General features: G+C 41.3%; 3 protein-coding genes across 6 annotated transcripts in view; 2 read left to right on the top strand and 1 right to left on the bottom strand.

The window, feature by feature from the left end:
• The window catches only part of tasora (transcription activation suppressor a), a 29,871-nt gene extending 15,974 nt beyond the window's left edge, over positions 1–13,897 (top strand). Inside the window, exons 14-28 of the mRNA XM_053315589.1 lie at positions 91–290; positions 892–1,179; positions 1,308–1,497; positions 2,521–2,646; positions 2,938–3,092; positions 3,638–3,827; positions 4,158–4,754; positions 5,466–6,934; positions 7,948–8,070; positions 9,258–9,417; positions 9,621–9,729; positions 10,115–10,293; positions 10,426–10,575; positions 11,121–11,946; positions 13,211–13,897. Coding sequence (XP_053171564.1) covers positions 91–290; positions 892–1,179; positions 1,308–1,497; positions 2,521–2,646; positions 2,938–3,092; positions 3,638–3,827; positions 4,158–4,754; positions 5,466–6,934; positions 7,948–8,070; positions 9,258–9,417; positions 9,621–9,729; positions 10,115–10,293; positions 10,426–10,575; positions 11,121–11,946; positions 13,211–13,760 — 5,312 coding nt within the window. The 3' untranslated portion in view covers positions 13,761–13,897. The remainder of the gene's footprint in view (positions 1–90; positions 291–891; positions 1,180–1,307; positions 1,498–2,520; positions 2,647–2,937; positions 3,093–3,637; positions 3,828–4,157; positions 4,755–5,465; positions 6,935–7,947; positions 8,071–9,257; positions 9,418–9,620; positions 9,730–10,114; positions 10,294–10,425; positions 10,576–11,120; positions 11,947–13,210) is intronic.
• A 3,052-nt stretch (positions 13,898–16,949) lies between these two features.
• ccdc66 (coiled-coil domain containing 66) lies at positions 16,950–27,728 on the bottom strand. Of its 4 annotated transcripts, none has more exons than XM_053316164.1 (21): positions 27,610–27,728; positions 26,338–26,396; positions 25,833–25,855; positions 25,117–25,371; positions 24,771–25,020; positions 24,505–24,655; positions 23,877–23,971; positions 22,994–23,049; positions 22,644–22,736; positions 22,253–22,387; positions 21,913–22,151; positions 21,615–21,699; positions 21,364–21,522; positions 20,898–20,976; positions 20,609–20,689; positions 20,257–20,488; positions 19,173–19,383; positions 18,897–18,949; positions 18,045–18,208; positions 17,470–17,600; positions 16,950–17,227 (listed from the first exon to the last, which is right to left on the bottom strand). In XM_053316164.1, the coding sequence occupies exons 1-21, from the start codon at positions 27,618–27,620 to the stop codon at positions 17,126–17,128; spliced, it is 2,664 nt and encodes an 887-aa protein (XP_053172139.1). In that variant the 5' UTR covers positions 27,621–27,728; the 3' UTR covers positions 16,950–17,125. The 4 variants fall into 4 exon arrangements, with proteins under 4 accessions (XP_053172139.1, XP_053172141.1, XP_053172140.1 ...); XM_053316166.1 differs by having other exon boundaries at positions 17,470–17,597; XM_053316165.1 differs by having other exon boundaries at positions 20,257–20,485.
• Positions 27,729–53,931: 26,203 nt separating this feature from the next.
• On the top strand, positions 53,932–70,888 carry ip6k1 (inositol hexakisphosphate kinase 1; the record flags this gene model as incomplete). Its single annotated transcript, XM_053315588.1, has 8 exons — positions 53,932–54,166; positions 55,940–56,085; positions 56,270–56,396; positions 64,685–64,925; positions 65,037–65,218; positions 68,042–68,229; positions 69,275–69,508; positions 70,316–70,888. Coding segments are annotated over 8 exons (1,866 nt in total), but the record flags the coding sequence as incomplete, so codon positions are not given.
• Between the last annotated feature and the right edge of the window lie 779 nt (positions 70,889–71,667).

The following is a 71,667-nucleotide window of genomic DNA, read 5'->3' as shown; positions in this document are numbered from 1 at the left end:
TAAACAACACATCAGTACAAACTGAAGCTAAGACTTGAAAATAATCACTTTAATGTAAATACGGATGTTTGTTATTTTCCTATTTCGTAGCATCAAGGTGTGCCTCCTCCTCCTCTCATGATGCAACAGAGTCGTCGATGTCTGGCAGCACGGTGATGCCGCGTCTGAACCAGTTCATCCCAGCACTGCATCATGCCCTGGTGAAGGCCCGGGCCAACCCCCCTCCTGAGCTGTCCGCCGGTGTTGAGCGCCAGGCACGGGAGTACCTCATCGGCCAGAGCGACGGCAAGGTGCGTGGGAACAGTTCAGGTGTCGGGGACAAAGTTCAGACTAAAGGCCAGTTAATTGGGGACAGGTCGTCCAATATGGGGACAAAAGTCTGGGTCAGTGGTTAATATTAGGGTTAGGTAAGTAGTCGTAGTGGAGATAACTGGCCCCCGCCCCTCGCACATACATCAGACTTAGATTGCAAATTAGGAACAGAGTTGGTGAGCTAAAAGTAGCAAGTAGTAGTAAGATATTAAATCTTTTTCTTAATTTCTCCAGTACCAAGAGCAGAACTGGCAACATCAGAACTTATCAATACCACAGTCTAGTCTTTTATAATTTAGCCCCGGGGCTCGATTTAAATACTGGGCTTTGGTACCTATCCCTAATTAGCAGTAGAGTCCCTAAAATGGGTTTTTAGATGCCCTGTAATACATTTGTGATAGAGGAACCTGTGATTTCTGAGGTCACAGCATGTAGAGAAAAAATTAATACAATCACATAAACGAGTAGAAAAGCATTTCTTTGTCAGGTTGTGTGTATTTAGTCAGTGTAGATTCTACATTTCCTCATTAAATCGTTCCTCATAACTTAAAAGCTCATCTTTTTGTATCTGCTCTCCAGGTCCGACAGTATCCCATGGGCGAGTACGACTCTAAACAGGATGAGGACGGGCAGCTGTTTCCTGCTCCCAAACATCACCGTGTGAACATGGACGGCTACCTGCACTCCTACCTGTACAGCCCCGCCCTCTACCTGCTGTCAGTGGCCCGGGCCAGGCAGATGGTGGAGGTGCAGTGCGGCCCCAAGGAGCCACAGGAGGTGAAGCCCAGGAGGAGCAGTGGAGGCCAGAAAGAGGCGATGGGGAACGAAGCAACCAGCAACACCAGAGACAGACCAACCAAGGAGAAAGTAAAAAACACAAAGACTATTTTTTTGACCAGTATTGTGCACTGAAGAGTGTGTGATTTTATTTTTGTCATGATGACCCCATGTTGGGTCCCCTCGTGAACTCAAATTGTTTGTTGTTTGTCCCTCAGATGCAGCAGCTGCTAGACCTCATTTTAACCTGTAAGAGGAATGCGGAGAATGAGGTTAAACGAGAGGAAGGAAGAGACGGAGGGTTGAAAGTACCTGGGAGGAAGAGGAAGCTGGAACAGGAGACAGCAGAGAGAGCGCTGAAGTTCCTGAAGGCGTCGCAGGAACCCAGAGGAAGTGAACAGATAGCAGGTGAGGTGACAAAGAATCAGCCCACAGCCTGAAGATGAAAAACAAAACTCTGACAGCGAACATAGCAAAGACAGAGATAAAATGTCATCAAACTAGTTGCCTATGCCAAAAATAACTTTATTATGAAAACACAAACACTGAAAAAGAAATCCTGTCACCGTCATCTCCTACTGATAGCAACGGACTCCACCAAAGGGAGGTTCATGGCTGTGTTTTTAATCCATTTTAGAGGCAACTGCCTTCCTTTTTGTTTTTTTTGCCAATCGAGTGGCAGGTGAAGGACTGGTGAGGTGTTGAGTGATCCTTGACTACAGAACTGAGCTTTTTTTTTGGATGTTAAATGTACTCTGAGATGTCAGGAACAAACACACCCTACCTTAACGACTGTCTGGCAAGCCTCTGTTGACTCCGATTCATGTATTTATTTAAGCCTGTTATCAGGAAACCGATCTTCACACAACAGGTGGAATAACGTTCACCTATCAGGAACACACAAGGCTTTATAATGGGGTCATAATAAGCTGCGTTCTCGTTTCTTCTCTAAATAACTAATTCTTGTCAAAATCAGTCCAACAAAACATATCTCAAGAAACTGAGACACCCTAAAGTCTTCTCACCATGACCACCGGACACTCCCATGATTTACATAACAGCTGATCTGACAATGACTCAGCGGTTTCACATGTACATTACAGTAATTCTTACCACAGACATGGATCTGTACAATCTGAAATTTGATCAGATCAGATGTTTTTAATTTTCTGGTAGATGTAGGAAAGAAGTCTTTTTGAGAATGTGTGTGACAGCCCAGGATTTTAGATTAGAAGGATTTCAATTAGAAGTATTTTCAACTTGAGCAAACGCAACAATGGACTCATGTTTTTTTAATTGACTTGCTTTGCCTCTGAAGTTTGTTTTTGCTTTGCTTTCAGTCTTAATACACATTATTAGGTGCTCATCTTACAATCAGTGGTCAGTGTGTTGTTTTGTGACATTTGTTTTCTGTGTTTTTTTTTCACCTAGTTGAGGGAAGCCAAGTCCCCGCCCCTCCTGGCTCTCTTGAGTCTGTGATTGGCTCAGTAGGGTTGAAGGACACTGACCTAAGAGACGGCTCTGAGCTTGCTACCCAACTTCTCAACCTGCTGACAGGTGACTAAAGACGGCCTGCTAGACAACATACACCAATTACTACAGAATAACACATGTGGAGTCTATTAAGCCAGTGTTATATAGTTTTCTTTGTTTGTCTCTGGCACCAATTCAGTGAAAGCCACCTCATCTTATTCAGATTGTCATGCATGAACTCATGTTGCATCAAAACACTAGAAGACGATCGTAGGACATCATGAAATCATGGATTGTAAAAACAACAACTGCTTATCACTGTTTTCACAACACTGTTAACATCAACATAACCAACGTTTCTCTACCTGCTGACAGGCCTCAACCAGGCTGCCACGGGAACCGCCAGTCAGAGCCCTTCTGAGGTGCAAGAGGAAAGCCAGAGGGAATCCTGTCCATTTGATAGGCTGGCCACCAAACTGGGCCTCCCCACCAACTGTGACATTGACCTGAGGAAGCAGGAGGAGCTGGAGGTAACTGAGGGTTGAAGTACATGTTGGGTATTTTAGCTTTATGGTGTCTTTTCCTCAAATCATTGTATAGACACATGCTAAGAACACCTACTTGTGGTGTGGTTGTCACCTTTCTATCTGTGTACTTCCGTTTCCCTTGACCTATATCACCTGTACTTTATATACAGCACAGTGTGAAAATGAAGCCAGCAGGAACTAAGATGCTGCACACATATGCAGTGAAAGTATGATCACACATTTGAGAACTGACGAGGTGACGCTTTGACGTGTCAGTGCTATTTTTTAACACTAATGTTCTCACTAGAACCTGCAATTTTTCACAGCCATTGTGTGTAATTGATGATGATTGTTCGGGGTTACTTGGCAACTGAAGCAGTGAATGAGACTATAAAGATTTCTAACTCTATTGAAGAAAAAAACAAACAGTGTCACCGTTTTGGAATGAAAATGTATAACTCTAGATTGTCTTTCTTTGAATTTTGATTTTATTTTTTTATTTGATCACTGGAGAGACAAAGGCATATTCTTTTTGTGTGTGTTTCTAGGAGCAGACGGCTGGCAGCGTCAGTAGTTTGGAGGGATTCAGTCCCGGCTCCCACAGCGGGGAGATGATGAATCACCACGGAGCAGCAGGTAGAGGGGGAGGAGGAGGAGGAGGGCTGGGGAGGAGAACAGGAGGATTTCAAGAGGAGGAAGAACAGTGGGTGATCCCGTGGGTCCTCATCCCCATTACAGGTTTGTCTGCCGACCTGATTTTTCAAAATTTTAATCGGCACAAAAACAATGCCACAGACTCACTTAACATATGTAATATATATTTCCTTATGTTGACTTAGAGCAACTGGAGTTATTTGCTATATTTGCATACAGACTATGGAAGCATGGTTCAGCGTTGATTACATAGGAAAATTTAAAGGGAAACACACCAACTGCCATAATCCTAGATACATTAACAGTTTACATTTACATTTACTACATGCATTATTTAGCACACTACTAGTGGCTTGCAGTGCTGGATATAAAGCAGCAGATCCTCACCAGGTTAACTCTGATCTCTGTCTGCAGGTCTGTGTTCGAAGAGGTACACCCAGAGAGACCGAAACATCCCTCAGGACCCCCGCTTCCACCACCTCGCCACGGCAACAGCCATTACCACAACAACCAAACCCCCCAGGAAGAGCCCCACCCCGTCTCCTGTGCCCAGCCCTCCTCCCTCCCCGTCTCTGTGCCCCTCACCTGACCCCAGCCCTCCCCCTTCACCCTCCCAGTGCCCGTCCCCGGAGCCCAGCCCTCCCCCATCCCCGTCTCAGTGTCCGTCCCCGGAGCCCAGTCCTCCCCCGTCTCCTTCCCAGTGCCCATCTCCACAGCCCAGCCCTCCCCTCTCTCCCTCCCAGTGCCCATCTCCACAGCCAAGCCCTCCCACCTCTCCCTCCCAGTGCCCATCTCCACAGCCCAGCCCTCACCCTTCTCCCTCCCAGTGCCCCTCTCCACAGCCCAGCCATCACCCTCCTCCTTCCCTGTGCCCCTCGGTTCAGCTCAGTCCTCCCCCTTCCCCATCCCGGTGTCAGTCCCCAGAGTCTAATGAGCTCATGCCATTTAACAAGGATCGCAGTCGTGCTAACGAGGAGCGATTAGCTCCCACAGCCTCCAGGGAGTTTGCAGGTAATCTCAGCCTCACTGAGTTGCTCTCAGGATCAGCCTGCTGCACCTATTTATGTTTTACACTGTAACACCACCTACAGTTTTTCAGTTGATTGCCACTAATGTGATATTTGTTATTTCAGTTTCTATCTCAAAATTTTAAATTGGGACCAAGTTTATTTCCTGTCACAGTGTTTACCAAGCCAATGGCAGTCAGACTTGGTTTGGTGTCACATCTGTCAGCTTTGTTTTGGCAAATCTTAGGATTATTTTGCATTTGAACACGAGTTTCAGAAGTCTTACAGTCTGTCATATATTTGCATTGTTGTTCACCTCGACCCTCCCTTCTCCAAACACATTCAGTACCTCAACCTCAGCTCCAAGTGTGTCGTCCCATCGTCAGATTTTGAGTTAGAAACTAAAATAGCAAATGCAACAAAGGCTGCAGTTATGTGGCATGTATCAAATACACGTATATTGTAGTTAGTACTCCTGTCAGTACCCTTGACCATGTCACTACAAAAAGTGCTTCATTCTTCTTATGTCTTCTTCTGTTGTCATCAGCGGCTATTTATTCTTTTAATTCATCATCTGTGTGTATGTACTTCAATTGGAAATCCTTTCACTCCACCTATTTTTTAAGATAGGCCTTGACCAAAGTAGTCAGGAGTCTTTAGTCAATATGCTTCACATGTAATATGTTACCAGTCTAACAACATCTGTCTCATACAGGAATATCAAAGGACAGAGAAGAGAAACCTCAAGGGAAAGAAAAGAAAAATGGGGAACCATCCATTTCTGCATCCAACCAGCCATTTATCCCTCTAGTTTCAGAGAGGAGGACAAGCTGCTTACCATCACTCACTGAGCGAGAGGTGGAGGATGCAGACAAAAGGGAAATGGGGAAAGTGAAGGACACACAGACAAAACTTTTGGGAGAGCGAAAAGAAATGCAGCTAGTTGAAAAAGTGTGTAAACGAGGGGAAGATGAGGTCAAAGAGGGAAAGCAGGATGAAATGGAGGTGGTGGACATGATATGTGATGAATCTAGTGATAAGGAGCAAAAGGGAGACTCAAAGGAACTGGTAGGTGGCTCTTCGTTTTCTCCCTCCACCTCCTCACCTTCCGCTCGTCCTCTCAGAAATATCGACAGCATTGTGGACAAACATCTGGGGGACTTTTCCTCTGAGTTACAGCTGCTGCTGCAGGCGGAGAGCGTATACTACAGCTGCCCACAATCCCCACACTCCACTTCAAACACAGAGACCTCCGCCCCTAAACACACATTCCCAAACACCTCAATATCGCAATTTTCACAGTATGTGTCATTCTACCACACCTGTCCGCCGGTGCAGGACTACGTGAGCTCACTACAGGACAGCATTGACTGCATGATGACAGAGTTTGATGACAGCTGGCAGAGCAGCAAGCGTGACACCAGCCGGACTGAGACTGACGCCACGTTGGCCAACAAAGTGAGCGCTTTTGTGGCCAGCATCCGAGCAGGCAATCCTAAAACAGGCAGCGATGATGAGGCTTCTGCTCCCTGCGGTGAACTGACGGCTGCCGGTGCCGGTGATTCAGTTAGTGTAACTCCTGCACTCTCGAAAGGAGGTGAAATGTGGCGGCCGGATTCAATCACCAAACAGGTTCCTGATGCTGCAAACAACAGGAATCCCCCAACTTCTAATGTCACTTTATCTGTTCCTACCTCGGCATCTGGTTGTAGCCAAGAACCTGCCAACACTGCCGTCCTCCATCCTCCCCCTAACAAGTCTCACTGGAAACCGCAGCAAAGCCATAGCACCTTAGAGAGCAACAGGACAGTCTCTCACAACGTTAGAGAAACACAAGATAACAGCACGGCCTTGGCTGTACATATTCCCGGTGGAATAGAAGCTGGAAGTAGCCTCGCAGGTGCAAAACGCGAGGTGACTATTCCAGGTTTGTGTAGTGTTTCTAAACCCTCCGCAGAATCTTCACCCCCCTCTGAGCGCGTCTCCAGCCCAGCCTCTGGGCCACTCACCAGGCCCGGCACGAGCCCCGCTCCCCCGGCCGCAGATCTCAGCTCCCTGATCAGCCAGCTGCAGCCAGAGGTGTTCAACAGCCTGGTGGAGATCATCAAAGACGTCAAGAGAAACTCGCTGCAGTTCTACCTCCACAGCACCGAGCCAGAAGACCAGGTGTATGAAGACGTCAGGGTAACCACACGGGCGATATGGCTCACATTTAATTTACTAACCCATTAAGTCATTAAGTCATTAAATGTAGATGAGCCTGTAGATTCCTAAATACATGCAGTGATTTCTACAGTTAATCCTTTATCAACAGTGTTAGGACAGTAATAGTAATAGTAATACAACAGTAATAGGTGCAGCAGTGTTAGGACAGTGATTTAAGAAGATATTGAAAAATATGACAAACCCTAGAAAAAGAAAAAGAAAACAAAAAGCTAGACTATGACTACAGCATAAAATAATTGCTTTAAAATGATTAAAAGAACATACAGTAAATGAATAAACATAGACATCAATTACAGAAGTTAAACAGAATGTAACAACATTAGTCAACACTTGATTGTGATGGCAGAGATTCACAAAGACTGGTAGATGTTTTTTAGCACTTCCCAAGTTACATCACCATCTTAATTAAGAAAGAAGGTGCAGTGCTGGTGTTGATGTGAAAATGAAAATGTGCTGTCTGTACTCTCACAGAGCTTTTGTTAGTGTGAGGATGATTTGTGATGATCCTGGATTATTTTAATGATGAGATGAGACAAGGATCTTCTTAAATGCACGTTTAATACGAGCTCAGGTCAAACCATTTCATGTCATGGACAAACAGGAAAAGGGGCAGTTTGTGTAGTATTCCTGGCATGACGGCTATTTTCCATCACGGGATGACTTCCACAAAATATGATCTGGGGCCTCTCCAAAAGTATTTTTATCTTAACTTGTTGGCGCCCTCTCCATCAAGTTTAGAGACCTTTGACCTCGGGCCTCTCTGAGTGATGAGCACACTGTAAGCCATCTCTCTCATCAAAGTCAGGGGTTAAAATCTCAATCTCTTTATCAACATTAATCATGCTGAAGCTAATCATTTACTTGTATTAACAGATCAATTAGGGCATCAGTCATGCTCTAATTGATGTATAATTGTATTTCTGTGTAGTTTACATACTGTGTGTGTGTGTGTGTGTACTGTTGTGTTGTAGGAATACCTCTTGAAGCAGGGCAACGTCGAGCAGAGTCCTGTGTCCTTTATGAACCAAGAGAACTCTGACAACAAGCTGCTGGTCGTCATTAAGAACAAGGACATAGCTGGACACATACACAAGGTTAATGATCACTTTAACAACTACTTCTGTTTCTTTCCATCCCGACTAAAGTGGCAGTAAACAAAGGGGAAGCGCCTTTCCACACTTTGTGCAGTTTTCACCTGAACAAAGTCTCCTTTCATGACTACAGTTTATTTGCCATCTCGGGTCCTCGGGTTGCCAGGTGTTCAAATCGTGTGTAGCAGTCAGGTCAAGGGAGCAGCCACTCCAAAAAACTCAACTAATGATTCTGTTTGGTTAATTTGGTTTAATACACTTCAGGAGTGGAGCTGACCCCCTCCAGCAGCAGAGTGGGAACGAAGCTCTGCCAGATGTGTGTTCTGACTAATTAACCTGAGCCGCTCTGAGACTGGCATAAATCAGTCATGTCTGTAAATGTGCTGGAGCCCCCGAGGCACTGAGATCAGCTCTGTGTCTGCACCAGTAGAGGAATGAGAGCAAATGGTATCACAGCACCTCCCAGTGTATATGGCTGTGTGTGCAGTTCTCAGAGGCATGAGTCAGAATACACAACCTGACAGTAGTGCTGAACCGATTAGTCAACTATTTTGATCTTGGAGCGTCCTGGTGGTCAAGTGGTTGGAGCGCATGCCACATAATCTCAGCATCCCTGGTTCGAATCTGGCCAGGCACATATGCTGCAGGTCATTCCTCCCTCTCTCTCTCTCTCTCTCTCTCTCTCTCACTCACTCTCACTCTCACTCTCACTGTCTGCCTGTCTGTGTAAATAAAGACCAAAATCAATCTAAAAATAAAATTAATTTGATAATTTAATCTTATGAAGTTGTTTTTCAAGCAAAACAACCCTTTCACTTGTCTTATTTAATAGTAGATTGATCATTTTGGGGTTTAACTGTATAAAAAGCAATTTAAAGATGCTGCTTTGGGTTATTGGATATTGCAACAAGCATTTTTCACTGTTTCATATTACAAACAAAATGATTTGTCAATTAATCAATAAAATAATGACCGCTGGGAGTCAGGACATGATAGCGAGACTTACATCTTATATGACTTTGTTCATATAGATCATAATCTGTGTGTGAGGAGACGCTTCCAGTTTGTTCGACTATTAGAAAGAATTCATTGAACTATAATTACAGTCTGACTGACTTTATTTTTCATGCTGGACAAATGATGAAAGCAGACTAACTGTAGGTGGGTTTGTGTTTTTGTGTACACATCAGATCCCTGGTCTGATGTCTCTGAAGCGACACTCGTCCGTGGTGTTTGTGGGGATCGACACTCTGGACGACATCAGGAACAACAGTTACAACGAGCTGTTTGTTTCTGGAGGCTGCATCGTTTCTGACGAGTTGCTCCTCAATCCGGACTTCATCAGTCCCGGTAGGTTAAGGATCAGAAACCAACAGCAGCATCCAGCAAAATGTTTCCTAAGTTAATAGTGGAACATTACTTTCACTAAGACAAACAAATATTGTGGTAATATTTGCATCTGTTTTTTGTAAATCATGAGTGAAACGCATTACTGGTAGTGAACTCACATCGTGTGTTTATTTCACCTGAATTGATGAGATGTTGTTCTGCAGATCGACTGGCTTCACTGCTGATGTTCCTGGAAAAACACAGCTCTCTAGACAGTGTTTGGAGATGGAGAGTTCACTGCAAAACACACAAGAAATTAAAAGAACAAGCCAGGTACTAATTCCACGGCTGCACTGTATAATGGCAGACACTACAGCATGACAGACACAAGATGGGACTGGAACTGGATGGATTTACAGCTTTTTTAACCCTCATAAACCAAAGCTGGCTGCTTGATTTTCACTCCTTTGACTTAAAGGCTTGCAGCAGTCATTGCATGTCATAACTTTTGGCGTTTCACACATTATTCTCAAACTAAGTTAGATGACTCAAAAATGCCTTCATGTGGTTCTGCACTTGTCCTGCATGTTTGTTAAATTGCCTGTTTGCATGTTTTAAACACAGGAAGCGGAGTAAATCCATACAGTAAGACACAGGAAAGTCTTTTTAATGTGTGTGTGTGTGTGTGTGTGTGTGTGTGTGTGTGTTGGGTTGCCAGGTTCAGGAGAGATGCAGCGAACCTACTGGACATACTGTCAGTCTATCAGAAGCGGCAGGTTGTTGAGTTCCTCCCATATCATCACTGCGACATGATCAACCGTCAGTCACCTGACCTGGACTGTCTTATCGAGCTCCAGGCCCGATACACACAGTACCGACACACAATCTTCCTGACCGGTGCGTGCGTGTGTCAGCGCTGGCCCTCCTGGCTTCTTTATCAATACCAGTGATTCATTGATTATCTGATTAGCTGCTGAGGTTTGATTTACCACCTGAACTGAAGTATTGAAGTTTTTTTATTTTACTCAGATCATCATTTTGAGAAGTTCCCTGCCTACTCCAGTAGCGGTATCATCGTGGCCAGTATCGAAGACATTCTGCACAACTTCACCAAACTGGTCGGTTATCACGATATCAAGGACAAGCAGCCAATCATAGACAACCTGATTGCACCCAAAGGTCAGTTGTTGCAGGTTGGAAGTAAAAAAACCCCAGCAAAGAAAATTTAAATGATGCTTAAACTATATAAGCTTTGACCTTCACAAGACTGAGCATGTTGATTTGATCTGGTAATCAGCAAAGTTTTATATTTAGTAAAGGAAGTGAGTCTTCCTGTTATTTACAAGGTAGATAAAAAGTCATTCAACTGTGCCGCCAATGCTGTGTACCACCTGGAACTGTGGTTCAGAGCGACACTTTAAAACTTCAATACTTATTATGAAGCTGGATCAAATACGCTTGTTGGCATGAAATCAAAGTGGAGTTAAAGAGATGCATTTACCAGATTTCAAGCCTCTGTAGCAAAAGGCTTTGTAGAAAATGTTTCCCATACATGCAAAAGTACTGCCCGACATCTGCAAACATCTGGAAAATTGGTGCAGTTTTCCTTTGAAGATGATGGTCTACTAAAAGGATATTTCATAACACTTTATTATTCTGTTTAGTCAGAAAACGATGGGAACCTGTGCCTCAGTGTTTTACTCAGTGCTCTCTTCTGTCTTCAGGTGTCGTTAAACAGCGGAGTGAAGGTGACTGTGTGTCAGGCTCTGAGCGTTCTCCGTCTATCTTCCCAGAACACATCCACCCGCTCTCCTCTGGTGAACAAGCACAACATCTTCTCCAACAGCCTGGCTCTAGCCTCCCCCATCCCCCCCATCTATCTGACCAGCTAGTCCCAGAAGCTTCCTGTAAAGAGGGAATGCCAAACCATTCAGACACAGACCTCGAAATGCTGCAAATGGCCATCTCACAGTTACGGGCTGAACGTCAGGCGCAGCAGCAACAGCTACAGAAGCGATTAGATGCCCAGGCAGATTTCAGCGTTAACTCCTGCAAAAGCTTCCTTTCCGGTCCTGTTCGTACGGATGGAGGTCAGTTTCCTCCTTCAGCTCAGGGTGTTCTCAGTGATTCAGTCCAGATCAACCCTGGAAGGAAAGCAGTGGCGGCCACTCTGGAGTTAATTCACTCCAAACTGCAGACGGAGCAAGGTGAGGAGCAAAGGAGGGAGCACAGAGATGGTCTCCCGCCCACAGAGGGAGAGAAGAAGGGAGGAGAGGCTGGAGGTCAGACAGGTGATACTCCAGTGAGAGTGGTGGGGTCATCGGGCGGAAACCAGGCTCCCAGTAATAGTGACATATCCAGCTCCGTCCGTCCGTCCACCACTTCATCCAATCAAAACACAGCTGCAGGACCAAGTGGCCAGACAGACTCGACCAGTTACGAGAGAGAAAAAGCAGATCAGCGAGGGGACTCTGCATTACCCAAAGCAGCTAAAGATGGTGCCATGTCCTCCAGTACCACCTCCTGTCCTCTAGAGGGTGACATATCAAGGTTAGTAAATTGCATGATTTGATTGAAGACAAACTTTGATTTCTGCTCTTTATCTACACTTTAGTGTGAGATGCACATACGTGGACGCTCACCCTAACATGTCATGAACTGACTGCCAACTAAAGTGCACAAGGCCCTTAAGACACCCTGGGAAAAAGGGTTAGAATATAGTTAGACAAACAGAAAATAACTGTGCCACAGATAGGATAATGAGTCAATGTGTACTCAGCAAGAGACTCAAACAAACCCCTTATACACCACATCCAATCACAGGCGTCACATCACATCACGTCAATGTCAGTGCTGATGTGGCTGGTCCTTTTTAAATGATGAATGATTTGTGAATACCCTAAAATAAATGGGACACATTTCAAAATAAGCAAGCTCCAAGAAAATAGGTATCCAGCCTATTTGGTTCATGCCATACAAACCCGAGACCACTGGGGCAGCAGAACGAGCAATAAGGACTACCCAGGAATGGAAACTTAAAATTTGACCCAATGATTAGGAAACCCTGTTGGGATTGGTTACCATGCACAGCCAAGTCCAGCCACACAAACTGGTAGAACTCCACCCAGAGCCACAAACCCCTCTTCCTCCTGTGCTTCAGGCAGGAGATACAGATTGGGTAACTCTGAGGAACACGAAATCCCACAAAGATGCTTTTTCAACCCAAATTAAATGGCAATGGAAATCCCATCCCAGAAGGAGAGGCCTAACCCTAATCCCAAGGATTATCAGAGAGAGGGAAGGACCACTATGTGACCCTTGCTCTGAAAATCTGAAATTGGGGCATATTGATATAATATAAGATAGGTATAGAGAGAGAGAAGCTCACAGAGAATAGTTATGAGCCAGGAAACTGTACAGTATAGCTGTGTGAATGGGTGTGAAATGAATGTTAGCAGGTTGGTACCCTGCGTGGTAGTTTCTGTCGTCAGTGTGTGATGGTGTGTGAATGGGCGAATGTGACATCTAGTGTAAAAGCTCTTTGAGTGGTCAAAAAGACTTGAAAAGTGCTTCACAAGTACAGTCCATTTACCATTTATCCTGCTTGAATACACAGTAAAGAGTGATAGTGTGGCCTTCCTACGGTCTTCCATCATAAATAAGTAAAAAAGAAGATTAAAACAGAGTGCAGGCTTTGGTTTTAGTCAGTACTAACTCACTTGGTACCAAAAAGCAGGTTTAATACCCAGTTCTCCGTCACCACTGTCATGATGATGATGATGATGATGAATCTCCTCTTGTTTCCTCCCCATAGAGACAAACAGTCAGGCCAGGAACCGCCAGTAAGGGGAGAAGGATCGACACCTGGTTACGGAGGTACGGTAGCTTCCAGGAGCGCCCAGGTAAAAGGAAGTATCACCATGGTAACAGACCAAAAAGACAACCCAAATCAACCCGCTCAGCCGGGACTCCAACCGATCCAACAGCCTCAACATCTGCAGCAACTGAGCCAACAGCAGCAGCCAAACGAGCAGACCCGCCAGAGTGCGTCGTATCCGCTACCGCCACTTTACACCCCGCAGTGGTTGGGCGACGGCCTGCTGCACCGCCCCCACCTACCCTTCCCACCCCCGCCCATGCCACGGCCCTTGGCTCCCATCGGCGGAGCGCGGGGCATCCTGGGGACGCCACCTGCCTGGTCGGGCGGCCTGGGTCCTCGGGGTGCCGCGCTGGTTTGGGGATTTCAACGGACCGGTAGAGACGTCACTGGTTCTGCTCTGCTGGGGGGCTACCACACCCCCGCAGGTCAGAGCAGCCATAGACACAGAGGAGGGGGGCAAAGAGGAGGTTTTAATGGGATGTAGAAGGACACAGATTTACCTACACACCTCCTGATCCGCCCAGGGAGCAGGTCCAAGAGGAGTAACCCGGTCTCGATCTAGTCATATGAAGAAGTGGAAATGCACTAGACTGAAGGAAGGAGTGTCCACACTGCATGCAGCTCTCTTTTTTTTTTTTTTTTTTTTAATTTAGGATTACTAAATCGGGGGGGTCAAGTCTAGCCCTGATCCATGACTGTCGGAGTCACCATCCAGGGGCGATCGAACGTGCGCCTTAACCACCAGAACAGCAGACGACCTCTCAATGACTTCTAGGTTGAGTTGAAGTCCGGTTTACATCGTTTACTTTGACAGACGTGCCAGAAGAAGCAAGACTGAGTTTAAAAAAAATGGTTTGATTGTTTAAAACCGAAGAGTTTATACTTTTTAAATATTCGGCTTGTACCTCATTTAATGAACCCGATCCCGTCATCTGAGAGCCGGAGATCCAGGACTGTGATGCGCTGTATACGACCTTCCTGGATCAGGGTCAGGCGATGTTCCCATTGGAGCTGAAAAACAACCAATTTGATAAGTAGTCGATTAACAGAGAATCAATTATTCGTTTGAGACATTTTTTTATTGCAAAAAAAGAAAAGAAAGAAAAAAAGGCCAAAAATCTTCAGTTTTTCTACTTGTGAAAATCTGCTGTTTTTTTTCTTCTTTGTTGTATATGTGATTAGTAAACTGTATTTATCCGTTTTTTTTTGTTTTGTTTTTTTTAGACGAGCCTGGTTTTCACTGTTTTATGACATTCCATAAACTAATAAAAGGAAAAGAAATGAATCCATAATGAAAATATAATTGTTGGTTACAGCTCTAGTTCCCAGCCACGACTTCAGAGACAACAGCAATAGAAAAAAATTAAAATTAAAAAAAGGCACAGTCGACACCTGCCTGCGTACAATCAGCTGCTGTAGTGTTTCCCCTACAAGCTAACGAGTTAACTACCTGTTGAAACCACTACCTGTTCATCTGCTACGAAGAACACCGAAGGGAAAAAAGGCCATATCTCACTTTTCGGACATGTGCCAAGTTTTCTTTCATAGTAACTAAGCTTTATTTAATCTCACTCACACACATTAAACTGTACAAATACATATATTTAATTTCTTTTAAAAAGCGCTTTCCTTTGCTCTGCCTTTGTTCTCATGACTTGTTTATTTTCCCTTCGTGACACATTTACTCCTATTGGGATTTCTCGCTGTGCACTTCTAAGTAAAAGCATTATTGGCTAAACTGTTAAACGCCCCTCGTTGACTCCACGTGTTCTTGAACGCACCACCATGACAAACAGATTGTTGTTGTTTGAACACCGAGATCTCGTTACCTTGGTGACGGATAAACCTGTGATGATATTTCTACAGCACGGAAACTTGAACCATTTTCTTCTTCTTTTTTGCATCATGGAAGAGAGACTGAGACTCACCTGTGATCTAAAAGTGGAAATGATGGAAGAACTTAAAAAGTGGGAGACATAAAAAAGAAAAAGAAAAAACTAAAGGAATAAGACGGACAGACTGCCTTACACGTCTTCCAGTGGACACTCCTCATGTCTTGTAAAAACTATTTTTTGTACTGAATGTTTCGGTTTGTTGCCATGGGAACTATTGGTGTTCACGTTGCTGTTTTATGTAGGAAGTGACTGTAAGAGGTTTTAACTTAAAAAAATCATTTTTTATGTTTTTTTTTTACATCAGAAGTTTTGTTTTCTTTTTTGTTTTTTTTTATTAAAACTTGCCTGCGTAAACAGCTGCTTGGCCTCCAGAGTTTGTTGAGCTCAGATAGAGTCGCTAACAGAATGGGAAGTCTTCAGTGGTCCGCTTCCGGTTCCGAGGGCTGGGCCGATATGCTTTTGTGCCGATTCAATTCTCTAACGATTTTTGGGTCCTGATTCGATTCAAATTGCGATTCTGATTAAACAAGTATTGCGATTTTTATATTTCAATTATTGTGATTTTCTTTCCTTAAACAAGAACAGGTTAATTCATTTATTCATGTATTTATAAAAGCTTAAACCAGATTTCCCTGTTAATGTATTCTCATCACTCAACATTTATTTCATGAATGATACATTTCTTGAGTTTTAAAATTCAACACATTAAATTTCATTTGGGGGAGAGAAATTCAAGAGTCAGGGGTCTCAATGCACTCCACATTATTTATTACATCTGCAATAAATAAAAATACACTAATACAATTAAACCAGAAAAAAACAACAACACAGAAATGAACCCAAACTCAGAACATGTAACTCCTCTGCCAGCAGGAAGCTAAAGAAACGGAAAGAAAACATTTAAAAAGTCTTGATTTAAATTGTACTTCTCTGCAGGAAGGATGAAAAAGTGCTTTAAAAACAATGTTAAAATACAAACTGCTCATTAAAAGAGTCTCACTCGTATCAATTCAGTCTGAGCAGAACAAATCATGTTTCTTTAATCACACCCGGTGGATGAAAAACAGAAAAACCAGCGGGGAGGGGGGGGTGGGGGGTGGTCTAAATGACGTGAGGTAGGACTGAAGGAGCAGATGAATTAAAGTCGATGTTTGTAGTGAAACATTTAAAATCTCAGGTGTTTGTGTCTCATTTAAACTGAAGCTCAATGATGAAAACCAAAATGAGTAAAGAGTAGTGTAAACCATATGTAAGACTGAAAGCAAATCAAATTTAATCAAGGTTGCTATGACGACATTCATACTGTTACTGCCGATCATATTTCATCCTTATTAACTGCAGGATGATGATTTACTGACATCAATACATCAGACTGTCAGTAACTTTAACCCTCCTGTTGTCCTCAGGTCAAGGAAGGAAGGAAGGGAGGGAGGAAAAAAGGGAAGGAAGGAAGGAAAGGAGTAAGGAGGAAAAGAGGAAGGAAGGAAGGAAAGAAGGGAAGGAAGGAGGGAGGGAGGAAGGAAAGGAGGAAGGAAAGGAGGGAGGGAAGGGAGGAAAAATTAAAGAAAGAGGGAAGAAGGAAGGAAAGGTCAATTTGACCCGTGATGACGACAGGAAGGTTAATTCATCTTTTTATATGTAGTTGAAAAGTAGTTTGGTTTTCAAATTAAAAGCAGCAGCCATGACGACACACATCCAAACCCGGTGAACGTCAGCTATTAAAGGTTCTCACTGAGCTGTGATTTAGTGTATGAATGTAAAGATGTGGTTGGCTAGGATCTGGGACATTACAATATCCTGTACTGCTACGGTCTGCTTTATGATCTCCAGGTGAGTTGAGAACGCTCCCGTTGAGGTGAACTCGTCCGTGTCATTACACACACACACACGCACACGCACACGCACACACACACACACACGGAGCAGCCAGGTGTGAAATTTCAGTCGCCAGAGGTCACATATGGTGCGTTGTCGAGGGCGACCGGAGCTTGTTGTCATGGCGCTTCAGTCGAGGGTTCAGATCCGTCTCCAGCTCCCTCTGCTTCTGTAGTAAACCCTGAAAACACACACACACATATTTATACTTGTGAGGACACTTATTTTAACCATGCAGGTAGAGGTTAAATGAAAATAACCCATCCAGCTGCATTATGGAAAATGTAGTATAAAGTGTTTTTGGAGGTTAGATTTAGATTTACTGACTTTAAACCACATTTAATGTTATACTCTGTGTGTCTATGTCTCTCTGTGTGTGTGTGTGTGTGTGTGTGTGTGTGTGTGTGTGTGTGTGTGTGTTACCTGCCGTAGTTGGGCCAGTCCTCTGAGGATCTCCTGCTGTCGGTGTGTGTGTGAGTTTCGGAGCAGCTCCGGGTGGAGGAGGGGGTCTCGATGTGATGGAGGAGGAGGAGACGCTGATCTCTGAGGAGCTACTGACCGGGAGAAGAAAATAAACTTTATTTATATGCAGCAGACATTACAAAGTGATTACAAGGAGCCTAAATGACAAGATGTTAGTATTATTTTATTATTGGTTCTAACATCTGTTGTGTGACTGTCCTGGAAGAGTAATCCCTCATCTGTTTCTCTTCTTGTTCTCCCTCGTTTCCTCCTGACTCAAAGGATCGAGGCTGTTATATGAGGCTTTCTGAGGCAGATTTGTTATTTTTGGTAATATTAGAGTGATAAAAGAAAGACTAACAAACACTAAAATCTGTCTGACTCAATCTAAACACTTAAAACATCTCAAATATCCATGAAATCAGAACGTGTGTGACTATATTTGTCCACTTCTTTACCCCACGACACTCCATTTTTTTGTACTTGAGTAAAAGTTTTGACCAAAGTAGGAAAAGTAATATCTGAGTGTGTGAGACCTGTGGGAATGTGAGGGGGGGGTGTGTCTGCCGGCTCCAGCGGGTTCAGGTTGAAGACTTCGTCGGTCCGGACGTAAGGAACGAACTCTAGCGGAGGAGGAGAGGTGGAGGCCTGCTGGCTCTGCACAGTGTGTCTGACAGCAGGGACAGGAGGAGAGCGCCCCCTGGAGGACACAACGAGATTAAAAACAGCTGCTGATAACTGGACAGATGTTTTATAACTCCTTTCCTTCCTAGTTTTAAAGATTAGATTAAAACTGTTCTTGTCGGTTCTGTTTGACTCTTTAAATTAATTAAAGTCTGACTGATGCTGATATTGATAAAGTAACAATACTGAGCAGGATATAAGAGAAAAATCTGATTATCTTCAATTTTTGACATAAAAACAGAACATGTAGTAACATTTTTTGAATCAAATCCTTTAAATTATTTTTTTAAAAGAGCAAATTAAACATATATTTGTCATTTCTCTTCTCATATTTGACCTTATCATAACCCTAACCCTATTCAACCAACAAGAAGTCCTTCAGAGTCTCCTTAAGACTGAAGCACAAGAGTAAGCGCCACACCTCTTATATCTGCTGCTACTCCCCATTTGTAAAAGGAACATCAAAATAAGATAATGATATAACCTAAACAGGCTTTGGGGATTTAAATAATGAAAAGGCTCGGGGAAAGCTCGGGGAATAAGCTACTCCACACCAGCGTCAGCATGAGAAGATAACTTCCTAATCAGAGCTGAGTTTGATAATTACATTCTCACCTCTAATCATGTCCAGAAGTTACAGACTCAGCAGAGACTTATGAATCCTGAAAGAGATGTTTAACAAAAAAAAAAAAAGAAAGTCTCACCTTTCTGTGTATGCGGCTGTAGAGACGCTCTGTCCTCTGGAAACACTCTCCACCTGGAACAGAAAACATTTAACATCCAAACACAGCTGGCACAGACAGAAAATGAGAAACTTCTAATGGTCAGAAAGTTAAAAGTAAAAGCAAAAAAAGTAGAGTATCACCAGAGTGAAATTAAACTTTCACTCTTGGGTTACTTTACTTTTTTTTTTTTTAGACCTTTTTTCTAAATTAAGACAAAAGTTTTGTTTTCAGAATTCAGTATGAAAGTCTTCCTACCCTCCTGGCCGAACTGGTTCTGGTCTGTGAGGGGTTGGAGCAGAGACGAGGCTCCTGGTTCTGAGGAGCAGGAGGAGGGTCCGTTCGGGGCAGACGGGTCTTCTCCTGCAGGGCGAGGAGCTCAGCCTGCCTCTTTAGTCGATTCTCCTGCCTGTTCCTCTGCAGAGCGGCCGGGTAACGCTCCGAGGCTGGGACGAAGCGACGGCTGGGCCTGAAGGAAGAGAGAGCAGGGATCAGACTAAATACTGGTGTCATGGGTCTGAGCTGAGAGACTGTGGTCTTTATTCTTTAAGACAATACGAAGCTCAGGAGAGAGGACTAAGATTTCTTTGAGCCTGAGAGGGCTGAATAAGAACCAGATTTTAACACTTTTTTTGTGTTCAAATGTTTTTCTATTCATGGGTCACAAAATAAAACAAAAGGAATCTGCACACCTGAGTGTTTGCAGGTGCGTCAGAGGAACATACAATAAAAAAATGAAAGAAGCTCCTGCACAATGTCTCACTTGCAACGTTTCTCTCTCTCTGACCTTCATCAGGCATTCAGCTTCATGAAATAAACAGCAGTGAGCGAGACAGTGCTTTTCTTTTTTTGATTTATGGTTCACAAAAAGGTTTTGTTTTTTTTAAAGAAGGGAGCAACAGAAATAAATTAACCTTTTAACATCATAAACTGCCATGAAACAAACCCTACACCTTGGATTTTTGGGGGGAGTGGAGACTTGCACTATATTTTTGACTCAGACTTCATTCTACCAATGCTGTGAGGCCTTCACAATATTAAAGAAACACAGAAAATCAGCTTTGCAAATATTTAAGAGGAAGGAAACTGATTCAACAGAATTGTTAGATCTTGCGGATGCAGTCAACATAGACATATATTTTGCTTGTTTAAAAACTCCACTGGGCCTTGTTAATAAGATACTTATTTGTTTCTTTTCTTGGCCATAGGTGGTGATAATAAATACAGAAGAACCAGACTCGTGTGTCTTCTTGTTAATGAGAGAAAGTTGCTTTTGTAACTCTTGTCCACATTGTGTCTGAATGTAAAAAGCTCTGATGACATTATTACAGCGATCATTTACCTCTGTGTGTTCCACTCAGGCCTCCTCTTCTCTCTCCTGGCAAATGCCTCATATGGGTCTCCTCCTCCTTCTCCTCCTCCTCTTCCTCTTCCTCCTCCTGCGGCTGGCCGACAGATGTTCTCCTTGCCTGTCCTTCCAGCTCGGTTCCTGTTGTTCGGAGGAGCAGCAGGCAGAGAAGGAGGCGGCTGGTTCTGTGCAGAGACTTCAGGAATCTGAAGAGGAGCAGCTTCTTCTACACAGAGAGAGAGAGTGACACATATAGTATTTTTATATATTTAAAATGTGTTTAAAATGTGTTCCTCATATGCTGCTGTTCTGTGTATGGTAGCAGTAGTAGTGATGGTTCAGTTACCTGTCTGTACAGCAGTGTCTTTTAATGGGAAGACTGGACTGCTGACCTTCTCCTCAACACACTCAGTCTGTCTGGAAACTGCTACACACACAAAATTTAATTTAATCTCTGCAGAGAAATTCTTTGTAAAGGCAGATGCAATTTCTCAATGAGCTTCAGGACAAAATCACTGACTTAATTGTAGTTTATCTTTTGAATTGCAGCCAAAATCACAGCTCTATTATAAAAATGTCCTGTGGCTTAAGGCTGATTTTGGGGACTTTTTTTTTTTTTTTTTTTTTTTTTTTACCTCGGGGCTCCTGCGGCTCCTGCAGATTTCCATAATCATGACCTTCGTTTGGCTCCTCTGCCTCAAGGCTCGGCTCCTCCTGGATGTCAAATACACACAAACACTACATTAATATAACTGCAGCAAAATTAACACTTTCAGTTTTATCTCAGTGAGAACATTTTGGCTGGTTTTGAAGGTCAAGATTTTGCTTTCAGGTTCAGTATAGAATTAGATTTAATTGAACGGCCCGACTGAAAGGTTGCAGCACGAGCCACATAACTACAGCCTCCCTGGTTTGAGACCCTTGCTGCATGTCATACCCCCCCTCTCTTTCTCTCCGTTTGCTTTCCCGTCTGTGTCTCCATTTTCAACCCTCCATTAAAATGCAAAAATATCCCCAAAACTTAAAAAAATAAAAAATATAGACAGACATGTGTGTGTGTGTGTGTGTGTGTCTGTGTGTGTGTGTGTGTTGTTCACAGACCTTCTGCTTCTCCCTCAGTGTGTCCAGCTCGTACTGTCTCTGCAGCATCTCCCTCTCCAGTGCCACTCTCCTCTCCTCCTCCTCCTCTTCCTCTCTCCTCCTTGCCTCCTCTTGCTCCCTCTGCCGCCGCCGCTCCTCCACCTGGGCCTCGATCGCTCGCTGGCGGAGGAGAGACAGTGAAGTATTTTAAAAGCTGACCAATAAAATATGAATGGACTTCTCGTCTTTTTCCTCTTTCCTCCTCTTCTTACCTGCTGCTCCAGCTGCTTGAGCCTCCTCCTCTCTCTCTCCTCGATCTGGACGGGGTCGAGCAGGGCGGTCATGGTTCTCAGATAGCTGACGAAAGGCAGGGAAACGAAAAATAACATTTACTCTTATGCAGTAAATACAGACAGCTGACAAATTAAAGGAAAAACCTAAACATTTTTTTTTGGGGGGGGGGGGTTTACACACACATCCACATACTGTTGAATTTTTTTTTTCAGACCTTTAAATAAATCTATTCACAAACTTTCGACCCTCCTTCTGGTCTTCTCCTCTCCCTCCTACCTGGTTTTGGTCGGGTGTCCGCTGGTCGTGTCTATGCTGGCTCCTCCGATGCTCTCCGCTCCACAGCTGCTCGTAGCCTCCCAGACCAGCGACAGGCTGGAGGAGGGCTCCCACTCCCCCCGCTCAGAGTCACAGTGAGGAGCTGCAGGAGGAGCTGAAGGAGCTGCAGTCTGGACCGGAAGAGGTGGTCTCCTCTGCAGAGAGTCGAAGTGCGTGGCCCAGAGCTCGTGGTCCTCCGTCTGCAGAGAAAGCCGATCATCACGTGAACACAGAACTCAGGAGAACACCAACGTGAATCAATTAAAACACCTGTGTGGTTTCTACTGTGTCTCTACTGTACCTGGTTCTGCAGAACTTTCTCTCGTCTCCTGCGTTCAGTCATCTCGTCTCTCTGTCGGTCCAGCTCCTCCAGCCAGCGTCTCCTCTGCTCCTCTTTCTTCCCCACACTCAGCACCTCCTCCATAGGAGTGAACTCCTGCACCGACAAACACAACACAGTTCAGAGTTCTGGATAAATCTTTTTAAAATAAATCTTTGTTTTTGTCATATTTTTGGTTTTTGTTGTTGTCAGATGTGTTTATTCAATGCCAAATGTATGGAGCACACTGTGTGACACCTATGATTTTACTCCTAAAATCTTTGGTTGAAGATCAGGGGGAGAAGGAAGAAGAGGAGGAGGAGAAGGAGGAAAGGCTGCTCAGTGTGACAAAGATTTGTATGAACAGGTTTACCCCAAGTCTGAGGCTGGATCTGATGGCTGCAGGCTGCTCTCTGTGGCTCAATGAGCTCCGAACTGATAACACACTTTCTGCGTCCTCCTCAGCCTGAAACACACAGTTAAGTGACATTTCTCAACACGATTCAACCACATTCAGGGAAACGCACCTCCTAAAAATTGTAAAATGTCGTCTTTTTCATGTCAGTGCTAAATTTGGATTAATAGCTACTGTATAAGGATGAAGCAATGATCTCCACACTTCAGTATGTGCAACAGTTTGTTATCAGAGCTGTTATGTTGTTGATCTCATTCTCACAGCCATGAAAACAACCAACAGTTCAAAGGTGAAAATACTCGACATACCTGCAGTCTGCCAGGAGCTGAACGCTGCTGCTGCTGCTTCAGAGCCACCTGCTCATCTAACACACACACAAGATTTCATTTGTCAGAAGTACTTCATTAAATCGCTGCGTCCAAATGTTACTTTCGAATATCAACTGAATCTTCTTTTTGATTGATTAATCATTTAGGGTATAAATGTCATTAATTATAGCAGTTAGCCCAACTATATCCAGCTGATATTAAACTAGTCCTGACTCCTTCATCAGAGAGAGAGAATATATTTGTGGGATTATACATTTGGAAGAAGGTGTGAGTCTTTATAATCTGTTCAACATGTTTTTGTGAGAGCCTGGAGACTCATTATTCAACATCAAAAATTAAAAGCCGTTAATTAAATAAAATAGTTTGTAGGCCATCAAATGATTATTTCTGGCCACTTGGAGTCAAACAAAGTTCTTCCCAAGCTGGAAATACACCTCTGGCATACTATCACTGTACAAAGTTGTATAAGTATAAATCAAACATGTTAGCAAAGTTTCAAATCCAGCAGACACAGAGCACCATTATCACCCCATTGGAGTCATGCTTGTGTCCATCTGGTGGATATAAGTGCAATATTCACTCTCCTTTTAGCTCTGATTCAGTCTCTTCCAACTTCTAAGAAAAACATAGATCTCTGTAGCGACTACATGCTCCAATTTATAACTTTGTCTGTTTGCCCTTTAGTGCAGGACGGTTTATCAGAGCTGATTTACTGAAAACAAAGAGACTGAATCATAAATGTGCCATAAAAACGAAACTATGTGTGTAGAGCTGCAGAGTTGGAGAATTGCAGAGAATTTTCTGTGGGTTAGGCTAAAAAAGTATGAATTACTAAGGTATTAAAATTATAGTGTGCGTTTACTTAGTTCTCTCCTCCACTGAGCCTTCTTGGCGTCCACGGCAGCTCTGCTCTCCGACTGTCGCTCCTCCAGCCAGCTGAGCATACATCCAGACGACCTGAACAACAGCAGTAACAGTATTCTGCTTTTAACCAACATTTTAGAAATAAAGAGTTTTTAAAAACGACTTTGCTTTTTGCACAAAGAGAACACAAAAAAACACCAAAGCATTAACAGCTAAAAGCATAAATAAAGAAGCACAGTTTGGGGTAATGGATAAAAAAATAAAGTGCAAATTCAGTGTCATGTAATCAAAGCTTGTTGAGCAGCTGAATACTGTGTGGGACAAAGGATGTGATGTTTCTTTTAGTCTGCATCATGGACATGTTATACTTTCACTCTTAGAACCAAATGTGTAAACTGTGCAACTAAATATAATAATTTGTGTAATTTTGCATTTAAGATCAAAACAAAGCTGATTTTGCTTCTAAAGATGTCAAAACTCCACCCAAAACACATTAGCCTCACACTAAAGTTCTTCTTCATCCTCTTCAAAGTGTTGCTGCAGTTTTAATCTCATCATAAATTCTTTCTTTATCCAGACTCCAGAGGAAACACACATCTTGTGAAACTGCCTGCTGAGCTCCTCACCTGTTGTCTTTATCCTGTGAGGTTCCAGCTCTATCAGTTACTCCTCCTCCCTTCTTCATTTCTCCTCCTCCTCCTCCTCCATCATCCTCCTTTATCTCTCCTCCTCCTCGATCATTGACCAAAGAGACAGATTTTGAGTCTGCTTCATTTCCTGACAGAGAAAAAGACATGAAGCTGCATATTATATTGACAAGGAGAGAAAGATTACTGTCTAATGTCCACTTCTCTCTGTGCTGCAGTCCTTCTCAATACTAACTCTCACTCACTCTCAGTCCCCTGTGTCCTGTGGTCCTCTGGTGGGTTTTGGCCATTGCTAGAGGTCTGGACGGTGTTGAGGATGCGCTGCAGCTGCTCACTAGTCAGACACACCACGCTTTCCTTCAGCCCTGCGTCCCCATTGGCCAGCGTGTCCTTTAGTCGCGCCTTTCCACCACCTCGAGTCTGAAGCTGTCCTTTTTTCCCAGCAGCTCTCTGGGATCCAACAGTGGAGCTCTGCTGGTGTCTGTCTGACTTCACCTTCATCACACACACACACACAAACACACAGACGTGATGCCAGGAACAGTCAAGAGTAAAAAACTAATAAATGACATACAGCAGGGTTAGATTTACCTTGGGTTCAGCTTTAGCGTCGCCCTCTGCTGTGTGATGCTCCCGTGTTTTGGATACTGTCAGTGAGGTGCTTATTCCCCCATCAGCAGTGGCGCTGGAGGTAAAGGAAGGTGCTGCTGCTGCTCCTCCTGCCTTGACCCGAGTGTGTCTGTGCTTCCCTGCCTTCTGCCTGGCTGGACGCTCCACCTGCACTTCCTCCACACAGGACGGCTGCCTGGGGCTCAGGATGTTAGCCGCTCTGGGCCTGAGGGTCAGCTGCTGTGTGTGTTAAATTAAAATGATATCAGATAAAACTGTAAGAGATAACAAAAAGATAGTGTATGAATTTTCCTATTGGGTTTTTTTTTGCTATTAGAAAGATAAACTTTTGCCTTCCCAAAATAATGGATACTGTGATAGCAACAGATTAATGTCAGTGATTTTGAAACAATAACTATCACATATAGCTGGAAGGTTCAGGTGTTTACACACTTTTGGACATACAGTGCACATCTAGGTTACTGTCACATTGCAGCATATTGAGTATCTGTTCCATGTTAAGCTTTACTAATTTCCTGGAAACACAATTACTGAGCTGTTTCCTAAAATTTCTAATAAGACATTGATTTACAGCGAGGAAGTGTGGTTTCTGCAGAGCAGGTTATATTTTCTATTCTTGTGTTTCAAAATGTAGAAATGCAGACTAATCATGATCAGACTTTAAGGAAGATTCTTACCTTTACTGGATTCTTCTCAACACCTGCTGTGGAGGAGAGACGTAACAGTGAACAGCCATGAATATGTTACATGATACGTGTCAGAGAGAAATAAAGCGATCCAGAAAACATGTGAAGACTGGCTTAATCTAACAAAAAGTGTAGAAACTTTATAACAAGTGATTTTACCCAACCTGTGTCTATGAGCGCTGGATCCTAAAATCTATTATTAATCAACTAAAAAACAGACTATCCTTGATAAAGAAAAGCTTTGTAAAATAACAATATGTGCAGTGTGTATTTAATGAGTGAGAAAATGTTTTTTCAAAAACAAAAAAAAATGTCATTTGAAGATAAAGTGTCATTGCAAAATACAAAGCAGCACACTAATGTCAAAATTGCTCATTAATAATCGTCCAAAGTAGTCGAAATACAGTAATGTAACTGACAGGACCTGATGTAAAGAGCAGGTCTGTGAGTGAACTTTCCCTGGACTGATAAAGGTTAAAAAGCTGAAGCCTCTCACCATGACTGAGTACAATCAACTTGGGTTTTCCATTTTCAAGTTCAAACAGCAGGCCGTCCCTGTTCACAAAGACACAACATATCTGAGTGAACAACACAAACATAACGAGAGCAAAGTAGAAGTCATTTTAATTTATGTGCAGAGATACAACAGTAAATATTGGATCAGGTTGCCAGGTGATTTATAGTACATATTGTCACATGGTGCAGGTGCAACACATCAAACTCAAACACTGAGTAACCACAGACAATATTGGTCTATTTCATATAATTTTGCTCTGCTTGGTTAAAGTGATGCTTTAATTAAATTAACAGGAACTATTTTCATACCTGTAACTTAGTGTCATGTTTTATTTCATTGAAGTATCTCTGTGTTTTACTTCACTCCAATTATATTAAAAGGACAGGTTCATATTTTTTTAAAGTGTGTCTTAAAACAACAGTCAGGTCTCCACCCTGAAAGAGGTTTTCCTCACTGTAATCATTCCTCCTGATCACACTGACTATGAAAAAGATCTCCTTTAAATGTGCTTTAAATGGAAGTGATGGGGGCCAAATCCACAGTGTATCCAAACAATCATGTAAGCTTAAATGAGGCAAGTGGATATCTGCCACATTTACAGTCTTATTAGCATCAAATTCCCTCTTCGTGTAGAGCTGTGGTGGAGGTATAGTAACAAAAACAGGCACTTTGGCACTAAAACGACTGTAACATTGAAAGATATCTACTTGATGTGACTCATTTGGACATCTGAAGCTTTATATTAGCTTCGGATAAACTTTTAACTAATTTTTTGACAGCAGGAGGACTGTGGATGTTGTCCTCACAGAAGGAGGGCTGTAGATAATGCTCTTAACATTACTATAAGTGCATTATCCACAGAGTCCCCATTATGAAGGGATCTTCAAATGGTCAGCATGAACAGGAGGAATTGTTATGGCAAGGAAAAACATGTGTCAATGTTGATTTTGGCACTTAACTATTGTTTTAAATCAGACTAGAAAAATCATTAACATGTCCTTTAATGTTTACAACTTAGTTTCACTGATTTTACAACGAAAAGCAAAAATGTGCACCAAAGGTAACATGTTCTTATTATTGCTGCGCATACTAGGTCATATAAGTTACACTATATAACTATACTATGTAGTTTGCTCATTCAGATAACGCTGCATAATGATTGTAATCTATAATCTTTGTGCATTTGACTGCGACACATATCGTCAACGTGTTAGCCTAGCGAGCTAATGTTACTGAAGAAAACAGACTCACCCGAGATTCATGCCGACAGAGACTTGTTTATTTACCGGCTTCTTTACCGGCAACCTTATGAAAACCCACTACTGTTAATAAATCATTTATAATAGGAAGGAAAACGCCTTTTGTCCCCCTCTGCCTGCAGCTCACGCCAGTTCCTAGCTGGTAAATTGTGTATGTTGGTTGCTGTCAACGACCAAGAATGTCTTCGCTGATTGGCTGATTCTCTCTCCACGCGACACTAACAACCAATCAGATGTCTTCATTTGAAAGTTTACGTTAGATGATGGTGCGTTTAAAGTCACTGGGAATTTATTTAAAAGAGTTGGAGATGTAAGCCAAAATATAACGATTACTTGTTACAGTTTGATGCTACTACCGTTGACGGTTACTTATTAAACTATTAGTGCTGCTAATGTTTTGTTAAAGATGACCAGCTGCTCAGATTATCTGTAGAGCATATGCAATTGGCATGTTCACGCGGACACAGTAACTCTTTACGGAGTCTAGGTTTTACAAAAGGCCATTGAAGGCAACCGTCTATAAGACAAAACACCATGAATAGAAAGTTTATGGATAACTTTAGAAACGGCAAAACAATATCAATACTAAATTTATACTTTTTGTTGCAACAATGTGCTTAATACTTTTTTTATTTTTACATGTAGCTGTTTCCATTACTGATACATACAATATAAGTACAACAACACACAATATTTATATTTTATCAGAAGTATTTATCACCCATAACTTATGTGCAATACAATTTGTTATCTATCTACTATCTATTTACTACATAAGTGCAATATTGCCACTGCACCAATGTGCAATATAATGCATATTTGCATGATTATTTTTTCTTTTTATTATATATTATTTGACTGCTTTCAGTTGTTGCTCTGTTGCTGTGCATGTCTCTTGAATCTTGAGGTATAATTACAGGTTCATATTGTGGTTGCCAAGATACAGATGGTGGCCAAATGTGTCCATTGGTTTATCTTAACCTGCTTTCCCCTGAAAGGGAGGTGTTACAGATTATGTATTATTCCAGCACAGAACTACTGGTTAACTGGATTTAAAGGGAACATAGAGGCAATGGTGTCTGGGGGATCAGTTGGAGCCCACTAAGAAATGAGTGTGCTATGGAGATATAAATTAATTCAATAAAATACATGAAAGTGACAAATGCTAAAATTAAATTAAATAAGACTTTATTGATCCCCAAAGGAGAAATTTGCAAGTTACAGCAGTGCAGGTAACAATCTTGCGAGGCAAAAAACAGATAATAAATAATAGTTAATAGCTGGCAAATGACTCGCTGTTGCAGCTTTACTATTCATACAGTACTGCCTGTTTGTGGAGATCAAGCACTCTGGCAGACCTTCATCTGAGCTGAATGGTTCTAAACTGTGTAAAATGTGCAATAAATAATTAAATTATATACAACAGAGGTTGAATGCACTGTACAATGTTAAGCTAAATCTGATTAAATATATGAAATCGATCAGTGCAGGGATTAGAGGAGGGATGTGAAATGTAAAGTCTAGTTTGATGACAGCTGTCACACAACAGGACTCAAGTATATTTCTGACCTTAACTCTTACCTTCAACTGTCCCTTTCCCTAAATATTACAGGGCTTCAATGAGGAGTGAGTGCAACACAATCCCCCAGGCCCTTGAGTAGGAGACAGATGAAGATATCTACGGCTGAAGGTTGTAGGTTGTACACTGAACTGAAGACTGTAATATTTAGACATTGACTGTATAGAAATAATATATATAGGGCCTATACAGTCAGTGGTTTTAGGTTGTAGATTGAAGGCTGGAGATTTTAGGTTGCAGGCATTGACTGTATAGAGATAATAATAGGCCTATATACAGCGAGTAGTTTTAGGTTGTAGGTTGAAGACTGTATGTTTTGGGCATTGACTGTATACATATAATAATATTTATATACTGTCAATGGTTTTAGGTTGGAGGTTTTATGTTGAAGGCTGTAGGTTTTAGGCACTGACTGTAATCTCTATATACAGTCAATGGTTTTAGGTTGTAGTTTGAAGGTTGTAGATTTTAGATTGTAGGTTTTAGGTTGTAGTTTGAAGGTTGTACGTCTTAGGTTGTAGTTTGAAGGTTGTAGGTTTTAGGTTGTAGTTTGAAGGCTGTAGGTTTTAGGTTGAAGGCTGTAGGTTTTAGTTTTTAGTTTGTAGTTTGAAGGCTGTAGGTTTTAGGTTTTAGTTTGTATGATGTAGGTTGTAGGTTTTAGGTTTTAGTTTGAAGGCTATAGGTTTTAGGTTTTAGGTTGTAGTTTGTAGGTTAAAGGCTGTAGGTTTTAGGTTTTGGTTTGTAGGTTGAAGGTTTTAGATTTTAGGGTTTATCCTGCAGGTTTTATGTTTAAGTCTGCAGGTGGCGCCAGAGCCTCACCACCACCATGCAAATGACCTGAACTGTAAAAGAAGAGGCTGCGTTAGCTCCGCTGTAATGACGTTAGCCTGCTGCTGGATGTTGTTTTTCCACCTTTAATCAGTTTCTCTAAGCACCAACATCCATGTAACCCTCCTCCTCCTCCGGTCTCTGAAGCACATCCACCGTGACTTTATCAACCCAGTGTCTCTCCCTCCCTCATCCCTGGTCGGTGCTCCTGAAAAGGTATGTTGTTATTATCGTGACAGAGAGAGAGAGACTGCGTAACGTCAAAAAACGGCGATGCTAGCTTTAGGTTAGCTTAGCATGTAGCTTAGCATTAGCTTAGTATGTAGCATCCGAGGCTACTTAAACGGTGGCTGCTGTCGAGCTAAACGTCAGTGTGTTTTCCTGCTTGCTGTCCCGGGACACAGCTCCACCTACACCATCTAAAGAAGAGGGAGAGCTTTGTTTTTAAAAAGAAAGAGAGGACATGGATCAATGAGAGGTATTAACTTTTTATTCTTAAGCTGATGTTTTTTATTAAAGATGAGTGTTTATATATAGCTTGACATAGCTACAGCTAGCCGTGTTGTCAAGCTAAGGTCAAGAAGAGCTGGCCAGTATTGACAGCTAACAGCTAACTAAATGTGCTACCAAAACAGAAAGAAAGAGAGAAAGAGGGAGAGAGAAAGAAAGAGAGAGAGGGTTTAAAGGTGTTGTTGTGTGTTAGCAGCTTGGTATTTATCATCAGAGCTGGATAAGCTTGTGTTCAGGTTAATATCAGAGGTAGATATGATGTGGTTTGTTGCATTAAAGAGGTGAGTCTTTTTAAAAGTTTCAGTAGCTTTGATGCTAGCTCCGTGTAAATATAATTTAAGGTGTTTTATATTAGAGCAGTGGTGCCCAACATGCGGCCCGCCGAGGGGTCCAATCCGGCCCACTTTCCTTCCTGTCTTCTTTTCCTTCCATCTGTCTTTCACTCCTTCCTTCCTTCCATATGTCTTTCCTCCCTCCCTTCCTCCCTTTCTTCCTTCCATCTTTCTTTCTTTCTTTCTTTTTTTCTTCCATCCATCTTTCCTTCCTCCCTTCCTCCCTTTCTTCCATCCATCTGTTCTTTCTTTCTTTCTTTCTTTCTTTCTTCCATCTTTCCTTCCTCCCTTTCTTCCTTCCATCTGTCCTTTCTTCCTTCCTTCCTTCTTTCCTTCCATCTTTCCATCTGTCTTTCATTCCTTCCTTCCTTCCTCCTCTCCTTCCTCCTTCCTTCCTTCCTTCCAACTTTTCTTCCTTCCTTCCTTCCTTTCTTGGACCGGCCCACATCAGATCATATTGTTCTGTATGTGGCCCTTGATTGAAGAAGAGTTTGACCCTCCGGTATTAGAGGCTGGATTGAGATGAGACTGGTTTATTAGAGAGGTAAACCGGTGTGTGACAGGTTAGCACTGCTGTATAGGTGGTTATTACTGTATGACATGTTAATAGAGGAGCTGTGGTGGCTTTGACTGGTTAAAATGTTTAACGAGGTAGCCATAGCTGCATTGGGTGTGATTTATTTATTTATTTAATTGCATTACACACAGACATATATACATATATATATACACACACAGAAAAAGGGATGGAGTTGTAAGGAATAGAACATAAACATGAGATTCGTGACTATTATATTGGAAAATTTAGCTAAAGAGAAAGAGATATAGAAATACTAAAATACAGTACATCAGCAATGAATTTATAGTCATAGCTGTACCTAAATATACACACAGAAAAGGGATGAACTTGTTAGAAATTAGAAATATAAATGGGTTTGTGACAATTATGTTGGATAATTTAGCTAAAGAGTTCTTGGATTGTATGGAGAGCCGAAATACAAATACTAAAACCTACCTTTCTGTTGTCCTCGGGTCAAATTTGACCCTTTTTAAAAATGCTTTTATATCTGAAAGATGGATTTTATTTCATTGAATTGCCTGGAAATCACACAGATGGTTCCATACTGCATTAGTTGCAAATATAATCATGCCCCACTTTCATTGAATTGAGTGATAATTTGTGCTATTTTATAAACAGTCAAACCAAACCAAGGTCAATTTTGACCCAGGAGGACAAAAGGTGTGATTATTAGAGCCAGAAAAGTTGCCCGGTGGGTCGATGTGAATGTGTGTGACGATGACCGTGCTGCTGGTCGTGTTTATTTGTTGTCACACAGCTTTGATATAATGGTATTCTTCACATGACCACAGTGGTATTAGCTGCAAATAAACAGACCGTCATAACTGTAGGTGGGATCAAGTGGCGGCCGAGGCTGTGATACTGTTTATACTCTTAAATCTTTCTTTATTACAGCGTCAAGTCAGGTTGGTTTTATTTTGAAAAGCTCAGTATCACACATTTTTACCACAGCATGCTTTTTATAATCTGTACAGCAATACAACATCCTCTATCCTCTATCCTTACACAGCTGATTGAGATAAGGAAAAACTCCCTAAAAGTGTTTTTAACTGGGAAAAAATAGAGATGGTTTTCTTTATATAGTATTTTATTTTGTTATTTTACCACTTTCACTCACACAATATTGGCCCTTATTTTACTGTACTGCTGTGACAATTTTAATTTCTCCCAAGGGGGATCAATATGTCTTATCTTATCTTAAACCTCAGGAAGAGCAACAGAGGAGGGATGTGTGTATAGATTTAAAAAAAATAGATAAAAATGACAGAAATGCAGCATGGAAAAAACAGGATGAGAAAAGTATAATTCTTCTAAATATCATGCTGAGATTCCTCCTGTAATTCACACCAGTCAGCAGGGTTGATTGTGATTGATGAGATGTATATAACACTGTATAACACATTTAAATGGAGAGAAAGTTACCTCCTTCATGTCTGTCTGGTTTCTTGGGCGTCAAACTCATGTCCAATTCTCCATACTCTGACATTTTGGATTTTAAGCACTAGAAATTGCTGTGGAAATATAGTTTGCTTGATAAGAAATACTGTGTGAATGAACCTCAGTTTCTCATGCTTTTTTTATCACATTATATTCACAGAGCGTGTAGCATCAGTCTTTCTGAGAGACAAGTGATACAAGTTCTGACATTATTTCCTAGTCGAGGTAAAGATGGCGGCTGGAAATGACAAATATATTCTTAAATTGTACAAAATGAACCAAAATTAAAAGGTTTAATAGTTTGGCTGTAACGGTTTTATATTTGATTATTTAAAATGATCAAACTGAATGACGAGTTTAGAAATTTTGTCATGAAGAGGAGCCTGGGATGGATTTTTCTCAATTACTTTAAGATATTGTATTATTTATTTATTCGCGTTGGTTATAAGTGTCTTTTTGGGATTCTGGATATTACTTCACCTTTAAACTACTTTCAAGGTACTCTGGTCAGGTTTGATGTCCAGATGTGTAGCTCTGTAACATAAGATTCTGGATATTACTTCACCTTTTAAACTACTTTCAAGGTACTCTGGTCAGGTTTGATGTCCAGATGTGTAGCTCTGTAACATAAGATTAATGACAATTACATAAAAAGGCACGAATTAGCACGAGGAATAAATGTAAATCAAAAATATTGGTGGCTACTTTCATCCTTCACAGCCTTAAATTAAAATCTCCACAGCTGCAGAGACACTTAAAGTGGTTATTGAGGTTTATTCATGGTAATAACTTTTCATTTAGAGACAAATAAATATGTAAAATTCACTTAATAACAGTTATAAAGCTGAAAGTCACCAGCTCCCTGTAGCACATGAATACTGTATATATGCTTTAATATGATCTCGGGGCTTTTTTTATGCCATCATTAGTCTCTGGCAGTAAGCCACAACAGGAAATGAGGGGAGGGAGTCGGGGACGTCCCTGCAGCAAATATTTTAACATTAAGTCTGCTTTGATGCTTCAGTTTAGTGATTATATAAAGTGTGTGGAAGTAAATTCAAAGGTCTGAGTTTCTGTGGTTGTTAATGGACTAAAGCATGATGACACAGGTCTGGTAGGAGGGTGTCAAACGAGTGTTGAACTTTACTTTATTATTGTTTGTTAAAGTTTTTTAGTTTTTTGTTGTTGTTGTTTTTCTTGATTAAAATCGAGGTGTTAAGGATTGTGTGTTGCTGAACAGACTGTTAAACCCTCGGAGACAGATTTGTGATATTGGGCTTACAGATAACAATGAACTCGACATAAGTTTACAACAAATTTAAAAGCTTGGCATCAGGTGTAGGCAACTTCTTTTGTGTTAAATTAAAGACACGATTATAACCACAGGACAGGTATATGCAACACAATATGAAACCTACGCAAATTAAAGTTATTCTGTCCAAGATGCACTACTATTATTTATTTAATTGTGTATTTAACCCTCTTGTTGTCCTCGAGTCAAGGAAGGGAGGAAGGAAGGAAGGTAGGGAGGAGGAAGGAAGGAAGGTAGGGAGGAAGAAGGAAGGAAAAGAGGTAGGGAGAAAGAAAGGACGGAGGGAGGGAAGGAGAAAGGAAAAGAGGAAGGGAGGAAGGGAGGTAGGAAGGACAGAGGAAAGAAGGAAGTAAGGAAGGGGGGAAGGAAAGAAGGGGGGAGGGAGGAAGGAAAGAAGGAAGGGAGGAAAGAGAGAAGGAAGGGAGGAAAGTCAAAACAGATGGGGTCAACTTGACCCGGGAGGACGACACAAAGGTTAAGTGTTTCGCTCACCTGATCAAATTTAATATCAATCAATTAATCATTTGGGCTATAAATTTTTTTTTTTTTTTTAAATGATGAAAAATGTTGATCACTGTTTCCCAAAAGCTAAGATGACGACCTCAAAAGCCTTTTTTTTTGTCTTGACCAACAAACCACAACCCAAATATATTTAGTTTACAATCATAGAAAATGAAATAAACAAAAATCTCCACTTCAAGACCAATATCAGAATAGTTTATGATGACTTTTCTGTAGCTTGACTCATCACTATCACTCATATCACTTCATCATCTCAATAAAAATACCAATAAAACATTTCTTTCTCCAAACTCTTAGACCTTTTCTCGGGCGCTGCTGCTGCTGCTTCGTTGTGAGGAATGTAAACAAACCTCAGCCGGTCTCGGTGTCTGCGTCTTCTGTCGCCAAACTATAAATTAAGAAAGATGTGTGACAACCGTCTGTCGGCTCGCTCAAGTATAATTTAGCCTCAAGTCTATAATTTGATCATTTAGCCTTTTTCCCGGCAACCGACCGACCAACATCTGGCGTGATGGTAACGTCAAGGACCGCATTCAGTGTGGAGCCAGAAACCAGGAAGATCCAACATATTAGATTATTTTACCATGAAGGACTTTTAAATCAGCTCATGTAGAAGTTACTAGACTGACGTTGGACATAACTTTGGCTCTTTGGTCCCACAAATATGACAGAAACTTTATTTATAGAGCACCTTTCATAGTAGTAATGTAGTTCAAAGTGCTTCATAGCTGATTTATAAGCTGATAATAAGACCGAACAAGTGAGAACAGAAAGAAAAGGAACGCAAACGATGAAAGAAAAAATGACTAAAGAAAAAATTACAAAGAAAAAATTGAGACCAATGCACATGAGAGAAAATAAGTGATAAAAAATGTAAAAAAAAATAATGATAATAAAAAAAATAAATAAAAATTATATAAAGTAAAATAAATGAGAGAAAAAGAAAAGGCTAGAATAAAAAACAAGATTAAAAATATTAAAGACAAAAGTATAATGAAATAAAAAATGAAATGTAATAAAAGCTAAACTAAAAACTAAGTTTATAAACAGAGATTAAAAAGACAAAGTAAATAAAATTGAATTAAAAGAAAAAACTAAGAGTATGATACTAAAATAACATTAAAAAAGTGAAGTAATATTTTTATAACATACAACATTATAATTATAATTAATTGTTAATCAACAACCGGGCTGAACAGGTTGTTTTTCATCACTTCCAGCTGTAATGCTTCATGCTGGTTATAAAACATCGCTGCTCGTTACCTGTACAGAGTGTCTCCGAGGATTTTAGTCAGGAGGATTGGTAGACCCCCCCCCCCCCCCCCCCAACGAAAATACTGTGTCGTCACGAGTTGGCATTTTCACATAGTTTTGTACTATCATTATTACAATACTTATTTAAACAACAGCACAGGTTGCACCTTTTCACTGTGCACCCAGACGTTAGCAACCTTCATACTGAACTGAAATTAAATTAATGCACATAAATTAGGTAAATAAACGATTGTAGCCCTTTTTTGAAGGGGGGGGGGTGGGGGGTTCAGCTAGCCGGGTGGGCCGCCCGTCCGATGTAATGATAGAGGAAACACTGCTGTAGAAATATATAAATAACCAAATTGAACATTTCTCAGTGTTGTAGTTATATTTCATCAGCCCGAGGAACATGAGGTGACTCGATGAATAGACAGATGAGAGTATCACATAAATAAAAAATATTCCCACTGTGCGGGAGTGACAGGCAGTAACCGGCTATTTAATTTAAAAAGGGAGATTATCTGCATGTTTAACAATGAGCCCCTAATAATTCATTCACACTCGTTATTCTCACAGAGCTTCCTGCAGTTTCTCTACATCAGCACGAGTACTTCTGGTTTTTCATGCAGTATATTTCCTTCCACGTCTGCTGCAGGCTGCTAACAGATACTGACAAAGATACTATCTCCTAATAGTCGATCAAACGGTTAATCAATGAGAAGAGTCTTAACTGATCAAACTTTCATTGGTTGATTTGTCACAGGTGGAGAAAAAAAAATACAAGAATCATTTCATCACTCAGAACTTCATCCAGAAATGTGCCATCTTTCAGTCGCTTTGCCCGACGAAACATTGATATTTGCTTAATTAACTCTTCATTGTTATATTGTATGAATGCCAAATAGAGCCGGGCAGTATATCAATATTATATCGATGTCATGATATTTTATATATATCGTCTTAGATTTTGAATATCGTAATATGGTGACATGGAATAAGTGTATTTTCCTGCTTTTAAAGGCTGCATTACTGCATTTCTGATCCTAACCATAGACTGTATAAAAGAAAAGGACGTAACATCCGTGACGTCACCCATTGGTTTGTGGACTGCTGCTCGGAAGCCAATAGTTTCAAATCTAGGCAGCGCCATCTTGAAAATTTCAGGTGCATGCTGGGAAAAATAAAAACACGGATTGTACTTATATGGGCATGAGGTGGAGCCATGGGCGGAGCGGGGAGGTTGCGATAAGTTGCGAGGGCTGGATCTCGAGGACATTGGGCAATCAACCTGTCAATCATGACGTAGCCACCGAACCAAGCGATGTCATCCTGGTCGAGCGCCCTCCACGTGCTGGAGTTCTCCATACAGCGTTCTAACTCCGCATATGAAGGGATGGAGCTGGACCAGCCAAGCCGAGAACGAGTTACTGGCAGCGAAGCTTCAGGCTGAGAGTCGTCCTCTGTGTGCAGACGTGTTGAGACTCACGCAGACGCTGGTACGAGCCAGAACTGCAGCTTCCCGCCTGCCGTCCGCAGAGACACATGGAGAGAGCCGGCTGTCAGAGAGCGGCAGACAAACACAGAGACCCGAGAGAGCAGCTGCTCGCTAACAGCTATGTGTGTTCAGAGCAGAGAGCGGGAGAAAGGACAGATGTCTCACTCTAAGGGGACATTTGTATTTCTCTTTAATACAGCAAAGTGTTATAATTAGTAGTATAAATACGCAAAGACTAGTTGATTAAGGGCTTGAACTAATGACTAGTCGGAAAATCTTCGGATACAGCTGTTCCAGCCAGTCGGACTGCAGTCAGCATGGTGCAGATGTTGGTTGAACATTAATATATATCGCTGTAAATGTGTGTAAGTGTTAGATTTGTGGGAATTAATTGAATTGCGCAATACCCGCAATCCCGCGCTGAAATTCAGGCCCTGGTTAACCCTTGGAAATGATTAGTTTCTGTGATTCTGTGAACACTCATCTAAGTATGAAAATCCACTTTGCAGCTATTCTGGAGCTTTCATTATTACCACATGATCTTCATCAGCAGCAGATAAATTTCCCCCCTTAGTTGGCGTGTTCAAATTTCAGGACTTCCCTTTACTCTCTCTGTCGGCTCAAAAAGTTGAGATTGAAATGTCATCTTTGACCTTGAAAACTGTGTTGTGAAAGTTTTGGTTGCCGTGGTAACCCCCATAGTTATTTAATGAGAATCGGCATTAAAAGAAAAAACAAGGGAGACGTGAGTGTCGTTCATGTCAAACTTGGGCTGAACTGTCTCCACCGAGCTGATAGCAGACATTTACTGAACAAAAATATTTTCGTGGTGGTGCTGCTGGAAGAAATCTGCATGATTTTAATTATTGATTAGTTTAAATTATTTCCCAGCATGCTCGTGGACACACTGAGGGGGGTCCTGTTCAATCAATAATAGATACCGCTCATAAATTCAGAACATAGAAACTCATGTGGAGATCGCTTCACTAATCAAAGGGACACAAAAAAAAAAAAAAAACCCTCACTTTGGACGCTGACTGAATCCCGCTGGCTCAATTGATAGATTTTAAATAATGGATGTGTTGTTTTTGTGTTTTTGTTTTTCTTCTCTGTGACACATGTGAGTGAGGCTCGTATGTCACGCACACACATGTACGAGGAGGATTGGCCGTGAGGAGGATCGTGGTGAGAAATGATCCCAGATGGTGGACGTGAGGTCTTGGTGGTAGTTTTGACGGATCTGAACTGTTGACAGGACGGTGTGTTCTTTCTTTCTGTGTGTGTGTGTGTGTGTGTGTGTGTGTGTGTGTGTGTGTGTCTGTGTGTGTGTGTGTGTGTGTGTGTGTGTGTGTCAGCAGCTGTTGGACTCTCGTCGGGGGACGCGGGGCAGCAGCTGTGTGTATGTTTTTGTGTTTTTTTCCTCGGCATATTTTGTGATTTTTTTTGGGACTGAACTGTGAACCGTGTGTTTGGGGGATTCTCTCCCACAGCGCTGAACGATAAAGAGTAAGAACTTTTATTTTTTTCTACCTCTTCTTCTTCCTCTCTTCTCTCTCTCTCTCTCCATCCTCACGCTATCATTTCCTCTCACTTCCTCTTCTTCTACTTCACTACCTCTTTTCGTCCTCTTATTTCATTCCGCCCCCTCTCGCCCTTCTCTTGTCTGTTTTCCTTGACTATCGTTCATCACCATTTCATTTCATCTCCTGCTCCTTTCTTCCATCCACTTTCTTTCTTTACATCCTTTTTTTCTTATCAGTTATGCTTGAACTTGAATATCTTTTCTGTGTGTGTGTGTGTGTGTGTGTGTGTGTGTGTGTGTGTGTGTGTGTGTGTGTGTGTGTGTGTGTGTGTGTGTGTGTGTGTGTGTGTGTGTGTGTGTGTGTGTGTGTGTGTGTGTGTGTGTGTGTGTGTGTGTGTGTGTGTGTCAGCAGTAGATACCTCCAGCCCTTATTAAGCATTATTTAGCCTGGCTATGCTTCACTAATATGACCGACTCAGCAATAAACACACACACACAAAGCTGCTGAGTGAAGACATTATGATGAGGGTGATGGTGATGATGAAGATGAAGATGACGTCTCAGCTCTTGGCCCATGGCTGTATGTAAAATTTTTGGGACTGAATTTGTCAGAGTGGAGAGCAACCAGACTATGAGTTTAGATTAAGAACACATATTTCTGGAAATTATCATCAGTAGGCTTCATTTAAATTAAATTATATCTCATTTTTTGAGTTAACGCTGGTTGTCCTCGGGTCAACTTTGCCATTTTGAGGGGTTATATACACTTAACATCCATGATAACAGAATCTCAGAAGTAGGAGATGAGGAGAGGAGCAGGGAAAGGTTGAGGAGGAGCGGGAGCCTAATGATGCAAAAAGTAAAATTAGTCACACTATCAAATTAAACCTCAATTTATACGTATGTTGATCCATTTGTGTGATTGTGTGATACAGGATTTGTACAATTTACTTTTATTTCTGTGTTTTTAAGAGCAGTATGTTATAATTTGTGATCATTTGATTATTTATTTAATTTATGTTTATATACTAGAATTATTTCTATTGTTCATACTGAAGTTTTTTATATTTGTGATTGTATATAATTGGTATTTATGGTTGATCTATCTATAAAATATCTATCTATATGGGAGGTGGGGGCTTTTTCAGTGCTGTATATTGCGTATTGCTAATTCATACGTAGAAGTTTTATCAAAAATAGTGTTAAAATCTCGTCTTGTTCTTGTGAGCTGAGTGTATCGTCACACTGCTAATAAACACACACAGGCCACCGCTTCAGGTCAGTGAAGCAAATCTGGCCGACATGAGCGCGATTAGCCTGGCTAGCTATCATTATTCATAAACCAGAACCAAAGATACCAGGACCGTTTCATTTGGATCCACTTGCTGTAATTAGTTTCCATTAGTAAAGCTCTTATGTGAGCGAGCAGCTGCAGTTAAATGTGGTTCTTTCTCACCGTTTTCTGATGATTTAATCCCTCTAACTTCACTTCATGAAGAGAGATAAGTACGCTCTTAAAGTGAAGTGGCTGCATCCTGACAGCGAGCACCGACCGCTCGCATGTAAAATTAAAAACAACACAGCTGGTTGTTGTCACACAGCGATGAAGGACGAATGGTTTAGTGCTGCAGAGGCAGGGCTAACAAATTAATCCAGATTTAGTCTGATAATCGGAGTGAGTTGCTGTGTTGTGACACTGTGTTCACGCTAGCTGCTGTTAACCTTAAATCAATCTCAGTTCAGTCCCTTCAGAGTCATTGTCAGTCAGTAGTGAAGCCGTGTGGACGTTTGATCGGAGGACAAAGTGACACCGTAATCAAGTAAATACAAACTGGCACAACTGCTACTATTATTTTAGGCAGCTGCTTCACCTGTTTGACAAACTGAAGAGCGGCGAAAAGCGTCATGTAGTGGGCTGCAATGCAATTTCTACGTAAACTGTCTGCTGCGAAGTTTAGCCAAAAAGAAGTCGGGAATAGTTTTTGTGGGCGAATTACGGCAAGAGAAAACTTTATTTATGAACTATCTAAAATAACCATAGTTAGATAAGATAGTTAGCCTTAGATAGGAGGGTTTTATTTTGATTCTATTAGGGTTAGTATCATTTATTAATTAATTAATTTATTGTAAATCTGCGTTATCTGAAGCTGAACTGGCTCAGGAAAAAAAAAAACAGCGGAGCCCGAAAAGGACTAATGAAAACAGCACCACGTTACTCCCCACACAGATAACTGTAACATTACTATAGTGACAAGTTTCAGGCTAACGGACTCAGAATATATCCACAGCTCCAACTAAACAACGGTGAAATTAGCTGATGCACTTTCACTTTATTACACTGCTGGGACCTCAGTGCACATTTTGTTCTGTTCATGTGAAAAAATGTTTCTGAATGACAATAAACAAACCTTGAACCTGCAGCCAGTCAACACACCGAGTCGTCTGACGTGTTTAAATTAATTTATTCCTGCTCGAAACACATCAAACACATAGATTCTGCACATCACATCCTGTACGACGACACGTTATACAGTCATAGAGGTGCAGAGGACATAAGACGGAGCTCTCCAGTCTGCTTGGTGTGACTGCTGAGTGTGAACTGAGCTGCATGTGGGTCAGCATTTGGATCATTTTTAGTGCACTAGCTTGTCTTTCTGCTTCAACTTCAAACCCACCTTGCACCCAAATGTGATGAAACAGGCCGTTTAAGTCGGGCACATAGGTGACATCATCACTTGCCAGGTCTGGAGGGTGTGATGCACCCACCTCCTCAAATACACCAGAGTGACGTGTTTCTCTCTGTGGAGCAAATAATGTCTGTAAGATAGGGCAGAATCACATATCACAATACTTTCGACCAGATACCTCGATATCGATATTGTAGGGATGACTGTCGGTGCTTTCACAAAATATTTAAACATAGGCATGGGCCGGTATGAGATTCTGGTGGTATGATAACCATAAGCAAAAATATCACTGTTTCACGGTATGGTGGTATTGGGATTACAGCTCTAAAATGTTCCTAAAAGGAAGAAAAATAAAGACAGACATGTTGATTTACCCTGAATATACACTGTAATGACAGTGTGAGGGGTCGTGATACTCTACGCTGCAGCTGCACCACCTGAGGGATTACTGACCAGCACTTCCTGTCTTTGACCAGACAGAAAACAGCTCATACCTTAGGAACGGTATGACAGAAAATTTGGCAGTTTCGGTTATCGTGACTTTTCATATCGCGGTATACCTTGAACACGGTTATCATCCCATGCCTATTTACACAATGAGATTTTTGATAAATAATCATCAGTAATGTGGCTATAAAGGCAGATAAATAGAAGAGTCCGTTAATCTCAGAAAATTAAATGATGTCTGTAATGCAGCCTTTAAAAGCAGGAAAAGACACTTATCCCATATCACCATATTACGATATTCAAAATCTAAGATGATATCTATAAAATATCACGATATCGATGTAATATTGATTTATTGCCCTACTTAAGGATCTAGACTATTTATAAGAATACTAGGAAGAAAGAAAATAAAGTTTAGCAGGATGACATCTGTTTGGCAATTTATCTCACTTCAGAGGACGTCAGATATGTCAGCGATGGTTTTGGTGTTTTATTACTGCGGCACACAGAATGACGGATATGAAAGGTCACACCGCTCCGCCACAGAAATATGATATTTGTGCCTCTTTTCGACACTCTTCGGTGCGTTGGTGTTGGTGGCGTCGCTCTGCTTAAGTGTTCCCTGTAAACATTAGACTCACCGTCCTTCATTAATGTGGTCGGCACTGCCTCCGGTTCCCAGCGCGAGGCTCCTGTGACAGATTATAATCTGGTCGACCTCTGAAAGATTATAATCTGATTACTGCAGATGATTTTCATGCAGGTGGAGCAGGCGTCTTTGTTGATTGTAACCGCGTTCAGTCAACTGTCCGCCAAGATAAGACGAGCGAGAGCAGCTGAGAGACGTCTTCTGCTATAAAAATGTATCGAGATTAATGAAGAAGAGTAAAGCTCGAACAGTTAGCTGATTCAGTTGATTTAGCAAAGTTATTGATTAGTTAATGCACATCAGAATTAAGTTTGACTCTAATGACTGTAATAGTTAACGACTCTCAATGTGAATACATACCGTTCAGGAAGATGCATATAGAAAATGTCTATAAGGGTCAATGATGGGTTTTATGTGTCCATGTGGTTTAGTCAAATTTAAAGAGGTTACTGTAAAAAATAAAATAAAATAACTTCTACTCATTCTATTTTTGTGGACCCAGCATAAAATTTCTGCTTTTAATCCATTTTGAGAGAATATATTAGAAGATTATGGCAAAAATGTCTAAGTGGTGTAACCATAATAACTTTGTACCAAATAATTCAACTTGCTTAAAAACAGTAAATTCTCAATAAAACACCATATCAACTAGTTTGGCATGATCTTACATTATAACTTTTTATATTAAATAAAGGTAATGGTAGAGAGATCAGGAACCATTTCAACTTTTATAAAATTAAGTGATTAAGTAAAAGTGCACTTAAATACACTGTAGATCTATATAATGACTAAATATCTATCATATTCTTTTGTGGTTACACCATTTGACATTTTCAGGAGCATTCAGGTTTACCTCAGGTTAAAAAAATAAATAAAACAATTATGCAAATGTACGAACAAGAATACAAAATGTACATTTTAACAAACCTGATTCTGCTTTTAAGACTATTTTTTAACATATTTTTAAATTGCTCATCTTGCCATCCCTTATTTTCTTTATTTAGAAATTCTAATAAATTCCTGAAGTTTTTTATTTAAGTAATGATGTTCAATTTAAACAGAGTTGTTAAAACTCCTCTGTCTCCTAGAAAGTGAGGAGGTTGCTGCAAGTCCTCCGTAACCCTTAAAATTCAACACCGACAGCAACAGGCTGCCAAACTACACACCTCCACTCTTCAAGATATTTGTGGAAGTCCTTAATTGGCTCTATCACTCTCGCTCTCTCTGACTTACTGAAGGGCAGGAGGAATCACACACACACACACACACACACACACACACACACACACACACACACACATAGACACACACACACATTGTCAGTCAGTCAGTCAGAAATAGCGGCTTAATCAGTAGAGCCGTAGTTGCGCCCACAGCTTTGTCCCATTGATGGCTGATTGCGTCAGTGCTGCTCGCTCAGATCCTCTAAGCTCATTGGCTGGCTGCTCGGGTCATTCAAACACACCTAGGTTAGGGTTAGGACGCAGGAGGACGATTTAGAGATTGGGTTGTTTGTTTGTTTGTTGAGACGGTGGACTTGACTCGACTTTCTCCCACAGTTTCCTGGAGATTTGCTTGTTTTTGTTTCCTTCCGTCTGACGTTGTTTTAATCTTTAAATGGATTAGTGTAGTTTTTCAGGTTTTCTGTGCAGCGTCATGTCGTTATAGGGCTGAGAAATGTGGCAAAAACTTTAGTTATTATTACTTTTTTCCCATATCAGTAAATCAATGTCACTTTATTTTTTATCTTAAAACTCTCCTGACTTTTCTCACGAGTCTTACAAGTCAGATTCAGAAAACTCTAACTGATTGAACTTGTCATAAATAGCTCGTTTCATGTTTGAGAGATGATAATGATGATGATGATGATGATGATGATGATGATGATGATGATGATGATAAAAAAGTTTATTTCTATAGCACTTTTCAAAACCAAAGTTACAAGGTGCTTCACACAATCCGATATGAACAGAAAAACACACTAAAAAAATCAATAATCAAGCATAAATAGATGCAATATTACAGAAATGCCTCTCTGATGTCATCATTAGCATAATCCACTCCCTTAAAATGTCCGTATAGGTCTCCGTGTTCTTGCTCCATGTTTTATGGGTTAGTTTCATTCACAAAAAGTTCCCTGAATGGTAATGACATCGTAAACTAAATGGAAAAAAACAAGAGCAACACCTTCAAGTCCTGCTTTCAGAAATCAGAAGACAAATAGGTATCAGATTTAAGGGTGACAGTAAGAGACGTGAAACATTTAGAGGACATGAAATCCAGCTCACACGTCATCAGAGCAGCTCCGCACTGTGACATAAATACAGAGGGAAGGATTTAATGTCGAGCGAGACGCTAAAAAACATATTTTTTTTTCTAAAGCAAAGGCGCTCCGTGACGAGAGGCAGTGAAGGGATGTGACAGCCACAGAGATATTAGAGGAGAGGATATTATAACCTACAGGTGATGTTACACCGTCAGCTGCAACACGACGGGACGCTGGACAGAAACCTGCAGAGACCCGGAGGCAGCTGTCAGAGTGAGAAGTTTCCTACTGAAATGTAGAAGTTACTGCACCAAAATATGTCCATGAAATTCATTAAATCCCCAAAAAAACTCTTTATTTATAGTTTAGGTAGAAGATCACTCCTACTTATTTTGTTATTCTCATTGAGGCAGGAGACTGTAAGATGCTTTCAAATTAATTAATTAATTCATTAATGCGATTGATGTGAGTTTGTGGAGCATTTATCTTACTATACAGTTTTGTTTTATAGATAATAAACCTAATATAATAGATAATAAATAGTAAAAGAGATAATAAAACAGTTTTTTCCACACACAGGAATTGATAAGGAAATCCATAATGAGTCAGGCTGATAAACAGAATCAATAATGGCATTGGTACCAATACAATCTTATCAACCCCCCCCCCCCCCCTATATGTCAGTGTACATATATATAAATAAATAAATATATATAGGTCAATATTGAGTTACAGTATAAGGTCAAAATCTGATATTTATACTGTCTGATCTTGGATGTCCGTCAGCCTCAGGAGAACAGGGAGTTGAAAGAGGGATGTGGTGATCTGTGGAGAGTGTTGAAGGAAACAGGAGGAGGAGGAGGAGGGAGGAGGAAGAGGAGGAGGAGGAGGAGGAGGAGGAGGATGGTGTGTTTTAGGAGAGAGGAGGGAGAGGAGTGAGTCGTCCTTGATTTCGCCCTCCAGCAGCCTATTCCCAGCCCTCCGCATCACGCTGCATTCAGGTCTCGCTGCATGCCGAAACCAAACACACCTGTTGTCTGTGTGCCAAGAATTCAATAGAGACGCATATAGATCCACTAACAGAGATAAGACCACCACCAGCTGTTCACCGAGTGCTCCCCGATATCCCACCTCTGTCTGACCCCATACTTTTAGATCTGAACCGGGGCCAGATCTGGAGTCAGCATTCACTACTGAAGGATCGGAATTTATTTGATTAGTCCGTCGGCTCTTTTGTTACAGGATAATATACACAGTGAGATGCTTCAAACGTGTCCCTCGTCAGATTTGTCTGAGTTTAAACTGAACAAATAAGCAAGATGTCGGCAAGATGAGCAATTCAAAAATATCTTTAAAAATGTTCTTAAAAGCAGCATCAGGTTTGTTAAAAATGTTGTATTTTTTGTGGTTTTATGTCTTTTTAAAATGACATTTGCACCATTTTTTACCCAAAAGTAAAACTGAATGATCCTGAAAATGTCAAATGGTGTATCCACAAAAGAATGGTAAATATTAAATATTTTATCCACCTACAGTGTCTTTAAGTGGACTTATACAAATAATTACTTCATTTAATTTCATCAAATGAAAAGGACATTGTTTTGGAGTATTTCTACATTTAAATTTTAAAGCGTTTTGTCAGTATTGGGCAGGACGTATCCTAAAAACTAAAACTTTTTCTAAATAAGTTGTGACAATGCAAAAAAAAACTCATTAAAAACTCATTTAAAAAAACTGACTTTCTAGATTCTTACTTTTAAACAAATATTTCTGCCCTCACATAAAAAGTGTTAAATAAAAAATCACAAGTTCAGTCTTTTGTACTTGAAATAGCAATGTGATTTATTTACCATACAGACTAAATCAATGTGATATGAGACTGTTTTTTAAAAAAATGTACTTTAACATTATTCAGCTGAGCAGCTTTATAACCGCTGGCTTCGTTAAAAACCTAAAAACAAGCAGAATCTATGTAGTTTTTATTACTATTGAAAAACAGCAGTTACCGTAAAAGAAGTGTACATTTTTACTTCCCAGCATCACAGTATCACTTGTAGTTTACTGTGTTTCAGGTGATTAAACTCACAGGTAATGTAGTTATTTTGTTTAAGGTTTGGCATCTTTAATTATTTTTTTATGTGGCTTTATGCTGAGTGTGATTTTAATATTGTTTAGCTATAAAATATCAACTGTTTATAAAGTTTAAGCATAAATATTTTGGCACAAGCTGAAAATGTGTGTCACGCACACACATGTACGAGGATTGGCCGTGAGGAGGATCGGGGTTGAGAAATGATCCCAGATGGTGGACGTGAGGTCTTGGTGGTAGTTTTGACAGGACGGTGTGTTCTTTCTTTCTGTGTGTGTGTGTGTGTGTGTGTGTGTGTGTGTGTGTGTGTGTGTGTGTGTGTGTGTGTGTGTGTGTGTGTGTGTGTGTGTGTGTGTGTGTTGTAGAGTCATGGATCATCAAGGTGATTTCTCCGATCCCTGAACAGAACAGATGTGGCCCGATGTTTACTGTTTGTTGCTAACTTTAGCATCCATCGCTCATGGGAGAGGTGTGTGTGTGTGTGTGTGTGTGTGTGTGTGTGTGTGTGTGTGTGTGTGTGTGTGTGTGTGTGTGTGTGTGTGTGTGTGTGTGTGTGTGTGTGTGTGTGTGTGTGTGTGTGTGTGTGTGTGTGTGTGTGTGTGTGTGTGTGTGTGTGTGTGTGCTCCAGCCTGCATCTGGGGCTCATGCTCGGTCAAGCTCGTACCGTGACTTGAGATCACGCTGCTGGATGTTGACTTTCCTTCGTGGTTGAATACGTGCTGCCTGCTGTGAGCCGTTGTGATCGCAGCCCGTGATGTGTGTGTGTCTGTGTCTGTGTGTGTGTGTGTGTGGTTTCTTTGTGTGTTTCTGCACGTGAACCGCACATAAAGATATTTTCGAATTGTTGTAGGTATGGCAGGAAGCATCTCATGCCTGCAGCTCCTCATTTAACCACAGATTCACTTGTGGCTGCGTCTTATCTCCGTTGCAATGATTAAAACCCAAATACAAACAGAAAAGTGCCAAAAAAAGTCCATATTTTAAAAAATTATTGATCTATCGAATAATTAATCAATAATTAATCAGTAATGAATCTACAGTCAGCTGCTAACCTCACTGACACATTTATAACAGTAAACCGCTGCAGAGCTTTGAGTGTGAAACCATGATGAATAATTGAAACTGAAAGTGGACACTGAGCGGTAGTTTAACCTTCGGCATGTTCATCATGGCAGGACTCTACTTTAAGCATGTGGAGCAGCTAGGACCCCCCAACCCCACCACCACTGGAGAAATAATATAATAATTGTAATTGATATTTAAATAAGTTTTATTGGTATGACAGATCATACATCTGTATATAATGCCAAAGCAGTACAGAAGATTACTAACACTGATGGATGATTACAAATAAAAATAAATAAATTAGATGAAGAATATATATCAAATACAATATAGTAAAAGTTATTTTTTTAAATATCAAATACATGACAAGCCCAAATAGATGTATGATGAGCTATTAGCGATATAAAGTCAGTATCTTAATATTGATGCCAATATTCCCTCATATACACTGATCTTAATTATTGTGTTTTTTAAAGTTGTTTTAGGTTTTAAGGGTTTTCCGACCTAATTGTAAAAAAACAACAGAGTTAGCAAGTCTTTGTAAGCGGATCTGTGCTCATACTGTGTGCCACTGCCGCAGCTGTGCACTTTTACTCACTGCTGCGGGGTCAGCTTGGTCTGTAGATACCGAAACATCACACTGAAATACTTCTTATCAGCACACTGAATCAGCACCTACCTCCACCACCTAGCTCATCAATAATTAGCTGGACGCTCACATCGTCATAGTTACTGTCCTCAGTGTCGACGGCCCTTTAACTCTGGATTTTTTTCAAGATTATAAATCGACTGGAAATGTAGTCTTGAGTTTTGTCTGGGACTTAAAATCGGGGCAAAAGTCCTGTAAGTCTACACTGTAAGCAGAAATACATTTAATTGACTTTCTTCATCTTATATTCGTAGTTGTTTGTGTTGAAGTCTGTGAATTATGTGAACTGGCTGCATTTTTAGCTCCGATTCGAGCCGTCAATTAAAGCTTGGTGAGCCACACAGCGAGTAACACTGCTGTACAGTCTGCCCGGAGCTGGAGTTAGTTTAAATTTCATATTAACCAGCTGGACATGCTAACACATTGGGGGGGCGTGAAATGCCGCATATCTAGCAGATCTCTGCATGGGTGAACATTAAGGTCTGATTGCCCCCGGAGAAATTAACTCACTTGCCCAGATCGGGTAATGGAGCTCTGCGTCGGGGTCTGTGCTCTGTGTTATTCTATTAGTTTGAAGCTACGCTATGACATCATCAGCGACTGACAGCGACCTCGCTAAATCCTCGACACTGACCATGCCTTCAGAAACACACACACACACACACACACACACACACACTGTCCTATGTCACTTGTTGGGACATTACATAGACTTACATTCACTTCCTAAAGACTTACCATAACCAGTACTTACCTAACCTTAACCTAACCATCCCTAATTAACTGGTCTTGAGTCTGAGTCTGAGTCTCACGTCCCCCCCCCCACACACACACATACACATAGATGTTATCCTATGTTACTTTTTGGGACATTGCATAGACTTACTTTCCTTCATTTCCCGGAGACTTACCCAAACTGTAACCATAACTACTACTTACCTAACCTTAAGCAAACCCTCACAACCCTTAATTAACTGGTCTTAAGTCTAAAATATGTCTCCCAAAAGCAGCTTGTGACAGAATCACACACACATATATACTGTCATACGTCACTTTTTGGGACATTACATAGACTTACATTCATTTACTGGAGACTTAAGACTTACCCTAACCATAACCACTACTTCCCTAACCTTAACCAAACCCACTGAAGTGGTCTGGTCTGACAATTGTCCTAGCTCACTTTTTTGGGACATTACATAGACTTACATTAATTCCTGGAGGCCTACCCAAACTATAACAATAACTACTGCTTTCTTAACCTTAACCATCTCCAATTAACGAGTCTTGACTCTGAAATATGTCCCCAAAAGTAGCGTATGACAGACACACACACACACACACACACACGAGCAGGTTGTGACATCATTAACAGGCCTGTTTCTCTCTCTCTCTCTCCCACTCATCCTCTTCTTTGTTCCCTTTTTTTTTCTCCTTCACTTCACTTCTCTTCTCCTCCTCCTCCTTCTTTCATCCTTTCTTCTCTCGTCTTCGGGCAGGCGATGAGTCATTGAGGGGCAGCTTTGAGGTCTATGATAGCTTTGGAGAATTAAGCAGCGGATTTTAAAAAGAGGAGTGGAGCAGAGAGGATTTGAGAAAAGACAGACAGAGAGGGGAAAGGAGAGGAGAGAAGATTAGGTAATATAAAAAAATAAAAAACCATCATGAAAATACACCCAGAAGTATGTGGACACCTGAATATTACACCCATATGTGATAGCCGAACGTGTCATTTTAAAACCATTGGGTGTTAAACTGCAGCTATAACAGACTCCAGTCGTCTGGTGGATGAATACGCAGTGTGGTGATGGTGGTTAGGTTACCCTGCGTGTAGATCCTCTAGCATTTAGCCGTAATGTCTAGTTCCTGTGTTCACTTCCAGTCAGACTCAGAGACAAAGTGTTTTTTAAAATGATTTATTTCCTCATTAATGTCGTCATTTTCCCTGAATCTCGACAACAGAGCTGACGAGTGTAAAATGTGTGTGACCCAAAGAGCCACAATGGGAAGTAAATCAGGTTTAAAATGAACCAGAATCATCCTTAAGTCTTACATACTGTTTGTTTTTACATGTGAGAGCCGTAAAAACCACAGACTGTATAAAAGAAATGGACGTCACCCATTGGTTTGTGGACTGCTGCTCGGAAGCCAATCGTTTCTAATCTGGGCAGCGGCATCTTGAAAATTTCAGGTGCATGCTGGGAAAAATAAAAACACGGATTCTACTTATATGGGCATGAGGCGGGGTCAGGGGCGGAAGTATGGGCGGGGCCAATGGCGGAGTGGGGAGGTTGCTATGGTTGCGAGGGCTGGATCTCGAGGACATTGGGCAATCAACCTGTCAATCACAACGTAGCCCCGCCCTAATGCATACCCTGCTTTATCGTCAAATATAAAATCAGGGAGGCCAAAATGTCCCAAATGAACATCATACTGCATTGAAGAAGGCTTTAAACTAGCGATTGAGACCATAAACACATTTTGAAAACGTTTACTGAGGTTAGAAATCAAGTGAGAAGTTGGTGAATTCTCCATTGACTTGTATAGAGACGGTCGCCCCCTGGTGGCCTTTTGATAGTATGCAGTTCTAAGTTACTTCCACGTTGGCCTCATTTCAGAGGACCAGAACTCCTCGCCTGGTAAAAACACACATTTCTTTAAGCTGGACATTTCGTAAATATGACCCACAATGTGTACAAAAATAAAAATAAATAAAATGCATAATTTTTTAGAATTTTTTTTATTTTTGAGCAGCCGATACACATTTTTATATGCTAATGTTTTCTGTTTTTATTCATCTTTTCTTTATTTTGTGACTTGTTCTGTATATTATCAGCTTTGAATCACTTTGAGCTATACTATCCTGTATAAAAGGTGCTATCTAAATAAAGTTTGATTGATTAAACCACAAAGTAAAATTAATCTATAATAATAATAACGACTCTAAACCTGGGAGAGAAGCTTCATGATGAGTTTACAGCCGGTCCTGTTCACATTAAAACAACATAATACAAAACCCAATTTTAGGAAAATGGGCACAACATGAAACCAAAACCTTTTTTCTTTTTTTTGGGAACCTTTATTGGACTAATGAGGACAATTTTAAAGACTAGAGGTCATTTGAATAATTCATGTCATTGAATGATAGAAACAATCCCTGTTACATTTGTGGGGTGTTTCTCTCTGTTTGATGTGCTAATAACAGTGTAGTACTTCATTGTGTTTTGTCTCTAGTGTCATTATTTCTAATTATAATTATTTATAGAGGCAGTTTTTTTTTGTTTTAGCAGCAACAGATGAGCTTTGAATCCTTTCTGTTGCTTGTTTTTATTTGTGTTAAAATATCGGGGAATAAATCCTGAATCACAAAAACGTCCTCTGAGATTAATTATGATGTTTGTTGAGTTTCAAACATCTACAACCGTTCAAATAAAGGCTATTATTTCAGAATTTTGTTTTAATTGATTACAAATTATTTTAAAACTTCATTATCATTTTTAAATAATTTTTTTTTCTAATTTATCTACTTAAATGAGTTTCATTTCAACCCGCTATAACAGTAAAATCCTGGTTTCGCATTATTATTATTATTATATTTTCAGCAATGGTATTCATTTTTTCCTTAAAGAGGTTTTTAAAAGTCTTAGTACCCTTAAAGTGAGACCAATACCAATTGAGTACTTAATTTAATACCCATCATGTGAATCAATGAAGCAATGTTGCAGAAGAACGTTACCAGTGTTCCCAGTTTTCACATCTTAACTTCACCACTGCAGGTTTCATTAGAGGTCTCATTGCTTAATAAATGGCTCAATTCTCTCCTTCGAGCCACAATGAGTTAAAATAATAAAATAATTCCTCTATTGAATGGTGCAACTCTTTTTGTTAACCCTCCAAATCTTTAGAAACCAACATTAAAGCAAAAATCGTTCACAAAGGGACATTTTTTGTGTGAACCTGGCAGAGCTGCTGCCGACAGAGCCAGAGTATCAAAATATGTGTCGGTATTCGTGTGTGTGTGTGTGTGTGTGTGTGTGTGTGTGTGTGTGTGTGTGTGTGTGTGTGTGTGTGTGTGTGTGTGTGTGTGTGTGTGTGTGTGTGTGTGTGTGTGTGTGTGTGTGTGTGTGTGTGTGTGTGTGTGTGTGTGTGTGTGTGTTGGCCGCTGACCGGGTGTGACAGTCTGTTGGAGGCCGTCATACATTTGACTGTTTGTGGCCACGTGCCCAGAAAAGTGTGTGTGTGTGATTTATTTCTACGAGTGAGGCCAGTAGAAGCTATGTGGATCTGTGGATCAGGCCTGCTTGTAGAGAAAGAACGATGACGTAATTTTATGATAACGTATCGAGGTCCTCCCCCTCCTTTGTTTTCATTATTACACGCAGGCTATATGTCTATATGTATTTGGGTGGGTGAGGATAATACGCCAGTCTTTTGATTGCGCAACTTCAGTAGAACAAATTCATGTAACGTAATTTATAGAAGGAATGATAATCATGTTGAAGGGTCTTACGTATTATACCCAGACTCTTTCTCACCTTTCTCACCGCAGCTTTAACCATAGACTGTATAAACGTAACATACGTAACATCCGTGACGTCACCCATTGGTTTGTGGACTGCTGCTCCGAAGGCATAAAACACGGATTCTACTTATATGGGCATGAGGCGGAGTCATGGGCGGAGCGGGGAGGTTGCTATGGTTGCGAGGGCTGGATCTCGAGGACATTGGTCAATCAACCTGTCAATCAGGATGTAGCCACGCCCTAATGCATACCCTGCTTTATCGTCAAATATAAAATCAGGGAGGCCAAAATGTCACAAATGAAGATCATACTGCATTGAAGAAGGCTTTAAACTAGCGATTGAGACCATAAACACATTTTGAAAACGTTTACTGAGGTTAGAAATCAAGTGAGAAGTTGGTGAATTCTCCATTGACTTGTATAGAGACGGTCGCCCCCTGGTGGCCTTTTGATAGAATACAGTTCTAAGTTACTTCTGCGTTGGCCTCATTTCAGAAGACCAGAACTCCCCGCCTGGCTTTAACTCAACATTGTGTCTCTGTCTCTCTCTCTCTAGGAAGCGGTGACCCTGCCCTGCTGACACCCTGCTTCTCCTGCCCTCCCCCGAACTCTGCCCCCCCGCCCCCTGTCCCATTTGGGTCTCAGTGCTGCCGGCGGTGGATTGGAGCACTCTGATTGGAGGCTTTGCGAGGTGGTTTTTCGGTCTGGCGCCGCCTCCCCCCGGGGCCGGCGTGCGCTCCCAGCAGCCCGTGGTGCCCTGCGCCCCCCCCTCCCCGTCACTGCACACCAGAGCCAATGCCCCGGGTAAGACCAGAACCAGAACTAAGACCCTGATATGTTACGGTGGTGATGGAGTTTTCAACGTTCACACCTGTAGTTTAATCTATCGGGACCAAAGCAGGAAATGTTTTAGTAGAAGTCATTTCCTTTTTCAAGCAAACCAAGAATCATGAACTATGTCTGGGCAATATATCGATATTGTGATATGAGACTAGATCAGGGGTGTCAAACATGCAGCCGTGGGCCAGAACTGGCCCGCCGAGGAGTCCAGTCCGGCCCACTTTCCTTCCTGTGTTATTTTCCTTCCTTCCTTCTATCCATCCATCTTTCCTTCCTTCTATCCCTCCTTCCTTCCATCTTTCCTTCCTCCCTTCCTTCCTCCCTTTCATCCTTCATTCTGTCCTTCCTTCCTTCCTTCCTTCCTTCCTTCCTTCCTTCCTCCCTCCCTCCCTTTCTTCCTTCATTCTGTCCTTCCTTCATTCTGTCCATCCTTCCTTCCTTCCTTCCTTCCTTCCTTCCTTCCTTCCTTCCCTCTTTTCTTCTTTTCATCTCTCCCTCCTTTCTTCCATCTTTCCTTCCTCCCATTCTTCCTTCATTCTGTCCGTCCTTCCTTCCTTCCTTCCTTCCTTCCTTCATCCCTTTCTTCCATTTGTCCTTCCCATCTTCTTTTTGTTTCTTCCTTCCATCTTTTTAATGATCCAGCCCACATGAGATCATATTGGGCCGTATGTGGCCCTTGATTGAAAATGAGTTTGACTCCCCTGGACTAGATATTGTCTTTTAGGTTTTGGATATCATAATATGTCGTAAATGTCTTTTCCTGTTTTTAAAGGCTCCATTACAATAAAGTGTAATTTTCTGTTCCATCCGCTCTATTGTTTCCCTTTACCCACTTAGTCAGTATATCCACTTTACTGAAACATCTCAGTGTGTGAATATTTTGTGAAAGCACCAATAAGTCATCCCTACAATATTATCACAAATAGATATTGAGGTGTTTAATCAAAAAATATCTTAATATATGATTTTACCCATATCGCTCCAGCTCTATTTTAAACATGAAGTCACAAGGAAGTTTTTCCATGCGTTTTTTTGACTGATAAACCAAAGAAAAATATATAATCATTCAGATAAATTGAATTATATCAGGCGAGTATAAAGGTGACTTTGCTCAGTTTTATTTGCACTGCCTAAAATCACAAATCAAATGTTTTAGTAGCTTTACAACCTAACAAAATTAACTCAATTTATACCACAGTTTTATGGTCTTTTAGATAGCTTTAAATTTAGATGATATATTAAATGTCTATTCCTTCTGGTAAAACATTATGTGCTACTGTGTGCAGAGACTAAAGAGTGAGTCGGAGCAACAGAGGACAGTGTTAGTGTTTAAAGATGTTGCTCACATTGATTTTGTTTCCTGGAGACTACAGAGAACAACTGCAGGTTTTAACCTCAGTACTGATTAATAACTGAAATGCGTATGTGGAGCTGAGAGTGAAACGTCTGGTCAGCTTTGTTATCTTGTTTTCTTTGATCAGATAGTTTGTGAGTTAAATCATATTTTGCTAGTTTTGACTGTACAAATATTTGTGTTTAGGCACTAAAATTTGAATAAAAACACCTTTCGTATTCATATTTCTCAAAGTAAGACATCAAAAAAGTATAATCTTAGTGTTGATTAATAGAAAAACTTCATCATCAAAACATTTTAAACCAAACCCTGTCATCATATAAGCAACTGCATTCCTCTTTGTCACCTCTCTCGTTAAATCCTCTCCTTCTTCTTCTCTGCAGGAGGAGTCGTGGTGCGTCCTCCAGGAGCCATGTGCCTCCCTCACACCAACAACATGGACAGCAAGCTACAGGGGACGGGGACGGGGGGAGGGGCTTCACTTCGATCACGAGGAGGAGGCGTTCCACTGGAGCCCTTCATACACCAGGTGGGTAGAAACGGTCTCAGAGAAGCTGAAAGAAAGTTAGAGCTGCTTTAACTTGTGTCTGGAAAAATACTTTTACTCAAATAAAACCAAACTAGACTGGCTGTTTTTCTCTCTTAACTGTGTGTGTGTGTGTGTGTGTGTGTGTGTGTGTGTGTGTGTGTGTGTGTGTGTGTGTTTTTTCTAGGTGGGGGGTCACACCAGTATGATGCGCTACGATGACCACACAGTGTGTAAGCCTCTAATCAGCAGAGAGCAGCGCTTCTACGAGTCTCTGCCTCCAGAGATGAAGGAGTTCACTCCGGAGTATAAAGGTCAGTCTCAGCTCTCAGATGTAGCATGCTAGCTGGATTTGTTGGTCAACTGTTGATACCTAAAAACTCTTCCTTAATGCTTTACTGTGTGACGTTTGCATTATAGGTCAGGGCAATTAATCGAAAAATAATGGAAACCCACATTTAGAAACTCTAATCGACTTGATCTTGCTCTTGTCAGTTAATCGTGGTGTTCACTGTTGCCATGACAACAAAGGTTCCATATCTTTAAAGGAATTTGAAAACTTGTCTCCAGTGATCATTTTAACCCAAACCATGATCTTTACATAGTTCTCATCAAGTAAACTAGACATTAACCACAGCTTCCTTCCTCTTTTCCTTTCTCCCTCCCTCCTACCTTCCTTCTTCCTCCCTTCCTTCCTTCCTCCTTTCCTTCCTTCTTCCTTCCTCCCTCCCTCCTTTCCTCCCTCCTACCTTCCTTCTTCCTCCCTTCCTTCCTCCCTCCTTTCCTTTCTTCTTCCTTCCTCCCTCCCTCCTTTCCTCCCTCCTACCTTCCTTCTTCCTCCCTTCCTTCCTCCCTCCCTCCTTTCCTTTCTTCTTCCTTCCTCCCTCCCTCCTTTCCTTCCTTCTTCTTTCCTCCCTCCCTCCTTTCCTTTCTTCTTCCTTCCTCCCTCCCTCCTTTCCTTCCTTCTTCTTTCCTCCCTCCCTCCTTTCCTCCCTCCTACCTTCCTTCTTCCTCCCTTCCTTCCTCCCTCCCTCCTTTCCTTCCTTCTTCCTCCCTCCCTCCCTCCTACCTTCCTTCTTTCTTCCTTCCTCCCTCCCTCCTTTCCTTCCTTCTTCCTCCCTCCCTCCCTCCTACCTTCCTTCTTTCATTCTTCCTCCCTCCCTTCCTTCCTTTCCTCAGTCCTTCTTTCCTTCCTTCCTCCTTCTTTCTCTCTTTCCTCCCTTCTACCTTCCTTCTTCCTCCCTCCCTTCCTTCCTTCCTTCATTTTAATCCAAACCATGATCTTTACAGAGTTCTAATCAAGTAACCTAAACATTAACCACAACGTCACACCTTAAAACATCTTTATCTTCACTCCCTAAAGATCCTCATGTGTGAGGGCAGCAGTGGAAAATACTAAACTAAAGAAACTGTGAAAATACATCATTGTTCATCAAGGGTGGAGATAATCGTTCATTAATCGTAATCCAGGTTAAAAGTTCAATTAATCATGATTTGGTTTTTTGCCATAATCGCCCAGCTCTACATTTGCATACAGCTTTATTATGAAATGGGTTTAAGTTTCCTTTCATCATATCCTGTTAGTACATGTTTTATATCAGGGGTGTCAAACATACAAGTCCGCAGGCCAGAACCGGTCCACTACAGGGTCCAATTAGGCCCAATGGATAACTATGCAAAGTGATTACAGATTTTCAATAAAACACACTATTAGTCTCACTTATTTTTCACTCACCACTCACAGTCGAGGCTCCTGATCTTTGATAATTGACTCGCCACGTGATTCGGATTTGAAGGACACATTTATCCTCGAGGGGGGCTTAGACACATTTTATCTCTATCTCTTATCAGCTTCCCCCCCTAGATGGTTTATTATAGTGAAGCTATAATGTCTATAGATAAGATAAGATATTCCTTTATTAGTCCCACAGTGGAGACATTTACATTATTACTGCAGCAAAGCGGACAGTAAAAATAAAAGAGCATCAATAAAAAATAATATGAGTACAAAAGAAATAGTAGTAAAAAAAAATAGTAACATTATTTAACCCTTGTGTCGTCCTCTCGGGTCAAATTGACCCTGTCCGTTTTGACTGTTCCTTCTTTCCTCCCTTTCTTCCTCTTTCCCTCCTTCTCTCTTTCTTTCCTCCCTCCTTCCTTCTTTCCTCCCTCCCTCCTTTCCTTCCTTCTTTCCTCCTTCCTTTCCTCCCTCTTTTCCTTCCTCCCTCCTTCTCTCTCTTTCCTCCATCCTTATCCTTCCTCCTTCCCTCCTTTCCTTAATTCCCTCCTTCTCTTTCTTTCCTGCCTCCTTTCTTCTTTCCTCTCTCCTTTCCTTCCTCCCTCATTCCTTCCTCCCTCCTTTCCTTCCCTCCTTTCTTTTCTCTCTCCTTTCCTTCCTCCCTCCCTTCTTCTTTCCTTCCTCCCTCCTTCCTCCTTCCTTTCCTTCCTTCTTCCTTCCCTCCTTCCCCCTCCTTTCCTTCCTTCCTTCTTCCTTCCTCCTTTCCTCCCTCCCTCCTTCCCTTCCTTCTTCCTCCCTCCTTTCCTTCCTCCCTCCTTCCTTCCCTCCTATCCTTCCTCCCTCCTTTCTTCTTTCCTTCCTCCTTTCCTTCCTTCTTCCATCCCTCCTTCCCCCCTCCTTTCCTTCCTTCCTTCTTCCTCCCTCCCTTCCTTCCTTGACTCAAGGACAACAGGAGGGTTAAGACTAATATTGGTGTTGAATGATCACATCCCTGAGTTTGATGTTGTTACTGCACAGGTTTTAAAGTGAAAAATGTATCCAGAGCTGCTACAACAGGCTGCAACATATATAAATATATATAATGTGCAATGGGTTTTACTGGTTTTAACTAAAATGAGTTTCATATCCCCGTTTCATCGTAATTCACTGCAGAAAAAACAGCAGATATGTTGGATCTGTTGCAGCAGAGCGACTCCAGTGAAGAAATATTGATCTTTGCTTTGTGTGTGTTGTGTTTAAGCTGTTTGTTTTTTTTTTTTGTTTTTTTTTTTAAATTAAGATTTGTATCTACATCTACTATCGCTCGAAGTGTCAGAAGCATCCATGTGTTACTATCAGCTCTCCATTTAGATCTGTTCTGCTTACTTGCTAACTAGTTTTCATGCACCCTCAATCACAACACTTTACACTGACTCAGGGCTGCGAGGGGAGTGCAGTCAGTCTGCCGCAGCAGGAAGGGCTAGTCTTTTTTTTTTCCTTTTTTTTAAACATCTGTTTTTACATTTTGTTAGTTTTACAGAGAACAATACAGAACAAGTCACATATAGGTCATTATAATAGCAATAATAATGATAATCAAACAGAAATACAGTAGATAAAAATAAATACAATTAACTGATTTAAGAATAAATAAATGAATAAAATTAAAAATAAATGAATAACTACAATGAAAAATAAATAAATAAATAAAATTAAACAACAAAAAAAATAAAATAAAAAAAAACATAAATAAAAATAAAAACAAACACACTCAAAAATATATAAATAGAATAAAATAATATTAATAATAAAAAAATAATAATAATACAAATAAATAAATAATAATAAATTAAAAATAAGGTTCGTCATTATTATCTTGGTAGCATTTATACAAAATGTTCTTCTAGGCGTTCATATGTGGCGCACACACACGTTCTCGTAGAGTGTCAACAACTGTCAGCGGTGTGCGGCGGTCAATCCTCTGCAGCCACAACACAAGATTACAGATGAGTTTACTTTTAGATAAATCCATCTAATCTGACAGCAGATCCAAACGCAATACTTAACAACAATACACAACACAATGAAAACAGCTCACAGCCACAAATACATAATAACAATAACACGCCCCGCCTTCCTCGTCTAAATCAGTTATTGATAGAAGATAAAGACCAGTTCAAAGGGCCGCGCACACACACACACACATTTATAAGTAGTGCATTGACTGTACATTATTTAGTTGTTTTTATTATTTCACTGTAGGATTAAAGCTGCTTTCAATAGAAGTGGAAAATCTCATGCACCACCTCGCTCACTGCTAGACTGAATGAAAAGTTGCATTAATAATGAAATAAGGCAGCACCTAAAAAGAGACACAGACAGCATGTGGGTGTTTTTTTAATTCTACTTTTTATGGCCCACATATGCACCTGTCAGACGTTCAGATGAAAAGAGAGATATCCGGGGTTGTTTTTTGTTGCTTTCTGGGAGTTCAGGTCTCTTTTTTTTGTTTTTTTAGGGAAGCTGCTGTGTAAGTTAAACACGGCTCTAAAATAATCTTTCACTCTGATGGGTTTTGGTGACTGATGGAGTGTCTGGCAGACGGCAGCGAGTGAAGGAAGTACGGATGTTTAATGGAAGTGAAGTGGTTTAGCTGCTCTGCTCTTCATCGCCAAGCACGTGGCTGTTTCCACTTGCTTTTTTTTTTTTTTGCTGTAGTAACAGATCCAAACACACTGTGATAGCCAACACATACACACACACACACTTAAAGACACACACACACACACTTATAGACATCATCTTCTACCTGTATGTGACCTATTAATCATGTCCGCGAATTATGTAAGACAGGAGAAGATGACGAAAGTGAGGAGGAATGAAGAGAGGCTGGGAGATGAGATGTCATATCAGGAAAAGCAAAGGTGTAACTAATATTATTTATGATGGCTCCGTCTCGTTTAGGTGTGGCTGTAAATCTCTGCAGTGAGCCCACATTAGACAACGCCCGGGCCCTGACACTGTGAAACACTTAAGATCGAATGGAGTCATCATTTTAGAGTTTCATCTCTCTTTGAGGTCCAAATGTTTGCATTTTAGACTCAAGGTTTTATTATACTGTGGGTTCACACAGGAAAACTGACAATTACGCAAAACAAAATCAGCATGCAGACAAAAAATATCGAATTTTTGAATGTGCTTTTAATAATAAATAATATGTTTTATTCATAGATTCCCTTTCAACAATACTCAAAGACCCTTTACAGAATCAAATCAATAAAACCACACAGAATAAATGAAAACATAATCAATAAAAGCAATGCAGAGAAAAATAAACAACATAGAAAGACAAACCAAATAAAAGAATGGATTTGAGGAGGTGTAGTGAGTCTTGTCCCATAATGTAGCGGATATAAAGGGAGTGGTGGTGCTTCTCTCCCACAGCAGACAGCAGACTTGTCATAGCAGTAAAGACGCAGGTGTAACTAATAACATTAACAATGTCTCTGATGTATTTTTGGGTCCCAGAAAGCCAGCATGCACCGAACCAGGACCCTGATATGATACCTGCACACATAAAAGGAGTGCAGCCATTATTCATGTTATTAATTATGTGCTTCTAAAGACGTGGATGTGCTAAATATCTCAAGTATAAGAGAAAAAAGTATAGAAGTATAAATAACAAAGCCTGGTGAGAAAGCTTTGGAAAACAAAATATTAAATATTAAATCCCCTGCACACACACACCTACACACACACATGCACACATACATGCACACATACATGCACACACACCTACACACACACACACACACACACACACACACACACACACACACACACACACACACACACACACACACAGACAGACACCTACACACACAGACACACACCTACACACACACACACACACACATACACACACACACACACACACACACATACATACATACACACACACACACACAGACATGGAGTGCACTTGTAGGTTGTTTTCACTGATTAGACCTGTGTGCTTGAATAGACCTCTTCTAACTCCGTGTGTGTGTGTGTGTGTGTGTGTGTGTGTGTGTGTGTGTGTGTGTGTGTTTGTGTGTGTGTTAATTGACTCTCATTAACCGTCCCTTTGGTTTTGTTGCACCTGTTTTGGGGTGAGAAAAATTAATAGCTTTTTAATATCTCTGTAATTCAACATCATGTAATTCCTGCTTTGCTCAGCCCCGGTTCAACCAGAGCAGAACCCTCATTATGAAGAATCAGTGAAAACACCTGTGGGGGGTAGCAGGGCTTTAAATCCCATTAACTAAATCATTATTTTGTTTTCTCGTGAGTGGTTTATTTGGCTGTGGCGCTGCCATCTGACACCACACGTGTTACATTCCCTGTTAGTATTAACACAATAATGTAGATTTTGTAAATAGGTTAGTGACAATTAAGGGTTGGCATGATGAGCAATTAAAAAATATCTTAGAAAATAGTTAACAGCTTCAGGTTTGTTAAAATGTACATTTTGTATTTTTTGGTGGTTATATGTCAGTTTGATATAACATTTGACAACCAAAAGTAAGACTGAATGCTCCTGAAAATGTCAAATGGTGTAACCACAAAAGATAAATATATAAATATTTATAGTATTTTATCCACCTACAGTGTATTTAAGTGGACTTACACAAATAATTACTTCATTTTAAAACAAATTAAATGGTTCCTGATTGACATGATTCCCCAAATTAAATTTATTATTTAGAACAATTGTATTGAATTACCTTTATTTAATATAAAAAGTAATAATGTAAGATCATGAAAACTAGTTGATATGTGGTTATATTGAGAATTTACTGTTTTTAAGCAAGTTGAATTATTTGGTACAAAGTTTTTATGGTTACACCACTTAGACATTTTTACCATAATCCTCTAATATATTCTCTGAAAATGGATTAAAAGCAGAAATTTGATGCTGGGTCCACACAAAAAAAGAATGAGTACAAGTTATTCATATTTTAACCACTTTCAAATTTAAACTAAACCACATGGACACAAAAAAACCTCACTGACTGTAATACTAACAGCAAAGTTTTTGAACTCAGTTATAACATTAAATGATAAAAGGTTTCATGAGTTGAATGTAGGATAAAACTATTTAACTACTAAAAATACAGACTTTCAAAGCCAATTTTTGCAACATGGTAACCATCCTACCTGCTAAACACCAGCTTGTATTGTACGGCCTCGTAGAGCTCCTATAAGCAGCCGTAGACTCTGACTTCCTGTTGTCTCAGATGAGTCTTGTTTATTATTGTAAACTGACGATAATAAACTTTGGACAACTTTGGAGGCATTTCTTTTAACCTTCCTGTCGTCCTCCCGGGTCAAATTGACCCCGTCTGTTTTGACTGTTCCTTCCTTCCTTCCTTCCTTCCTTCCTTCCGTCTGTCCTTCCTCCCTCCCTCCTACTCTCTTTCTTTCCTTCCTCTCTCTTTCCTCCCCTCCTTCGTTCCTTCCTCCATCCCTGCTTCTTCCTTCCTTGTGTCCTTCTTTCCTTCCCTCCTTCCTTTCTTTCCTCCCTTCCTCTTTTCCTTTCTCCCTCCCTCCCTCCTTCCTTCTTTCCTCCCTCCTTCCTACCTTCCTTCCTTCCTTCTTTCCTCCCTTCCATCCTTCCTTGACTCAAGGACAACAGGAGGGTTAAACTATTCTTTACTCTTTCATCGACTAAAACAACTAATCACTTGGTTAAGAAAAAGAAAATCTGACCTTTTTATAAAAAAAAAAGATTTATTTATATCAAAATGTCGTCAGCTTGTTATTTTAAAACCCCGCTCGGTTTCTTCAGCACGTGCCGCACTGAGCTACTTTACATGAGACATAATGGAAAGGTTTGTGTGGATGGAGAATTCCCAGTGCGTTGACCTAAAGTTAGTAGTGTGTCTGTATTCCCACCAGTTCCACCTTGTGTTAGTGTTATGGGTCCCAGTGCCATGACAACAGCGGTCCATAAGGAGTCTATATTTAGCTCTGGATCTCTGCCCACTACCATTGTCCTGCTGATTGAATAACCGCAGACAGACAGCTGCCCAGGGACGACTTTCTCAATCTGTCAAGTTTATATCCCCCCACTAAGAAACCTTTTTTTTTTTTTTATTAAATCTACTGCCTCGTGTCGTGAATGTGGAGGTGGAGAAGAAGTCTGACTTTCTGTTAACATAGCAGCCACTCTATCTATATACCGTTTTATACATTTCAAATATTTTACTTCTCAGTGTGCTCGGTTGATTTCCCTCCAATGAGAGCCGACTGACGGTGAAATTTAATTTGGACAAACAGGGAGGATGTTTGGCGTTTCACTCAGTGGGGATGATGTGCTCTCTACTCTACTCTCTGTGTGTCTGTGGCTAAAAATAACAGCTTAATGTTTAAATAAAACATTGTAAGACATTCCTATCTGGTTATTTAATGCATAAACAGTTTCTCAATTGAATTTCCAGAACATTTAGTGTATCCCTAAAAACAGATGTGTAGTTTTTTTGTTTTTTTTTGGTAAGTATAATTAAAAATAAATAAAGAATTACAGATCTGTGGCAACACAATAAGACCCTACAAGGCTTGATTAGACTGAACTGAACATAATTTGGATCGGGCCGCACTCGTCTCGGCTTTTAAGAACTGAGGCCCCCTTTTTTTTTTTAAAATGCAGTTGTTGGCTGCTTTCCATTGTTGAGTCACATTGCTGTAACTTTTCTAACCTCTGCTGTTTCTACGCTTCAGACGTCAAACATTACATAAGACATTTCCCAGTATTTTATAATATGTCTGTCTTGGTATGTTAATAGATTCGGTATGTTGGGTATTTTTTAAACATCCTGTCTGTTTCTCGCTCCGTCCTGTCAGGTGTGGTGCTGGTGTGTTTCGAGGGCGACTCCGACGGCTACATCAACTTGGTAGCTTACCCTTATGGAGAGAGCAACATGGAGGGAGGGGCCGGAGAGCACGAGGAGCGCGATCCCCCTGAGAGGGAACAGCCGAGGAGGAAACACTCCCGCCGCAGCCTCCATCGATCATCCTCCACCTCAGACCACAAGGAGGAGCGGGCAGACAGGAGGGAGGCGCATGACACAGACTCCTCTGATAAGTAAGGTCCTATTAGATCTGCTTCACAAACAAGAGGATCACAAGCAGCATTTTTGCGGTATTAATTATTCTCACTTTCTCCTCCTCCTCCTCCTCCTCCTCTTCCCTGCAGTCTTGGAGAGCTGAAGAGTCCCAGACTCGACCCAAAGATCCACTCAGACGTCCCCTTCCAGATGTTGGACTGGAACAGCGGTTTGAGTTCGGAGAAGATCAGCCACAACCCCTGGAGCCTCCGCTGCCACAAACAGCAGCTCAGTCGCATGAGGTCCGAATCAAAGGACCGCAAACTCTTCAGTATCCTTCTCCAGACAGTCACACACACCGATACTCAATGTGATATTAAAGCAATGTCCGTCCACCGAGGGAGATTGTGAGATACAGTTTAAACCATAAGTAGTTTCTGAGGTCAAGCAAATAAATACTAATGCAAAAAGAACAGTAGTACATTTTATCATCTATACCAGGGGTGTCAAACATGCGGCCCGTGGGCCAGAACTGGCCCGCCGAGGGGTCCAATTCGGCCCACTTTCCTTCCTGTCTTTTTTTCCTTCCTTCCTTCCTTCCTTCCATCTTTCCTTCCTTCATTCCTTCCTCCCTTTCGTCTTTCCTTCCTGTCTTTTTTCCTTCCTTCCTTCCTTCTTTCCTTCCTTCCTTCCTTCCTTCCATCTTTCCTTCCTTCATTTCTTCCTCCCTTTCGTCTTTCCTTCCTTTCTTTTTTCTTTCCTTCCTTCCTTCCTTCCTTCCTTCCTTCCATCTTTCCTTCCTTCCTTCCTTCCTTCCTTCATTCCTTCCTTCCATCTTTCCTTCCTTCATTCCTTCCTTCCTTCCTTCCTTCTTTTTAATGGTCCGGCCCACATTAGATCAAATTGGGCTGTTTGTGGCCCTTGAATGAAATTTGTTTGACACCGCTGATCTATACATTTTCATCCTCTTGTCACTCAAACCTTCTGAAATTCGAGACCACAAACATCAACAGTTTCTGAATAATGAATAATAATAATAATCTCTTCTCTTTTATATAATAATGATGAAGGAGTACTTGTTGGGAACCTCCTGCGTTTCTGTGTGAATCTGACAGCCAACATCTGAGAAAGAGTAAAAATAAAAACCACTGACCTTGTTCTCAAACTGAACTCATTAAGCTGTGGGCTCAAATTAGGGTCACATTAGATATTGGAACTTGTGAAATGGTGCTCAGATCACTTCAAAGCCTCTAACTGAGCAGAACAGAAAGTATTTGAGCTGCAGCTGTGACAAAGGGCTGGTAAAGAGTTATAAATAATGTACATATGTAAAAGCTCTGCTGCAAATCCAGTGATGCCAGTTAAAGTCATATTACTGCTGCCTACAGCTCCGACTGTGACTCAGTGGTTTTAGTACCTTGTTTACCTGTACAATAAGAAGCAGGCGCTGAATGTAAATGTGACTGTGAGGAGGAAGAGGAGGAAGAGGAGGAGGAGGGCAGGAATGAAGTGGAGGGTTCAGAGTGTCTGCGGTTATCAGGTCAAAGGTCATATTTTGATCTTCATGCTTCAAAGAGACCAGACTCCAGCTGCCTGGAAAACACAGCTGAGGAAAAGTGACACGCCATGTCCTCAACAACGTCCGTCTGTCTTCTATCAAAACAGATTCAACAAGGCTGCTGTCAGCTCGTATTATGAGAGAGAGCTCTCCACATCACAACAGATGGATGATACGTTCACTTTTATTGAAATTATCCGTGGCCAGCGTACATTTCCCAGGATGATAAGACTTTCTTGTTTTGAGCTTTATGGAGAAGAAAAGAGCTTTTTTACAGTGTTGAAGCCGTTTCTGTAAAAACAAGAGATTAATTTAAATCCTTTAGATGCAGACCGACAAAAGAGCATCTATATATTGTATAAGTATTAAGTAGATATAGACCAGACAAATAGAAGTATAACATCACTGGATCAATCTTTAAATCTCTCTTATTGTTCTGACCAATAGTGGACGATGCTTTTATCTACATGAACTGCAGAGAGAACATTTATATTCATCTTAGAGTTAGGCCTTTATTTCTACAGTACAGTCGCCTGTATTTGACTATGGTATAGTATAGTATAGTATAGTATAGTATAGTATAGTGTGTATATATAGTATAGTATAGTATAGTATATAGCATAGTATAGTATAGTATATAGTATATAGCATAGTATATTAGTATTTTAAGTGGAAGTCTCCCTGTTTTCTGATCTGCTCGTCTTAATTCTCGTGTCGTCCTCCCGGGCCATCTATTTTGACTGTTCCTTCTTTCCTCCCTCTTTCTTTGCTTCCTACTCCTTCCTTCCTTCCTTCCTTCCTTACTCTTTTCCTCCCTCCCTCCCTCCCTCCTTCCTTCCTTCCTTCCTTCCTTCCTTCCTTCCTTCCTTCCTCCCACCCTCCTTCCTCCCTTTAATTTTTCCTTCGTTCTTTCCTTCCTTCCCTCTTTCTTTGCTCCCTCCTCCTTCCATACTTCCTTCCTTCCTTCCTTCCTTGCTCCTTTCCTTTCTCCCTTTCTCTCTCCCTTCCCCCCTTACTCCCTCCCTTCCTCCTGTCCTTCCTTACTCCTTGAGGACAACAGGAGGGTTAATTAACTGTTGTCCTGATGAATCCAGTTTAATGCACATTTCAAAGGTGTACCCCACTCCCCACTTTTAGAAATACTTACATGACAAATTCATTCCTCTCTTTTTTACTTGGTTCATTTTTGGTTGATAATTAATTGCTGCAGATGTTTCAGCAGCTCAAAGGACACAATCCTCCACTTTTCTAATTGACTTTAGATATGAAACATATGCAGGAAGTTTTTTTATTAACATTAGATGAAAACTGATTTAAAAGATAATGGAATAGGGATCAATAATTTGGCTTTCAGACAAATCAATAAACCTGAGCATTCATCTTTGAACTGGCACGGCTCTCCTGCAGCATCACATTAGCTCATTTAAAATAATCTGTTTCTTAAAATTGGTTCACTTCTTGCGATAAATAAGTGTTCAATCAAGTATAGAGCGATATAAGCTGTTGGTTTTATCCTTTCACCCTCCATAAAGAGAAGACAAATCTGTGTTTTAACTAGAGATGAAAGATGGTTCGATATTTGTTCCTTAACGGCAGCGTTTCTACCAGAGTTCCTTTTGTTGGAGAATGTGGTTCACCACTTCTCTTACCCCTGCATCCTGGACCTGAAGATGGGCACCAGGCAGCACGGAGACGACGCCTCCGAGGAGAAGGCAGCCAGGCAGATGAAGAAATGTGAACAGAGCACTTCAGCGACGCTTGGAGTCAGAGTGTGTGGCATGCAGGTAGAACGACGGCTGCTGTTACTGAATACATCAAATATTCATATCAGTCCGTGATAGAGACGAGTTTAAAATGACTGTAATGAGCTTTTCAGTGACGAGCTCAAAACAAATGAGTGAAATGTAAAACTCCTGTGAGTGAACAGAGATGTCTTAAGTGCATCAGTCACTGCCATGAATGTATTATAAGAGCTGGATAAGGCGCCGCCGCTCAGCCATCAGACGAGCTTTCCCCAGTGGTCACTTCCGGTACTGCAGAAAAAAAAATACTCGTGCCCCAAATGGCATTTTCCCCATAGACCACCACTGTTAAAGAGAAGTAAAACTGTTAATAGGACACTTTGAACTGCACACAAGATCAATTATGACTCTTTCTGTTCCATTGAGATTTTGTATTTCCTCAAGCCAAGAAAAGTTATTTAAAAATCGGTGATGTCATCACAATGTAAAGCCTGTGGGCCGAGAGGGAACCTGCAGGCAAGGGCCAGCATAGGAAACACTAGTAGTTAGTTAGTAGCTTTATTTTCATTATATTGATGGTCAGACAACAGTATCACAAAATTTAGATAGCACTCCCTGAGCCATAAGAACATTTAAGACAATTAAAAACTATTTATGACATGAATAAGTTTGGGGGAAGAACTGCAAAACAAAACCAACACTGAGATTATTCAATGGGACACGTAACGCTGAAGTAAACCCAGGAGCTTGAAACCTTTTTTGGCGTATGCACCAGCCGAGCAATTCTTATAGGACTGAATTAGCATCATATTTGGTCCGGTATCCAACTCTTATGATATATCCATGGTAACCGCACCTACCCAAATAAAACACACACACACACAAACACTGCGATATAATGTCAGTTCTCATTTAGGTTTAAAAAGAGAGGGAAAATGTTGGATTCTTCTTCTATGATTTGAGTTTATTTTGAGAATCTGACTTCATGTTAAAATACAATCAGATATGACGTATTACTTATTGAATAATCTAATATTGTATTTAAAAAGTTTTTCCAACCTTTGCTCTCTTCCTGTCGTCCCTGCAGGTGTACCAGCTGAGCACCGGTCACTACCTCTGCAGGAACAAGTACTACGGCCGCGGCCTGACGATCGAGGGCTTCCGCCAGGCGCTCTACCAGTACATGCACAACGGCAAAGGCCTGAGGCCGGACCTCTTTGAGCCGATCCTGAATAAGCTTCGCAGCCTGAAGACGGTGCTGGAGAGGCAGGCGTCGTATCGCTTCTACTCGTCGTCACTGCTCATCATCTATGAGGGAAAGGTGAGACGGGAACAGAAAAAGCACTGTGAGGGTTTAGAGGAGTGAAAGAGCCCTTTTTAACATACATTCACCTCAAGTTTTGGATCTTTGACGTCTAACATTACAACAGTATATATTATATTATATAAGAATGTTTTGTCCCCTTTAAAGTGACCTGTGCTGATGTTGCAGTGTCGGGGAGTAACAAGTGACATGTTTAATTACAAAATAAATGTAACTGTCATCTGTTACATTTAGAAATTCAATTAGTTATGAAACGATTACAAAGGAGTTACATCTGAAGTAAGACCTTTAAGATTTTGCTCAGGAGGGTTTTTTCCTTATTTTTTAATATTTAACATGTTACTGAATACATATATTTTATAAATAAATCATGATGTGGGCTTAACTGGTGTCACAGTACCAATTAAGCTCATACCAGACTTTTGACTTTTTATCATCAAATATCTTTATTTTATATTCCAAAATCTACATGAACTAATGAATACATTTTCAAATGAGAGATAAATGTTGCTTTATAAGAAATGATCTCCCTTATAAATCATGTCAGTATCCATGACGACACCTTAACTTAGATTTTGGTGCTTAATGGGAACATTTACCCTAACAGCTGAAAACATTGGTTAGAAAATTAGAAAAGTAATCAAATGTAATAAGTTACTTTACTTTGATTAAGTAATTAAGATAGTTACATTATTTATTACATATTAGACAGAGTAACTACTAATATGTAATCTATTACACTCCTAAAGTACCCCTCCCCCCTGGGTCTGCCTCACTGGTCTCACTGTGTCTGGTTCTCTGTAGGAACCGGAGGGCCCTTCAGTCCTCGGCTCTGGGCAGCATTCATCCTGGCAGAAGACCCCCGCGGCCCCCGCAGAGTCCCACTGTGTCCCCGGCCCGCACGCGCCTCCATTCCCCGACGCCCCCTGTGAAACGGACATGAGTCAGAACCCGGGGCCTCCGCCCTCTCAGGGACCTGGGCTGACGGCTCCGCCCCCTCCTTCGTCTCATCCTCCCCCACAGGCCCCGCCCACCAAGTCAGACTGCCACTCCTTCCTGCCCCCGCCCCCCTCGCCTCGCCCCCATCCAGACTCCTCCGTGCCCTCTCCCGTTTTAAACCCCTTCCCGCCTCCCCCCGTGCCCCAGCCCCAGCAGCCCCCCCTGGTGGACGTTCGTATGATCGACTTCGCCCACTCCACCTTTAAGGGTTTCCGCGGCGACACGGCGGTGCACGACGGGCCGGACCGGGGCTATGTGTTCGGACTGGAGAGCCTGATCGAGATCCTGGAGGGCCTGCAGGAAGACAACCTGCCATAGTCCTGAACACACACACACACACACACACGGACACACGAACACACAGACACACACACACGGACACACGGACACACACACACACACACACACACACACACAGCTTGTTGTGAGTTCGTTCAGGTCATACAGTCAGTGCAGGTTGTACTGCAGTGTTCTCGATAACCGAGACACCTCGGCTGTAAATATGGAACGGGCGGGGGGGAAGAGGGGGTCCTCCCAGAGCATCACCATGGCAACGTGGGCATTTGACAGTCAAGTAGTTACTATAGCAACGGCCAGGAGGTGGGACAGTGTAGCTGAAATGGCTGCAATTTGAAGCTGATATATGGAGAACCTGTCTGTCTGAGGCTCTGCGCAACACACACACACACACACACACACACACACACACACACACACACACACACACTGCACTTCTATTCTTGTGAGGACCCTCATTCACATCATGCATTCCTCACCCCCCCTCTATCCTTTAACTTTTAACTTCTCAACTGAACAGCTAAAACCCCAAAAATGTCCTCGTTCCTGAGGTCTGAAAATTCAGATTTGTCCTCACAAAGATAGATGACTCGATACACACACACACACACACACACACACACACACACACACACACACACACACATCCTGGGAACAGTTGTCTGTGGAGCTGTTTGACAGAGCGTCCTCTCTGATTGACCAATCAGCTGAATCCCAGGGACCGCCCACTGAAGTTGGCCAACACTCACGTTACCCCCCCCCCCCCCCCACCCCCCCACACACACACGCCACCCTCTTCTTCCTCCTCCTCTTCTTCACTCCTTACCCTCCTCACTCACTCACTCCACTCTCACACCCTC

The sequence above is a fragment of the Scomber japonicus genome, chromosome 3, assembly GCF_027409825.1.
Source record: "Scomber japonicus isolate fScoJap1 chromosome 3, fScoJap1.pri, whole genome shotgun sequence".
NCBI lineage: Eukaryota > Metazoa > Chordata > Actinopteri > Scombriformes > Scombridae > Scomber > Scomber japonicus.
This window is presented reverse-complemented; position numbering and strand designations above follow the sequence as displayed.

Bases quoted from the DNA above. Each gene is read 5' to 3' on its own strand.
- ccdc66 (XM_053316164.1), bottom strand. The intron at 23,050-23,876 runs GTAAACGCACAC...TGTGTGTGTTAG, and splicing joins TCAGTGGAGGAGAGAACTAA to ATGAGCAGGTGGCTCTGAAG. The intron at 18,209-18,896 runs GTGAGACTTTCT...TGTGTCCTCCAG, and splicing joins ACAGCCGCATACACAGAAAG to GGGGCGCTCTCCTCCTGTCC.